This window comes from Lycium ferocissimum, chromosome 5 (assembly GCF_029784015.1).
Source record: "Lycium ferocissimum isolate CSIRO_LF1 chromosome 5, AGI_CSIRO_Lferr_CH_V1, whole genome shotgun sequence".
In the NCBI taxonomy this organism is placed as follows: Eukaryota; Viridiplantae; Streptophyta; class Magnoliopsida; order Solanales; family Solanaceae; genus Lycium; species Lycium ferocissimum.
In genome coordinates this window covers 7,633,006-7,702,580 of record NC_081346.1, presented here as the reverse complement: position 1 = coordinate 7,702,580, position 69,575 = coordinate 7,633,006, and the positions used below count along the sequence as shown (strand labels likewise).

General features: G+C 34.2%; 11 protein-coding genes and 1 non-coding gene across 21 annotated transcripts in view; 6 read left to right on the top strand and 6 right to left on the bottom strand.

Annotated features, from left to right (window-relative positions):
• Positions 1-2,266, top strand: part of LOC132055765 (protein LONGIFOLIA 2) — a 5,876-nt gene extending 3,610 nt beyond the window's left edge. For all 3 annotated transcript variants that reach the window (XM_059447744.1, XM_059447745.1, XM_059447743.1), the window contains 3 exons: positions 1-351; positions 434-563; positions 1,319-2,266. The exon at positions 1-351 is cut by the window's left edge and continues 1,608 nt beyond it. In XM_059447744.1, coding sequence (XP_059303727.1) covers positions 1-351; positions 434-563; positions 1,319-2,124 — 1,287 coding nt within the window. In that variant the 3' untranslated portion in view covers positions 2,125-2,266. The remainder of the gene's footprint in view (positions 352-433; positions 564-1,318) is intronic.
• An 899-nt stretch (positions 2,267-3,165) lies between these two features.
• On the top strand, positions 3,166-3,237 carry TRNAT-CGU (transfer RNA threonine (anticodon CGU)). The gene has a single exon. It is a non-coding gene; the product is annotated as a tRNA-Thr (tRNA).
• A 31-nt stretch (positions 3,238-3,268) lies between these two features.
• LOC132058154 (psbQ-like protein 3, chloroplastic) lies at positions 3,269-3,986 on the top strand. Its single transcript, XM_059450708.1, has one exon. It carries the CDS (start codon positions 3,357-3,359, stop codon positions 3,903-3,905), a length of 549 nt encoding a protein of 182 aa, XP_059306691.1. The 5' UTR covers positions 3,269-3,356; the 3' UTR covers positions 3,906-3,986.
• A 6,674-nt stretch (positions 3,987-10,660) lies between these two features.
• LOC132055764 (transcription factor TCP5) lies at positions 10,661-13,767 on the bottom strand. 3 transcript variants are annotated; one of them, XM_059447742.1, is made up of 2 exons: positions 13,320-13,767; positions 10,661-12,892 (listed from the first exon to the last, which is right to left on the bottom strand). In XM_059447742.1, the coding sequence occupies exon 2, from the start codon at positions 12,882-12,884 to the stop codon at positions 11,868-11,870; it is 1,017 nt and encodes a 338-aa protein (XP_059303725.1). In that variant the 5' UTR covers positions 12,885-12,892; positions 13,320-13,767; the 3' UTR covers positions 10,661-11,867. The 3 variants fall into 3 exon arrangements, with proteins under 3 accessions (XP_059303725.1, XP_059303723.1, XP_059303724.1); XM_059447740.1 differs by having other exon boundaries at positions 10,661-12,913; positions 13,320-13,766; XM_059447741.1 differs by lacking the exon at positions 13,320-13,767 and adding an exon at positions 13,049-13,303 and having other exon boundaries at positions 10,661-12,913.
• A 9,268-nt stretch (positions 13,768-23,035) lies between these two features.
• LOC132055763 (uncharacterized) lies at positions 23,036-25,356 on the bottom strand. The gene is made up of 2 exons (XM_059447739.1): positions 25,092-25,356; positions 23,036-23,657 (listed from the first exon to the last, which is right to left on the bottom strand). The coding sequence occupies exons 1-2, from the start codon at positions 25,218-25,220 to the stop codon at positions 23,289-23,291; spliced, it is 498 nt and encodes a 165-aa protein (XP_059303722.1). The 5' UTR covers positions 25,221-25,356; the 3' UTR covers positions 23,036-23,288.
• Positions 25,357-26,839: 1,483 nt separating this feature from the next.
• LOC132055762 (mitochondrial import receptor subunit TOM5 homolog) lies at positions 26,840-31,166 on the top strand. The gene is made up of 2 exons (XM_059447738.1): positions 26,840-27,020; positions 30,860-31,166. The coding sequence occupies exons 1-2, from the start codon at positions 26,934-26,936 to the stop codon at positions 30,935-30,937; spliced, it is 165 nt and encodes a 54-aa protein (XP_059303721.1). The 5' UTR covers positions 26,840-26,933; the 3' UTR covers positions 30,938-31,166.
• A 1,345-nt stretch (positions 31,167-32,511) lies between these two features.
• LOC132055761 (probable aspartic proteinase GIP2) lies at positions 32,512-34,257 on the top strand. Its single transcript, XM_059447737.1, has one exon. It carries the CDS (start codon positions 32,823-32,825, stop codon positions 34,137-34,139), a length of 1,317 nt encoding a protein of 438 aa, XP_059303720.1. The 5' UTR covers positions 32,512-32,822; the 3' UTR covers positions 34,140-34,257.
• Positions 34,258-34,746: 489 nt separating this feature from the next.
• Positions 34,747-38,182, bottom strand: LOC132055760 (replication protein A 70 kDa DNA-binding subunit B). The gene is made up of 12 exons (XM_059447736.1): positions 37,969-38,182; positions 37,228-37,374; positions 36,953-37,141; positions 36,671-36,848; positions 36,323-36,593; positions 36,128-36,230; positions 35,918-36,042; positions 35,753-35,831; positions 35,526-35,670; positions 35,251-35,411; positions 35,044-35,164; positions 34,747-34,953 (listed from the first exon to the last, which is right to left on the bottom strand). The coding sequence occupies exons 1-12, from the start codon at positions 38,094-38,096 to the stop codon at positions 34,756-34,758; spliced, it is 1,845 nt and encodes a 614-aa protein (XP_059303719.1). The 5' UTR covers positions 38,097-38,182; the 3' UTR covers positions 34,747-34,755.
• Positions 38,183-39,812: 1,630 nt separating this feature from the next.
• LOC132055759 (uncharacterized) lies at positions 39,813-44,278 on the bottom strand. 6 transcript variants are annotated; one of them, XM_059447733.1, is made up of 4 exons: positions 43,917-44,274; positions 43,672-43,755; positions 41,258-42,092; positions 39,815-40,751 (listed from the first exon to the last, which is right to left on the bottom strand). In XM_059447733.1, exons 3-4 carry the CDS (start codon positions 42,064-42,066, stop codon positions 40,514-40,516), a joined length of 1,047 nt encoding a protein of 348 aa, XP_059303716.1. In that variant the 5' UTR covers positions 42,067-42,092; positions 43,672-43,755; positions 43,917-44,274; the 3' UTR covers positions 39,815-40,513. The 6 variants fall into 6 exon arrangements, with proteins under 6 accessions (XP_059303717.1, XP_059303716.1, XP_059303715.1 ...); XM_059447732.1 differs by having other exon boundaries at positions 41,258-42,089; XM_059447734.1 differs by lacking the exon at positions 43,672-43,755 and having other exon boundaries at positions 39,813-40,105; positions 41,258-42,089; positions 43,917-44,278.
• Positions 44,279-45,117: 839 nt separating this feature from the next.
• Positions 45,118-48,383, top strand: LOC132055758 (exocyst complex component EXO70E2-like). Its single transcript, XM_059447728.1, has one exon. The coding sequence runs from the start codon at positions 46,210-46,212 to the stop codon at positions 48,079-48,081; it is 1,872 nt and encodes a 623-aa protein (XP_059303711.1). The 5' UTR covers positions 45,118-46,209; the 3' UTR covers positions 48,082-48,383.
• A 1,992-nt stretch (positions 48,384-50,375) lies between these two features.
• LOC132055756 (presenilin-like protein At2g29900) lies at positions 50,376-51,835 on the bottom strand. The gene has a single exon (XM_059447725.1). It carries the CDS (start codon positions 51,729-51,731, stop codon positions 50,433-50,435), a length of 1,299 nt encoding a protein of 432 aa, XP_059303708.1. The 5' UTR covers positions 51,732-51,835; the 3' UTR covers positions 50,376-50,432.
• A 4,881-nt stretch (positions 51,836-56,716) lies between these two features.
• On the bottom strand, positions 56,717-61,540 carry LOC132055755 (uncharacterized). Its single transcript, XM_059447724.1, has 3 exons — positions 59,937-61,540; positions 59,025-59,449; positions 56,717-57,438 (listed from the first exon to the last, which is right to left on the bottom strand). The coding sequence occupies exons 1-3, from the start codon at positions 60,721-60,723 to the stop codon at positions 56,767-56,769; spliced, it is 1,884 nt and encodes a 627-aa protein (XP_059303707.1). The 5' UTR covers positions 60,724-61,540; the 3' UTR covers positions 56,717-56,766.
• Between the last annotated feature and the right edge of the window lie 8,035 nt (positions 61,541-69,575).

Genomic DNA, 69,575 nt, shown 5'->3' with positions numbered 1-69,575 from the left:
ATAAAGAGCTCAGGATCCATCAGCCCAAGATTGCAACAGAATAAACTGGAGCTAGAGAAAAGATCTCGGCCACCCACACCTCCATCTGATTCCAACAGATCGAGGAGGCAGTCAAACAAGCAACATACAGAGGCAAGTTCCCCAGGTGGAAGACGACGGCCAAGAATTTCAAACATCCAGCATCATGATAACCCCGTGAGTCAAATTTCTGGTCAATCCAATGGGAATGTGGTAGCAGAATCAAAAGTAGATTCTGAAGTCACTAGTTTCGAGTGCTCTCTTGAGGTGACAAGCATTCAAAGTTCATCTATTGATACATCCAATTACCTGAGATGTGACTTGGTAGAGAAGGTAAGAAACTTCCATTTATTTGTGCCTTATATAGAGTACTTGAAGCATAGTAACATGCTTAATGCTGTGACTTCCATTTCAGAAATCAACTCTGCTGCTCTCTGAGGATGAACCTGCCCCAGAGTATCCAAGTCCGGTGTCGGTTCTTGATAATGCTGTATATACAGATGAATCACCCTCTCCTGTGAAGCATACTCCAAAAGTCATGAAAGGTGCTGCTTTTCCCTAGTACTTTTGTGAAAAATATTAAAAGCACGTCCACATAAGGAAATACAAGTCGAAATTAAAAATGGAAAAATAAACGACTGATATAGATTCTTTACTAGGCAACCATGTGCTGGAATATTCACTTGATAGTGATCCATCCATTGCTCTACAAATAAGTGAATGCCAGAAGGATTTTAAATAATATAACAGGAAAATAATCACTTTGAGAGAACAAAGTGAAACATGAATAGTAACATGTTACACTTACGTCTATGTGTATATCTATATGTTTTTTATGTGCATTAAATTTGTCAGTTCTGGCTTTTATGCTTTCATGTTCTGGCCACTTATGTCAGCTAGAATAACAGGAAATGGTAGTAAACCTTCAATAATGCTTTTCCAGTTATTTCTCCAGTTGCACATCATAATTTTGGCACTTACCTATGTACTGAAAAGAGCTTGCTTGCTCAAGATCGTGGCATCCACATTGGATCTCCATATATTTTTTTTTTTCCAAAACTAAACAGATTAGAGCTCTAATTCTAGTAAGAAAATAAAGATCAACTGCAAATATTTTAAAGCTGCTCAAATGAATATTATAGTCAACATTCAGCAAGAAATATCAGATATGAGTCTCCATTATGCTGTCAGAGTCCCTTGTCCTTCTAGAGATTAAAACAGACCTGACTATTCAGGATATATACACTGCTTAAGAAGTTGGATACTATTTGTTTGTCTCATTTCTGTTATTTTGTGACAGATGAAAGCTGCAAAATTGCTGATAAATTTTCCAGTCCGCCACCGTGTGATGCCACCAATTCTGGTCTCTCATCAGAAATTAATAGAAAGAAGTTCCAAAACATTGAGAATTTAGTTGAGAAGCTGAGGAGATTGAACTCCAACCATGATGAGGCTCGCACGGATTATATTGCGTCTCTCTGTGAGAACACAAACCCTGACCATAGATACATTTCAGAGATCTTATTGGCTTCCGGACTCCTTCTCAGGGATCTCGGCTCAAGCCTAACAAGTTTTCAGTTCCATCCATCAGGTCATCCAATTAACCCTGAGCTGTTCCTAGTATTGGAACAAACCAAGGCAAGCACTTTACTTAAGGAGGAATTCTGCAATGATAAGATGAGGCAGTCGAAGCCGAAGGAAAAGATACGTAGGAAACTCATCTTTGATGTTGTTAACGAGAGTCTTGCTGGAAAATTGGTGTTAGTGGGACCTTCTTACGAGCCATGGTTGAGTTCGCAGAAGCTAGCTAAGAGCAACCTGAATGCTCAAAGGCTTTTGAGGGATTTGTGCTCAGAGATAGAACAACTTCAAGCTAAACCATTAAAATGCAGCTGGGAGGATGAGGAAGATGAGTGGAAAAACATACTACTGGATGACGTGATGCATCGTTCTGAGAGTTGGACGGTTTTCACAGGGGAGATATCGAGTGTAGTCCTGGACGTGGAGCGGATGGTCTTTAAAGATTTAGTTGATGAGATAGTGAGAGGTGATGGTTCTGGTTTGAGAGTAAAACCAACTAGGCGTAGACAGCTCTTTGCAAAATAGTTTTTATTCTTGACTTCTCTTTGTTTTCCTTTTCACCTAATTATATTGAGTAGTAAAATAATTCAGGAATACTCATTTGTGTCTTTGATCTGTTGTAAAGGAACAATTTCCACTTAATTGTATTACCAACATACCTAGTGAAGACTACTAGTCCAGAAAATGTACCATTATGTATTATTACACATCCCCTTGTGCAAACTTCAAAATTCTTTTACCAGAAAAATGAAAAATTTCCAGTTCTAATATGATAAATGTGCAGACACATTTTCTCCCTTCTAAAATCATACACGATAGTAAATGGTATTGGAGAATTTTCATTTCATTATTGGGATGGAAATTTGTCTCTTTATTTGGCATTAGGCAATCTTCACGTCATTAGCTAACTTTTTAGGTTGATTTAGATCCAAAGCTCATTTTCTTATCAATGAATAGAGAATGAACACGTTTTGAAACACATATCTTCCAAAAAATATACATACGAAACGACCAAATATTATTTTAGAAGCTATATCAATTGAAAGCGCTATTTTTGGTTTTTCTTATGAAATAATATAGATATATAAGAATTTCTCGTTTGCTGTGTTAGTTTGCCTTCTTATTATTTCGCTTTAGATATTTTAAATTAACTTCATCAGATAAACGTTCTTTTTGTATTTGATTTAAGAGTTTAAGCATTTAATTTTTTTTTTTTTTTCAAAAAAGAATACATATACAATTGATTTATATTACTCTCTCTGTTTCAATTTGTTTGAACCTATTTTCTTTTTAATCTATGCCAAAATGAATGACCTCTTTCCTAATTTGGAAACAAATTCACTTTATGAATGAATTACGATCTTTACACGAAATTTTCGCGCTTATTTTTGAACCACAAGTTTCAAATCTTTCCTCTTTTCTTAAATATATAATCAGTCAAATGGGTTGAACAATTGAAATAGAGGGAGTACAACTATCTAACTAAACTAAATCAGCCAATACGTGCAAAGGATTTGTCAACTACACCGTATATTATTTTTATTTGCAAGCACTTGACGTCAACGGGCCTCCGTAGCATAGTGGTAGTGCGTTCGCTTCGTAAGCGAAAGGTCGCGAGTTCGATCCTCGCCGGGGGCTTATAACTGTTTTTTCATCCCCTGTCATTTTTTTTTCTCTCTTATAATTGTTCTTTCAGAAATCTCCAATCCATATTTTGTCAATCGTGAATTAAACAAGCAAAAACCCCTTATCTTAAAATGGCACTACTACCTTTAGTTCAAAAACCAAACCAACCATTAATCCCATTCCCTTCTTCAAATCCTAACAACACCTTTACCTTAAACAAAGCCAAAAACAGAACTCAAATGTACCTCAATTCTCACCACTTCACTAGAAGAACAAGTCTAATTCTAGGCCCAACTTTATTCATTCTTCTAACTGAAAAAACTGCCAATGCCTTTGATTTCAGAATCACAGCTCCAGACCAGACTCTTGAAGAAGCACAGGATGGGATTCAAAGCCATGCATTAAGTTTATTACAAGTCAAAGAATTATTAGAGGAAGAGTCGTGGAAAGAAGCTCAAAAAGCTTTGAGAAGAAGCTCAGCTTTATTAAAACAAGATATCTATACTATAATCCAAGCTAAACCTGGTAGAGAGAGGACTGAATTGAGGAAGATGTATTCCATTTTGTTCAATACTGTTTCAAGAATGGATTTTGCAGCTAGGGATAAGGATGTGCCACGTGTATGGGAGTGTTATGATAATATTGTCCTAGAGCTTAACAATATTTTGTCAAGACTGTAGTAGTATATATAGTATTGCAACTATTTTTCAATTGTGAGGTCTTTTTGTTTATTTATCAAGTTTTGTTTACTAGATGTATGATATTGTAATTTCTAGTTATGGTCTTGAGGAGTCTAACTTATATATACCAATGTTGTAAGGAAATTTTAATATCTATAGGTAATTATCCTCCATAAGAAGTGGATTTGTAATTTGAAAATAAGATCAATTTTTTATTATAAGAGATAATTAAAGTGACTTGATAGTGTAAAAAGTCTTTCCTCATTAGTACATATAAGTTATCTTCAAGAGAAGATGTTCAATCAGACTCAATTCCCTCCATCCACTCTAAAATTGAAAGTAATTTTTTTGATTAATTGAAGAATGTTAGGTTTTGGTAGCAATAGCGTTCCTAACCATTTTCCAGCTATATCTTTAAAAAATAATCATTGTTATGGAATTTTAAATTCAACAAATGAAATTATGTTACCATGTCTTGGAGTTTTATATATGGAATTTGAAACTCTATAAAAATGACTATTTTTCACTTACATGAGATGAAAAAATTGAATATGTGTGAATTTTACCCGAGGTTTCCCGTATCATCCATTTAGACACAAAATTGATTCTTCTTCGTGTGGAATTCACCTCATCTAAGACCTCTTGATAATTAAGTTGTGGACCTTGTAGTTGCGTCTTGTGTCATTTTTTTGCGCGGAGTGCCCTTCGTTTGGGGTGGTCTTTAAATTTTGCCCCTCATATTTGAAATCTTTAAAATTTGCCCTTCGGCTAACACCACAGGTTCCGGTTCGAACCCACGCTGATCAAAAATTTTAAAAAAAAATTCGCAAGGCAAGTTTAAATTTCGCTATCTTGGGACCGGCATACTTTTGTTAAGGAATTACAAAGTTATCGGACCAAGATACTTATGCCTTAATAATAGTGACTTGGCGTAAGTATCTTGCGTCCGTATAACTTTGATAATTCGCTTCCTGGAGTTATCTTGGTCCGCGATAAAAGTTTGCCCATTAAAAGTATGCCCCACCTGCGCGATAACTTGTGAAGGAATTATCAAAGTTATGCGGACCCGCATCTTATGCCTTATGGGCGGATTTGGCATAAGTATGTTGGTCCCAGATAACTTTGATAATTCCTTCACAAAGTTATCCCGGTCCGATAAAAGTTTGCCCATTAAAAGTATGCCCCACCTAGGCATAACTTTGTGAAGGAATTATCAAAGTTATGTCGGACCCGCATACTTATGCCAAGTCTGCCCATAAGGCATGAGTATGTCCGGTCCCGCATAAAATGTGTAATTCCCAACAAAGTGTATCTTTGTCGCAGATAAATAAATTTAAACTTCTTGCGAATTTTTTAAAATTTTTATTTCGCGCGTGGGTTCGAACCCTAACCCATGGGTGTTAGCCGAAAATTTAAACATTTCAAATACGAAGCGAAAATTTAAAAAACACAGCTTCTGTACAAAAGCAATTCTGCGAATTGCCCGTCTTGTGTTTATGTTATTTGGGCCGAATTCACAATTGTTAAGGACTCGCTAGTGATCATAGCTTGAAAAAATTGTTCTGAAGAGTTACACAAATGTAACTAGGTTCTTCCATCTCTTTTGGCAAAATTGCTTTGGACATAATATCCAGAACAAATACTACCATATAGTTGTATTAGGCTCTTCAATTTTCCAGTAGAAAACTTAGGATTTCGGTGAGGGAAATGAAATTAGTGGCAACATACTTCAAGTGAGGGAAAAGTAGTTTGTTACATGATAGTTGTTCCCAGTCCCCATGTACCAAAGGCAACAGAAGCAGCTTTAATTTAGGCTTTACACGGAGGACAACAACAAACAATTCAACGTAGGAATAGTTCTTTCTGTCTTTGAAGTTTTTGGAAGCAAAGTTAGAATAGAGACTTTGACTGATATATGACAGATGCTTGGTGGGATTGTTGAACCAAAAAGTTTTGGAATTTGTGGTACCTCACCTTTTCTTGGTTCAGACTTGGGCTTTGAAACTCAAGATTTAATGAAACTAATTCATAAAATAATGGAGCTTGTACATATTTTAGTGCTATCTTTAAGTCAGTTTTAGGATTGGGGGATAAGGTACATATATAGATCAATTTAGATTTGCTTCCATGCCAAAGCACAATTTATGGAATTTCTGCCTAGAGTAATTTACTCCTTTTTTTTTAAAAAAAAAAAATTTCTTTTGAAATAAGGGTCAAAAACACACCCTAACTATCACTCTTTTTTGAGTTTAAATACCTAAACTATCGTAAGGTTGAAAACTACCTAAACTATTTATCTAGTTTTAAAAAACACGCAGAACTAAATGTGTGAATTCACTCTTCAAAAAGCAAAAGAAGCTGAAATTTTCTCCAAAAAATTATCCACATGGCATAAGTAATGCTATGATGGCACCTACATGGAAATTAAAAAATAATATTTTTTTTTTAAAAAAAACTGTATATTTTTTTTTTTTTTAAAACTGCATTATTTAAAAAAAAAATCAGAATTTAAAAAAAAAAATCAGAATTTAAAAAAAAAATCAGAAAAAAAAATAATTTTTGTAAAAAATTATCAAAAAATTTAGAAAATCAGAAGAAAAAAAATGATTTAAAAAATGGAAAAGTTGATTTTTTTTTAAATGTGAAAACTAAATAATCAGTTTTTTTTTTAAATAACTTTTCCATTTTTTAAACATTTTTTTTATTTTCTATAATTTTTGATATTTTTTTACAAAAATTATTATTTTTCAGTTTGTTTTTTTAAAACAAATAGTTTTTTTCTTAATTTGCATGTAGGTGCCATTGTGACATTATCTATCCACGTGTACAACACTTGACAATATTTTTATATAAAATGGAGAGTTTAGATCACATCTTGAATTCGAAATAATTTGAGGTGTGTTTTGCAAACTAGATAGTGATAGTTTAGGTAGTTTTCTCAACCTTCTGATAGTTTAGGTATGAAACTAAAAAAAAAGTGATAGTTGGGGTGTGTTTTTGACCCTTTTCTCCTTTTTTCTAGATGGACATATTTATAGGTAGACACCATTAGATAAGAGATTTAACCTAGTTGGAAAGCAACTTTGTAATTAGATTTGAGTATAATTTGATGTAATTATATAATTTTAATTAAGTAATTATTAAACTAACACAAAATTGGGCGTAATAAAGCAGGAGCAATTAGATGATAACTAATAACATAAGAAAAATTCTCAAGTCTGTGAGAATTGTTGGTGATTACACTGTAATTACAAGGTAACTTTTCAAAGTTTCTTTTCTTTTTATTTTTCAAATTTCTTTTTCTTTATACCAGTTTCTCTTATGTTACTAGTTATCAATTTACTAATATATTAAACATCTATATTTAAAAATATGTATTTTAATTACCTAGTGATAGATAATGTTTAATATTTCGTATATGCACATATATTTGTTTCACGTTAAGTTTATTCGCTCGTTCATTTTAATAGAAACTTATTTAATTTTTAGTGTTAATAATTTTTTTTTTTAAATATAAAATATCTAACCATATAATTACACTCATATGATCAAACATGACACTGCGGATTACGCTATGCCAAAACAAAGAAGTTTTTGTGACTTAATTAAGTTGTGTTATTACTAAATTGTAACAAACCTAAACTGTAATTATACTATGATTTCCGAGCACACCCCTCAATTTAGAGAATGAATCAGTATCGGACAACAGCCTCTTATAACATTTATATTATCTTAGCCTTCTGCCCTTCTCACGTGAAAATAGCATTTTCCTTCGTTGTTCAGAGGAAAAAGAGCCATTAAATATCCTAACTACTCTTACTAGATTTTCTATTTTTCTTCTTATTTTCTATTTTTCTTCTTTCACTTTATCCACCGGAAAGAAAATATCCAAAATGATCAAAAGTAATTTGAAACAAATACACCACCAGGGCATATGTTAGAATAGGATTTAACCTATATACGCGATGGATGAAAATTAATTGAACGATTAGTATAGAATTGTAGCAAGGAACTCGTCTTATTTCTTAAGTTATTCATTTCAATTTTATGGACATTACTTTATAATTATTATTTAGGTGGTCTAATAATATATAAAATCTTTCACACATTAGAATATTATAACAATGATTATATAATGGAAAGATATATACTTCATGTCAGGCGGGGGACGAAGATTTCATTATTCACGAGCTACTCCAAAATAAATTGTCTCCTTAATTATGACATACATGTCTTATAATAAAAGCAATAAATTTTATCTTCTAATGAGGACCACATGATCACCTTTTTTCCACTTTAGAGAAGGGACACCTTACCCCAAGTTGGAGTTTGCTGCTGCTATGGCCATTCTTTTAAAAAAGAATTCTTGGATCTAGTGTCAATGTTGATAATAGAGTGCTGATGCAATCCAATCTTTGTTCATTACTTATCTCCTTTCCTTTTCACCCAGTACTGTCATGCATAGAAGAATTATAGATTCCGAATGCCTTTCCTTTTCTTGCTTCCATGCTTGTACTCATTTCATTTACCCTTCCTGCTTTTCCTCTATTGGCTTCTTTATTTAGGGTTTCTTTTTAACTTGTCTCTAGTACAGTTATATACTTGAACAAGTTGGCCAACAATTTTTTTATTATAAACAGGAAAAATGATCAAATTTGCCCTTGTGTTACTCAAAAAATTGAACATTGACCTCAAATTTTTGGTATATATAATATTACTCCCACACGTTAGCAAAAAGTTTAATTTTGGCCCTCAATGATCCTAACGGGGCTCCAACCTGAAGGCAATTTTATACCATAGATAAAAGTTGAAGGGTAAATTTCGACCTTTTTCCTCGAAGGATTTGCTAACGACAGTAAATATGAAAGGACTAATTAAAAGTGTAACGAATTGAAAAATGAGCAATTTGGAAAAATACGGGGCAAAATTTGGACCTTTCCCTCTTATAAATAAGGGAATTTTACACTGTATGCCAATTATGGCAAAATATTTACTCGTTTTAGCCCATCTTTTTTTAATTAACCGCCATAGCCATTTTTTTCCTCTTCAGTTTTTTACTAGTCTTATACATTATTATACACTTTTATACAAGATTTATACATTGTCTACGGTAGATGTATAAAGTTATATATTGTTGTATAATATTGTATACTAGTCTTATACATTATTATACACTTTTATACAAGCTGTATATATTATCTACAGTAGGTGTATAAAGTTGCATTAATTGTATATTGTTATATAAAGGTGAATATTCAAGTTGGGGCCTGAAATGTTGGGTTGTAGGTTTGTAATTTAAAATATGGGCTATGAATGTGTAATTTTGACCCATAAATTGTTTATAAGTGAAATTTTCCCTATAAATAACCCATTTTATATAGTATTGTTCATTGTACCGCAGTGATACTAGCGCATGCAGATTGATTTTCCTGACTAAATTTCTTGTTTTGGAATATGAGAATACAGTAATTAAAACGATTGATCCAAAAGGAGGATAAAAACAAAATAAGAGATATAAGGCCAACTAAGTTTAGGTGAAGCAATTTTTTTTTTTAATAACCGTAGACTATAGTGTTCCGATCAATTTGCACGCACTTTGCTCAAGCATTTTTTGTTTAATTTTTTGACAACTACGATGTCGGACCTCAACTAATTTTGTGAGTGTACATGCCATGCACCTTCTCAAGCAGTTTTTGTTTTATTGACAACTGAGTTGGACTAGTTTACGTCTGAACTCGACTAATTTCATGAGATACATGCTACGTACCTTCCACCGGCACAAGTGCTCAAGCTGTGTTGCATCTCTAGTTTAATCACTAACTTATTTTGATTAGACATTAGTGAAGTAGTTGATGAGCGTAGGGGGTGGACTTTATCATGCAATGCATGCGTAGAAACGTATATACCTTCCTAAATGGCTACTGCTATTCTACTATACTAATACTATCAAAAGTTGGTTAATTAGTTGGGACTTGAGAGGTTAGGTCGGCAAATAGAGTGTATAGGAATAATATTAGTAACAAATTAAGAATAAGTTCTTTAATATGCAGGCACTTTCACAGATGGGCAGGTCATAAATTTAACTTCGTTAGTACATTCTGTTCATAATGAAATATATTTTCAAACTCCAGGAATCAACTTTTACATGCTTATTACTGGTCCTTACTTCGTTGTGGTCTCACAAACAATTAATTAAGTCCTCCGGCCATCTAATTAACTCAGACTCCTAGGTTCATAGTTCGATTAAATTACAGTAACTAGCAATTAGGATTAGTGAAATAAACTGATGGCAAATTTTAGAGAAATTAACAGCTATATGGATAACAATAAAATAGTAAGAAAAGCAAGTCATGATCAGTACTCTTATTTAGTTTTTGGGATAACTTGTTTACTTCTTAAAAAATCACTCTGACATATTTCATATTACTCTTCCAATTCTTGCTATGAGATGTGCCCTCAACATCTCTGCTGGATGAAAACATTCCTTACATCTATAGAATTTAGATGACAGGTAAATATTCTATGAATAGCTTGCATCAAACATAAAAGAAGGATATATGTGGCAATTGCCCGTTCTCCCGCAACTTAATTATAACATAATTTGATAAAGAGAACTCATAAACATTTAACTTCGTTAGGACATCATATTCAAAGGAAATACTCGTGTGTTTCTTCGATATATCTCACTTGTTTCCCTTAAATTGTGACGTAGCATCTTCAGAAGTAATAACCAATAAATTTCCAAAAATATGTAGTAAAACAACGGTTCAACTTCATTTTAGACCTTGTGGTATTAGTCTACCGTGTACAATTTGGAAAAGGGAAATAAATTCATATACAAGATGTAACAACTTTCGCGCAATCCAGGAACCATTAATAATAAAATTCATACTTACAAGAGCAAAACTTTGAGACATCTAAGAAGTATTTCTAATTGTTTGCTGAAAGAACAACATACTGGAAATTTACAATAAACTTCGTCTAAACCTAATTGGATATGAGAGAAATTGGATATGTGAGAAGCTTTTCGCTCCCTACTAGTTACAATAAAGAAGATGAAAAATAAGATCTATAATTAGTGCGCAGCTAAATACGCAGTGGCGGAGCAAGAAATTTATATAAAGTATTTAGAAAAATTATAGGATGTTAAAGCTGTGATTTGAAACCTATGAACTTATGAAGCAACTTTTGTAGCTCCTTTGCAACTACACTAGAATCTTTTTTCATGCCAAGGGGATTCAACAATTTGCCTATACCTTTACTCTATTGCCCTTCCACAATTTACATATAATCAAAAATAATTATCTTTACTCTATTTGCCCTTCCCTCTATTTAGCTACGCCACTGTAAATACGATATGTTCCGTATCTTTTGTATCAATTTTACTTAAACAAAATTGAGCTTGAATATTTTGATTATCTTTTAAAAAAAATTTATTGGCTAAACAAATGGCGTGGCACTTAGAAAGGGCTTGATCAGTATGACAACTGCTTATTTTAAGCAAAATGAAAACACTGATGCTAAAGACACGTTCAATTTGTATAAATGGTTAATCCAATTCTAATGATAAAAGAAGCTAACACCCAGAATGTAGAATTTATACCACTTAGAATCACAAGAAAAACTACAAATAGAAACTTACTGTCTTTGATTATTAATATTGTGTATTTCAGTAAAGAGGTAGAACTTTATAAACGTATATAGTACTAGAAATAGGATGAAATAGGATCTCTTACTGTATTAGTTGCACCTGTGAAGAATGTAGCATGATTGTGTTTGATCATGTCAATCCAGGACAAGGTTAATTCAAAATATCTGAAGTAAAGAAGAATCATTTCCTTCACTTGTCTTCAAGAGAATTCGAGTGATTTGGGAGTGCTCCTCCTCCCCGGATTTGCCAACATCTTTGACTTGGCCTCAACGCACCTCACTAGATACTACAATTTCTAATTATCGCCGCCTTCATGCATGTGTTTGATTATCATCATCATCATCTCTTGAAGTAGTCCACCGGGGAGCATCATTAAGACTGAACGGTTTCAAGTTAAGAGTTGGCATCACAAGTGGATTTGGAAGGACCTGTTGTGAATTTGAGCTGAAGAAATTGAAATGGTTCAGCTGCACCCTCGAATCACTCTCAACCGGATAATTAGTCATATAAGGAGAAACAATAGGTTGAAATGTTGAAGCTGTTGGATTGAAATATAACTGAGAACTTGAAGGAAAAGGCGAGGACGATGCCAACGATAGAGGAAAACCATTTTGAGATTCTTCTATTAGGGATGAAAACGAATTGTGTCCAAAATTAGCTAAAGACAAATTCGAGTTAGGCTCCCAATGACAGTACGGATTATAGGGCATGCCTGGTAAATTAGAAGATCGATTGCCTAATGGAAAGAAGCTTTGCCCTCCGATATTTGGTTCCTCATTTGAAGCAATTGACTTGTTTTTCCCAGATGTGCCTGATTCTGTATCAATTGCCATGGTTTTCTCTCTCAAACTAGCTTCACCAAAATGACGATCATCGCCTATTTTATCTTTCAAATAGTGTGAATTGGCGTTGAACAAGTGAGAACGAAGTTGTTGGAGATCATGAACCGATTCCTGAGGCGGTTGTTGGAACCGAGTGAAGTATTCTGGAGGTACTGGAAGTGGTGGAAGCTTATCAATGTCGTGTTTAGTTGCTTCGAGTAACCAATCTACAACTTTGCTAGGTTGGCTGAGCCCAAGCCTATCTTGGAGTTCATACAATTGAATTGCAGTTGGCACTGAAAGTCTAATTCTCCTGTCTCTAAGCCCCCTTATTGTGCACACCTTACTGTGCCTATCTTTCCCTCCCAAAGTACGCGACACACGTACTATTCTTGGGTTTTTAAAGCCTCCCCACTGCCTTGAACTTGATGGAGTAGTCCTTGAGCTCAATTTATTGGTTTCACCGGATTCTTGCTTCGTCTGAAAATTGTTTCCACTTGAATTCATGATATTATCTGTCATTTTTCATCATCGATCTGCAAGAAATCAACAACACAACGAAAAGTATCAAGCATGCATCTATTAGATCGAGAAAAATATTACTTCAGAAATGAAGTTAAATTGCAAATTATGCTGCAACAAAAGAGGAATGAATATAAGGAGATCAATACCCTGTCAAGAGAAGACTATGCGAAAATTTTCTTGTGTAGATCCTAGCTTCTGTGCAATTTGGATAAATTTGGAGTTGTGAAGAAAATTAGGGTTGATCTTTGGAACTCGTAAGTTCCATCAACAAATTGAACCTCCAAAATAATTTTACTAAAAAGCAAGATTTTGTAAGAATGACTAAGATCTAAAAATCTTCCTATGAATGGAAGATGGTTTAAGATTTTTTATAAACAATAAAAAAGTTATAAAAGGTCACAATTAAGTTGAACTCACATTAGGTTTTGCAGAAGATAAAGTACAACTTGTCTCTTTGATTTTAATTTGAGCAGCTAGCACAACCTCGACATGGAAGAACTCTTTGATAACTGATAACATTTATGTTCTCTTATAATTTCTCCGAGGCTTGCATCAAAATGAGTTGTTGGAGCAAATTTGACCAAGAAAACAGCTTGTCCAGAGAATACTTAACAGGATAAGTTATGGTTTGGGGAAAAAGAAGAAATGTTAAGATTCTCACTGTGTCATATTTCAAAAAGGAAGGTAGAAATGTGGCAAATCCTTCGCCATATGTCGCTTACACGTGCTGACATGTAAATTTGATCAATAGGGTTAATAAGAATAAGTTTAAGTTCTTACATTGATGACATATACTAAATCTTTACACTATCAATTAAATTGACCTACTACATCATGTAACTCAATATGCTAGTTAAATAATGTATATGATTCAAATGCATTAGAAGTTCAATTTCTCGCATTTAGACTACTCCATGTTGAATAAAATGTTTTGGCAATGAATTACTATCAATAAACTAGTCATTCTAGCAGTTTCACGTTTACATTTTCAGTTGTCATACTAATTAATGATGCTACAAAAGAAAGGTACGCTGTTAACCTCACAAAGGACCACCCTAGAGTTAGAAAAAGAAAGGGCTTACTGCTTTCCTGCTAACCACTACTAGTAGAGCAGTAGTACAATATAAATGGCGAATCATCTGAACCACTCATCTGTCCCAATTTATATTGCTCTTTCCTTTTTGTCCGTCTCTACTCGCAAGTAAATGGATTCATTTTCATATTTAAAATAATTTAAATTTAAGTTCTTCTAACCTTTAACGAAATATAATTTATAGTCGTACAAATATGTATGATATATTTTAAACCACAAATTCAAAAATAGTTCTTTCTTTGTTAAACTCCGTACAACATTACATAAAATGGGATGAAATAACTACTCCATGCTTGCCTCGAAATATAAGAAATCTTTGACAAAAGTAATTGGTAGTACGGTACCATGTATCTTATTTTCCTTTAGAAGAAAACTATATTTGTTTCTGAATCTTTTAAAAGATGCTGAAACAGCTAATTTACATGATCATAAAGAAGAAACATTAATGCCAGACACTAAATGAGAATGGTCAGTAATTATTTAAATCTATCAAATTGAAAAATTAATTAATAATTAGATAAACTTGCGGACAGTGGTATATATACATCCCAAAGTTGTGGTTCATGCTGTAGGAGTTTTTCATTAGCTGGAGAAATTTTATTGTATTGAAAGAAGAAGCTATGCTCATGTAGAGGAGGGACCAACCAATAATATAGAAGCTCTTAAAAGACTTGCCACTTAGTATACAGAAAAAGGACCACTTCTATTTTGCAGTGAGATTTTTGTATGCAGGAGCAACTAGGACTTTGCTAACTTAAACCAGCTACTTAACTAATTAATTATCACCCATTTGTTTTCTTCACGTCTTGTATGGTACTAAAAAGGAACTATACCAGTGTTTAACATTTGAATGCACTTTGTATAAGTCCTAAAGAGCACCGGTCTTCTGCAAAATCATGAATTCCTAATAATTACTGTAGAAAGACAAGGACAATTAAAAAAAAAAAAATCAAATTCCAATCAACTGTTCCATTGGGTAACTGTCGAATTAAAGAATAATCAAATTCCAATCAACTGTTCCATTGGGTAACTCTCGAAGGAAAGGTACCACTGCATCAGCAGAACTATGTATACATATGCAAGAAAAATTAAAATATAACTATACATAAAGTAAGATTACACTCATCCTGAATTCGCTGACTCTAACATAGGCGGAGCCAAGATTTGAAATTATGAGTTCTGAACTTGCATGCTATCATACTCATAGCCCTTTTTTTTTTTTTTTATAATATTGAAGAGATGAAGGAAAAACGGGGAGGTAATCACAGAGTGGGGAATCAAACCTTCACCAACTAGACTACTAAGATTCTCTTATAGCTTGTTTTAGTCCATAAGTTTGCAATTAAATACTTATTCATACTTAATATAAATACAGGATATAAGCAAAAGCTACTGGATTTGTTCCGTAAGGACTACCCGAAACTGTATAACACAGTTGATTGACACAGGAAAAAAGGTCGGGGAGAGGTACTGTGGTCCGGAGAGAACTAAATTGATGTGTGGAGTAAACCCTAATGAAAACAGTTAAAAGGATGTTTTTACAGGCTGCAGCTTATTATAAGGACTAGACTTGGCTACAATCATAGCAGGCCAAAAGCTAATATCATTACTGAATTTGTAGCCATAATTGAGCATGAAAAAGCACCTAATATTTAGAACCCTAGCTACAAATTAAGATTGCAAGTTGCTAGTAAATTTTCAACAAGTAAATCCCAACTAATTAACTCCTAGGTTAAGCTACCAAATTTTCTAATTTCTCCTTCTACCTTCTCCAGGAGAAACATATTCTTCTAATTTGTGCTTGAATTAAGTGAAATCAAATATAGGGCAAAGCAAGAAAAAGAGAATAGAAAGAAAAAAACAAAACAAATATAAGCAAGTAATCATAAATGGATGATTAACTAACTGCCCCACAGTGTAAGAAATAAGAAATAATAAAGGGAGGATCCCCATAGATAACTATCTGTTATTTTTTGCAGACTAACAGAATGAATAATGGACTGTGCTAGCTACGAACTGCTAAATTTCAAGCCCCGAAAGAGCTGATAAACTGTCAGTTCCATTTTTTTTTTTAAAACTTATAACAGATGATACAGTCTGCAGTTCCTCTCTCTCTGTTCAATTAAAACTCCTCCTCTTTAATTTTGTTGATATTGGTATTAGAGAAGAAAATCATGTAGTACAAATTATTGGTAGGTTTCAGTAATTTCTTAACTATTTATTCCTAACAGTTTGGTCCTTTAATTTATCAAAAGTGCATACTTTAATTTTGGTTTCCGTTAAATTTAATGGAACTGTGCAAAAAAAAATTGGTGTACACTCACATTTAGAGGTATAATTTTTTTTTTTTTTTTTTTTTGCAAATTCTGCTATTTTAGTCTATTTCTAGAGTTTGATAAAGCTTTTTAAGGTGAAATTTTTGCTAAGGCTGATCCGTTCGTCAAGTTTGAAGCAGTTCTACCGAGAAGGTTTCCAGTATGGATGTTCTTTTTTAAGGGGTTATGCACGGCCTCTTTATTGTTAGTAAAACTAATCCAGTAGACTAAGAAATGATTTCATTAATCTTAACTTCATTTTTCGTTTTATTCTCAAATAGATACTGTACATATGGGGTTCGATCTACTAGCCAGTTGTATATACGTAGTGTCACTTTCAGTTCAGACAGTTGCACCCCTCAACCCAATACAGTATCTCAAGTTCACACTGCCACACTTCATGCTTATTTTACAATTACACCTTTCTTGTTCCTTTCTATCGAAGGAAGAAAATGAAAAAGAAGAGAAGGGGCAGACGTGATGAATTCAATGATAAATGCATGCTTCCAATAATGCAATTACTTTGCAGAAAAAAAGCGAAACTGCTAGTCCCTCCTATATTTCTACTCATAACCAACACCCCACACCCCTAAGATCCTCAACGGTATATCCAAGTTCAGGGGTAATTAAGATTACTAATATAGGAGTTGTGCTTTAAGGAAATCTGAAACACGTCAAATTTGAGAGGGGGTCTTTAATTCTACCTAAATTTAAAAATAAAAAAAATAAAAAAAAACGAATTATTCACACTCGATATCTACATTAAATTACCATGATCATTAAGTGGAAGATTATTTTAGTGATAGTATATATTACTGCTAGTGTACTTGTCCGCACTTCGCGCGGTTAAAAAAAAATTAAAACAAAGTTGAAACTAATGTGATCACTTTTATAAAAGAAAACTATTTTTTTATTAGTCATAAATATTCTAAAAATTTCTAAAAAGAGAACCTATAAAAAAAATTAGATTAAATATGAAATTTCATTTAAGAAATTAGTATATCTGAACTTGAAAAAGTAAAATATTAAAATAAAGCTAATGAAAAAGAAAAAGATGGTAGCGTTATAATCTTGGGATGTAAACTTGAGATTTGACCTCCTTTATAGAAACCGATTCGAACGACTAAGTTGAAAAATTCTTTTACAAAATTTAATTTAATTTTCTATAAATTAATGATATGCATATAGATATATAATTTTCTTGTATATTTAATTTTGTTTAGTTAACCTAATATCTTCTTTTGGTGATTTTGCTTTATTTTTTATAAAAAGGAAAAAATGGTTAAAAAAAAAAGGACAAATAAAGTAAACTTTTATTTCAGCCAACTCTAAATATGGAACAAACTAAATTTGAATCGCTTTCTTCACAACTTCAATCTCAGCCAACTTTGTATATGGAACTTCCCTTCCCTTTCTTTTTCCTCTTTGTTTGTTTTATTTCCTTTTTTATACTGCTATTTTTTCCTCCAAATATTATGCAAATTCCCAAAAATCAGGAAAGTGGTTATGCAAAATCCCCCAAAATCAGTACTTTCCTGCTATGCTCTTATCTCTCCTATAAATTCGAACGGTTATTTTCTACTTTGATATATAAATTCAAAGTGCTTCAATGGAAAAATTTGAGAGATGACAGAAACAAAAAAAAGAAGGGAAAAACAACATTCAAACAAATCAGTATAGGAAAATATGCAAATTGGTCGTAGCATCATGGGGGAAAGAAAGTACGTTTACACAAGTCCATAAAGAAAGGTATATCAAATTGATTGGCTTATGGAAGAAATTTCTACAATGCTCTGGCCCTTGCTTCTTTTTTCTTCTTGCTTCACTTCATGATATTCACGAAATTTTAAACCCCTAGCGTTAGCTGACTCCCTTTGCCATGTTCACGTCATCGTTGTCAAAGGAGAGCTAATTGTATAGTAGTATATATTTAAATAGTATGATAATGGCTTGATTTTAGAAATTGGCCTTCGATTGCTAATGGCTTTCCCTTGACCACATTCATTTTAACGATAAACCTATCTATGCTAAGCCGTATTGCACGAGATTTAGATGGATTTGGTGTCTGTTTATATAGTGTTCAAAATATAATGGTGAAAATCCTTTTCAAATTCTATAATTAATTACTGATGCATATTGTATATAGCAATAACTGAAAGAATTTGGAGGAATCCATAATGATAAAAAGGGTAACCGAAAGAATAATCAATGATATAACTGTAGCTCTATGTAAATGCTAATTGCTCCATTATATTCACTATTTCAGTTACTTAGGTTATTCCCTTTGAAAACAAGACAATTAATATTTATTTAACATGAAAAATTAAAAAAAGGCCAAAAAAAGGAGATAAAAGATAAATAGTAATGCTGGTCATAGGGAGATGTCACATCACCTTATCTACATCTTTTTTATATTATATATAGATTAATTCACTATAATTACTTAGTGATATATAAAGGTGTATATTAAAGACACATATCATGTAGTATTATTTATATAATGTAAACATCGATGAGAGTTTTTTTTTGGCCACATGTCTGTTTCTTTCTTCTGTACTTGCAATAAAACGCATCAACAGGCTGTTCTAGATCTTGATCAAATGAAAATTACACAAGTCCTTCGATATGTCTTGGAAAGGGCATTGGGAAAGTAGCAAAGCTGAGGTATCAAAAAAAAAAAATTAAGGTTCTAACTCTAATTTTTCCAAAAAGGAAAAAAGAAAACTTTAATTTTACCATATAACTTGCAATTTGTGCTGAATCTAGAAGTTTTTTTTTTATCAGCGTTTATAATTCTCCTTAGAGGAATTACTTGTATATTCATTATGTATTAAAACAAAACAAAAAAAGAGGATAAAAATCGGGCTTCTAGAAGGTGTAATTAACTGATTTGCCTCTCCTGACTTTCTATCAAACAAGTCCTTTGACATTGGATCCAAATTATTCTTGTATACCCCAGAAATGAAATTTTACTTTTCGTAATTAATAAAAATGGCCTGACTCTATCCTCAAATTTATGTCATGTCGAGTACTTAAGCTGGATAGATTATGACTTTTAATAATCTAAAACCTATAATATATACTTTAATGATTTACGACTTTCACCTCATAATAAAGAACTAGATCACCCATAGCATAATTAAAATGTAGGCTAATATACAATCAAGACAATATCTCCTTAATCAAAAAGGCTAATTTCGTCGTACGTTTCTATTTATTTCTTTGGACACATAAAATTTCGGTCGAATCAAATGTATTAAGATTGTCTTAACTTGTTTGTGTTCTCAACATTACCAAATAATATGACAATCAAGACTTCTTTGAGCTAGCTAATTGTGATTTTCACTTCATTAATTACATGTAGTCTAGATAAAAAGCATGAATCGTGGAATCATAATTAAGACCGAAGAGGCATTTTGTTGAAATGAAATCGTTAAACACCAGTCCGGCACGCGATTGGATTTTTTCTGCCCTCCTTTAAACTGCATCTCCAAATCATTCATAATTGCCGTCCTTTTCTATTAATCGCTTGTATTAAATTTTTTTTTTTTCTTTTACTTGTCTACTTTAGCAATTTAAGCTCCAGTTTGGCCATAGATTTTGAATTGAAACTTGAGTTTTTAAAGTTGTGATTTTTGAAACATGAAGTTGCGTTTGGACAGGTATTTTACTTGGAAAAAAAAATTGAAGTTTTGTGAGTGGAAGTCCCAAAAACTGGTCCGGACTAGCTTTTGAAACTTGAAATTTTTTTGAAGAGAGATTTTCAAAATTTTATCCAAAATCTATGGCCAAATAGATATTTGAAGATAAATATTTTAAAATCTTATCTAAAATCTATGACCAAACGCTACCTAAGAGAGATTTTTTAAAATATTATTCTTATCACTAAGTAACTAATGACAGAATTATAGTCAAATTTAAAGTTTTATAGCATAGTTAGTATGGGTAATTTAATAAAACAAATACTTGTGTATAATTTTTTAAGGGAAGTACCAAGGCAAATACAGGACTAGTAAAAGAAAATTGAGAGATTATTATTATCTTAATTTGTTCCATTCAATACGATACTCTTCCTTCTTCGATATTTGGAAGATTTTACTAATAATTTCATTTTACTTTAATGTCATTGTATATTTAAGACTGCAGATAAGTAATAAAGAGTATTTTAGTAAACTTTTTTCATTTTTATTTTCTTTCTTTACAATCCCAAACGTCATATCAATTACTCCTAAATGAAACAGAGAGTATTAAAAATGTTTTCGAGAATAGTGTAATTGGGGAAGACAGCAACTGAATTCTCCGAACATCACTAAAATTCTAAAGTCGGCAGAAAAAGAAAACAGCCTTAATTTGACAACGTTAAAGTAATAGGCCTGTCAAATTAGGAATTTGTGTTCGACCTATTTGGCAATCAAATTATCAAGGCCATAATTGATAATTTTTTTTAACTTCATCTTGGTCTAACTTTATGTAACAACCTCCAAATAAAAACACTCACAATAATAGAAGAAGATTGATTGTTGAATTAATAACCAAAATACTAAAGAGAAATTACATAATCATAGAAGAGCAATAACTGAAGAAAGGATGAGAAGCAGAACTTAGAGAAAGGGGTTGAGAGATACAGAGTTTGCCTAAGCATAATCATAATTGCATAAACCGTTCTTCTAAGCTATGGTCCTTTTAACCAGTTGTTAATTGGGCCTGAGTCCCAAATCAACCTTTGTGAAGGCCTTCCAGTTCTATTGCTACTTCTCGGCCCCGTAATGGGTTGTGTGACATTGGGCTGGTGTTGGTTCATAATACTTTATACTGGAACTTCTATAACAGCTATTAGATTAATATTTTTTTGTTCTTTATCATCTTTTAAATTATATATTTGAGCTTTTTCTGTTTTTTAAAATTATCGGCATTTGGGGTGTGCCGCCATGACTTTATGGTTTCCAAATCTTTGGATTTAAATGCTAACGCCCCCAATAGTGGGTGAGTTTATATTTGAGCTTCTTTCTTTGTCGTGCGCCTTTTTCCTAATCAACAAAACTAATTAGTTGGAACACAATTAGAAGACTTGTATAAGTAGAGAAGTAGGACATTAAATATTTTACCTTTAGAAAATGTAAAGTTATTTCCTAATTCCCAGAGAAAAGTAACTTATGTACATTACAGAGAAGATTAGCATGGTCTGATACAAGATTGACACTCACAAATCGAGAAATAGTAGTACAATTTTTTGACAGAAAAAGAAGAAGTAATGTTCTGTAAAGTGAGAGCACCACAATACATGGTTTTGGGTTTTAAAACTCAGGCCATCAAATGGGCTTGGGTATTTACTGGTTCGTTCAATGGGCTTTGGACAGGGGAATTTGAAAGAAACTCAATCGATAGTATGCATTAATTAATTACCAATTTTGAAAATGTTTTGAACATTCTACTGTAGTTTTTCACTTTTCAGTCTTAATAAAACCGTTGCTAACTCGGCAAACTCCTAGTATTTCTTTTCCTTGTTTAACACTGAACTATTATGTGTAATTGGACAACTAATCTAGGCACGTGTAGTAGCAAGTGAAAGATTTTATTCTCTTCTGTTTCTTAATAATGGAGCAGCTTCATGCAATTTTCTTATACTACTATCAAAGAAAATGTGACCATTCTAAGCTACTGTAGCCCGTATCACCTTTGTTCTTTCTCGTCAAGCTTTTCTCCTCATCCTACTACCTTCATGTTATGAAATGCATCAATGACATTCATTATAGTATAGATGATGGTACAAAGAGAAAGCCCTGGTTAGAAGCTTGCTAAGCTTCTAACCGTTTGTTGAGTTCCCACATCGGCTCATGAGCTAGCTTTTCGGGTTGAGTTAGGCTCAAAATCCATTTCTTACCATAGTATCAGAATCACCCTTATCCCAATCTTAGTTTACCCGATTATGGGTCCCCATATCATATCATTCACGCTTCATTTGACAAGCCTTGATGTGGCGGTATTGAGTTCCCACATCGGCTTTTTAGGAACTGGGTGGTAAGGTAATGCCTTCACAGAACAGTATAGTTATATTGTACATCAGTCTCTGCAGTTGGTTTGCAAATATTATCAAGATTAATTCAAGTGCGTTAGGCCGGCTAGAGCCAAATGGCAGAATGTTTTCTAAAAGTTAATATGGATGTGTATCAGCAATTCCTTTCTATATATATGTACTTCTGAGTTATAAGTTGTATTGGGTGTTAAGCCTAGGTATTCAGCTCCACACACTTTGAGTTGATTGATGGAAGATGTTGTTAATTTGGTCTTCAGAAAGCCAGAGAAAACTACACATTTGACATACCTAGGATTGTCATATCTATTGGCTTATGTTTGACTCTATGGAAGAACAACAAAACTGATGTTCTGATGTCATGCAATCTGCAGTCTCAATAGTGTCTGATATTGCAGTAACATCCAGATCAGTTGATACAACTTGAATTATAGGTTAGATCCAATGATCAAATTAAGACGTAACTCTATTGACGCTAATGATACGGCCGAAGTGAACCATGCTGCTAGTGCTAAAATTGATCAGAAGAACGGACCGACAAGATAGTCTTCTTCAAGGTTCTCTAACAAGAAACGAGAGATCCATGAGACGTTCTTCCTCAAGACCAATATGAAATGCTTAATAATACGCCGTCAGATAAAGAAGTTCAATCCTTAAATTGCAAGAACTACAATACTGAAATGATAACTGCAGATGGTCAAGGATTCCTTAGCCAATTTTATAGTGAATAAAATGCATAGCCGGAAAGAACAATATATATTAGATTACAAGATGCATTAATCTAAATTTCAAGGTTATAGTAGTTCATGGCTTTTGTCAAGCACAAAACACAACCTTATCCAGGTTATCCCAAGGGATCAACAAAAAATCAGGACTGAATAAAAAAACATTTATTCTATCAGAAAACTTTTCTAACAAAGATGGTATTTTGCAGCTTACATTTCGATTTAATTTCTCTGCAAAGTGGAAACAATATTTGAGGCTCCAAAAGCTGCAGAGCCACCAACAACAGAAACTAGAGAAACCAACACCTGCAAAACAATTTGCCAAGGGTAATCTTCAGGCACCAGATACACACAAGCAGGGCCTACAGCCAGCAATCCCAAGCTCAAGCTGAAGAGTGCAGATGGGGTTGCAGGGTCAGTAGCTGCAGAAAGAATCCCCAATTCTTCGGCTTTCGAAAGAAGACCAAGTCTCTCAATTGTTGACAGAGTTAGTCCAGATTTCTCAGCAGCTGATAGTAAACCAGCTTTCTCAGCTTTAGTTAACAGCCGCAATTGCTCCACTCTTGTCAATAACTTCACCGGCGATGGAGCCTATATTTATGAAGTGTTTTCGACATAAATAATAGAAATATATAAGTGAAATCCAGTAAAAGATTTAACTTTTGAACCTGTCGTTTCAAAAGTATAATGTATTCAATGCTAAAAACTTTAAAGACTAAGCCCATCAAAATATAAATCATGGATCCACCTTTGGATTTGACGTACAGTGTACTAAGGCAGATGGAACATATAAAATATGAGTTCATGAATTGAACCCAACATTTTCAACACAGTATTAAGGCTTTTTTCATTTTTGGCGCGCCGCCAAAATTAATTACAGGTGCTAGCCAAAATATACAAAACCTACACACTGATCATGTATATTTTATGTATCGTTATACATATTATATGTATATCTTGTGTATACGTATATTATAATGTCTATGTTGTGTATATAATACGTATATTATATGTATATTTAAACTTAAATATACAAAACCTATTTGCTGGCTATTATTCTTTTGAGCGGTCCAAAAATCTAATTATCCCAAGTATATGTATATATATATATATATATATTCATATAATTCTGTATATAAACGAGTTAGTAAAATCTCAACAAATTATAAATTTTGAACCATTATTTGTAATGAATTTAGTGGTAGAAATTGAGTAATAGATTAAAAGAAGTGTAATGAGCAGTGGATCAAGCATTTGAAGTTTATGAGTTCAGAATATGCTGTTGAGCCCTTAGCCCATCTTAATTATTGAGTTCGCAATAATGTACTTATATATATGTAATGTATTTCGTGTAAAGATAGTTTGCTATATCAAATTGGGAATATAAGTACTCTCCCACATTGGTGGTGGAAGAGTTATTTGTGGGCATTAAAAGTTCTTGTCACTTTATGTACTTTGATAAGTAAGTACACACTTCGAAAGTGTGTGAGTAATTATATTATATATTTAATATTAACGACTTGGACGCGGGCGGGTCGGATCTTAAATTAAATATATTATTTTTATTTCTGTGACATGTGTCCGTTCACGAAATGAAGTGTCTTTTCTGAAAGGATCTGATTTGATAAGGTGCCTTTTCTGAAAGGGTCTGATGGTTGCCTCTATAAACAAGCATTCCCAACAATGTAGTATAGAAAAATCTGCAAGTATATTTTTGGCTTTTTTGTATGCTGAAGAGAATTGTTTGTGTTTCCCCAAAATCTGAATACGAGCGGACAGTCGAATCTTCACGTCTCAAAGCAGTTCTTTGTTTTATTTTCTGTTAATTTTTTCTTTCATTTCCTAATACAAATAAAGAATCTTAGACAAAAGCTATTGAGTTTATGTGAAGCCATAAGTGATACGCTGCCTCTGCCCCCTGTGCTGAGATATAATGTTAAACGACAACAGCAACAACAAGAACATACTCAATGTAGTCCCACAGGAAATAATGTACCAAGTAATAAAAAAAATAAAAAACCGAACCTTTTTAGAAGTGACGGTTTTGGTAGCGGATGGAGTTGGTTTTTGTGTAGCCATGGATCGGATAAGAAGTGGGTTGTTTGAAGCAGAGAAACGTGCTACTGCCATGGACTCCATCATCATCATCATCATCTTATTCGTTTCACTGGTTAGACTATTTGGCTAAAACAGTTCAAAGTTAAAGCATGTTTCAATCTTTGTGAGGTCAGAACCCTGTGAAGATAGCATGAAATGTTGATTAAATTCTAGGCGGTCGGTTGTCCACGTGGCAGCATATGCTTGGACACACTAGTTCTGTGTCTGCTTGCCTCCTCCACTCAGTTTCGTCGAAGGGAAATTCATTTACATATATTTTTGGTTTAACAAAAACAGAAGGCTAACTAATAGCTAGTATACTCCATCGTCTCATATTACTTATCCACTTTTTACTTTTAAAAGTTAAATTATATAAGTTTGACTAACATTTTGAAATATATTCGTTCATCGTATTAATGCTAAAGAATTACAACTTGTTGTACTTTTCATGTTGCTTTTGAATAACTAAATTATAATTGTAAAATATTGAATGGATCTAATTCAATTTAACTTCAAAGATTAGTCAACTTGATTTAAAAAACGAAACAAGACAACTAATATGGAAACAGAGTGAGTATTCCGTAAATTGAATTTGTTTTGTTTCAAATAATACTTGTTTCCGTAAATTGAATTTGTCTCAAATGTTTGACATGTTGGAAAATAAAAATAGTATTTATTACAGCATTTTTAAAATTTACGCTTCCAATATTATTTAAGGGTGTGTTAATTAAGTAAAACATTTAAAGGAGAGATAAAAGAAAAATAGCCAAATGCTCTTAGAATTAAGTTTATTTAATATTTTTCAAAGAATGTACGTACATGATGAATTCTTTTTCTGTGTTTTTGCAGTAACTAAGTGGGCGTTTGGCCATAAGAATTATTCACTTTATTCCGGATTTTTTTTTCACTTTTCAGCGTTTGGTCATAAGATTAGAATACAACAAGTTGTATTACTGAATTCCAAAAACAAAAAAAAACTTGTTTTTCAAAAAATTTCACTTTTTTACAATTACATTTCAACAAAAACTACAATTTCAAAAACTATGGCCAAACACAACTCCAACTCCAAAATTCCAAAAAAAAGTGAATTTTTTTTTTGTATCTATGGACAAACGGGCCCTAAATCTCCCTACGCCTAGAATACTGTCAATAAATGTGCGAGTAGAGTTATTCAGCACTTGTACTGTTGGAAATTGCAAATGTATGATAGAATAGTCTAAATATGTACAAACTGATCGGGTATCATCGTTGTGAAGAAAAGATTGTCCAAACATATAAGTATAGGGGACTGAAATGACGCTGAGTTTTTTTTTGTCAAATTCTATCATTTTGTTTTACTACCTTTACCAGTATGAGATTTGGTAAAATGTAAATTCTACATCAATTTCAACTAAGCAAAAATATTTTCTACGAAGCTAGAAATCTCATATTTTGATTACTACATATCAATGATCATGCATTTGTCAAAGTTTGGATTATCTTAAATGATTCAAAGTTCGTAATCTTACAATATGAGTACCTTGTTACGGCAAAATAAAATATGGTAAAAGGAAAAACAATAGAAAGAGAAGGAGAGCACATTATGAAGGAAAATTCAAAATTCAAAAAGAAAATGTAAAATTACATACAATACCCTTGCTGAGAGAACCCGATTGTTTTTGTCCGCCCCATTTGTCAAAAATTCTCTATAACCCGAAAAGCCCTAGACTTAAAACCCTAACCCTTTACCTTAAGTGATCTTTGCTGCTCTCATTCTGTCTACAAGCTTCAATGGCGGTCTCAGTGATATCAATGGATAAGATTAAAGCTTTCTGGCACTCTCAGGTTCATGACGAAGATAAATGGGCTCTCAACATGGTAATCTCCTTTTCCTGTTTTCTCTTTCTTTTTTAAGATACAAGTTATTCATATATACATATCAACATACACAAGTGGGGTCTGGGACTGTAGGATGTACACACACCTTATCCCTACCATTGTGCAGCGGCGGAATCAGGATTTTTGTTAAGGGGTTCAAAAATATAAAGAAGTAAGCACATGAAGACGCCCAACATCTATTATATACACATAAAAATAATTTAATGTAATTTTTTGCCGAAAGGGGTTTGGATCCCCTCTGCCCAACCTAGCTCCGCCCCTGCCTTTGTGGTTGTTTCTGATAGACCATCAGCTCAAAAGAAAAGAAAAGGATTTAATACACATATCAGTAACCTAAGAGGAATATGCCTTGTTGTTTGTTTTGACTTCTTCCATTCTTGTGGATTTTATGGATGATTCGGTTTATCGAATTGATGAATAAGGAAAGTGTTTTTTTATCGTGTTTACTTGTCTATACAAGTTAAATCTGTTATTTTTGGAACGTAAGAGATTTGAGATAAGATTGGAAATAACTTTAGTGAAAGCTATGATCTATAATTTGGCTGGTTTGCTGTTTGAACCAAATATTCAAGAGGATGGTCTTATATGGTATTTGAAACATGTTACTATTAGAATTAATAAGCTAATTCAGTAAACATTCAGTTCCATTAGGATAAGATAAACAGAGATTTTTTAAAGTGATGTGTTAATTCTTGTAACATGTTTCACCAAACACAACAGAGATTTTTTAAAGTGATGTGTTAATTCTTGTAACATGTTTCACCAAACACATAAGATCATCCTCTTGAATATTCGGTTCGAGAATCAAATCAACTGAATTTTGAATTATATCCTTCACTTTTATTCTTTGTTGCTTTGTTAATATACGTTTTCATTTATTGTTCAAATCATGATTTTTCTATAATGCTTATAGAGAAACTATTAGGTCTCACTGAACATACGTATACATACACACAGAGAGAGATGAATTATTACCAGACGGTAGGCGCATTTTCAGCAATAAAATCATTTCTTTAGCATGTAGAATCATTAAAAAAAACCTGTATTTCATCAATCAGACGGCTCAGATCGTTTACGTCATATCCTTCTGCAGTTAAAACAGTACTAATGGAGGAAAAGAGTATTTTGTTGTATAGAAATAAAAATTGGTGAGTCCGAATAGAAATGACAATCTAATCATCCATGTGAATATACTATTACATAGTCCAGAAAACAGAGATTTCTGTTATGATTTTCCGTGAGAATCACCAAATTGTAGAAGCTTTAATGGCTGAGTCCAATGGAGAAAAGCAGCAATTAACAAATCAAGAGCTTTGGTATGGGGTTGAATCCGAGAGTGAATAAAGTAAAAATGGAGAGGAGGAAGATAGAGGTAAGGAGAATTGGGTAAACAATTTTTGTGGAAAGGCAAAAAAGGTCCCTCACAATAACATCTCTTAATCTGTTGTTAGGGACATTTAAGGAAACTAGAATGTGGCCACAATGCTTGCCTATTACAGTCATATGGTAGGTCAGTATTGTACCTGTTTTTTGTTTTCCATTAAAAGTTTCTACCAACACAATATTCGAGGGCTCTTTTGTCTTCCCATCAAAAACTTAAATGCAATTTTCCTTCCATTGTCTCTTCTATCTGCTCTTCTGTCCCTCTTTTTATTCTTTCTGCCCTCTCCATAAGTTCAACCAAAATTCTCAAATTATTACCTTCTCCGTATGTCATTTCTACATTCTGGAAATTTGATGTTACCTCCATTAAAGCTTTCATGACCACATCCCACGAGAACTCATTGCTTCTGGGGAAAAAGTATTACCACAATTTTTGTCGTTTCTACCCTTTAACTTAGGTTTCACAGTTGAAGAGGAGAAAACACTACAAATGCTTTTTTAGCTTGCATATTGCAAATACTGAAAGAGAAAATATGTGCAATGTTAACATACTCCCACCATGTAATAGGATAGCGAAACACACACACACACACACACACTCTCTCTCTCTCTACTATATTAGAAGCTTGAGTAAGAGTCCAGGATCGATATGTCTGTTTATTGGCATTAAAGTCAATAAGCAGACATGTCGATCCAGTCAATAAGTAGACATGTCGATCCTGGCCTCTTACTCATGCTTCTAATGTAGTATATGTATATGTAAAAGCTTTTGCTAACCTGCTATATGAATCTGTTGGTGATGGACAATATTGCAAGTTCATAAACTCATAGAAAAATTCATTGTGTGTTCATCATAAAAAAATGTTATCTTTATCCTTTTTCTAGTTGTTTCAAGCTTGTAAACGACGATATCCAACTCCTAATGGATCTAGGTTCAGCTGAGGAAATTATAGAAAATGTCATGCAACACTACTTGCACCCTTATGTTATCTTCCCTTTTAAAGAAAGATCCAACTCCCTCATTGGTTTCCTAGAATTCTGCACAAGTATAAAATAGAAAAGCAAATCTTCAATTGGAAGTATGTCGTTTTAAAATAGAGTTGCAAAATTCAAAGTGAGAGCATGTCCGATGAAGATGTCTCGCCTTGCTTGGGTGCAAGTGCATTGTACACCAATGTAGAGGCGAGTCCAGGATTTCACAAGGATGGGTTCACGGTTCACCATTACTTTTAGATAAGATATAAAATTTTATAGTGACATCAACTTGGCAAGCAAAACGTGAAAGGCTGCTTAGATTTTTTTTTTTTTTTTTTAAAAAAGCAGCAAAAGTGCATTTAATAGGGTTTGATCCCGCGACCTTAATGGATTAAAGCCAGTGCTCCACTCGGTCTTGTTTGACCATGTGTTCCTTCAATTAATATTAGATATATTTTAAGGATTATATACATAATATACCGAGTTTAGCCGGGTGACCATGGGTTCAGGTGACCCATTTATTGTACATAAATTCGCCCCTGCACCAATGTGTAAGCTGATTGAAGGTTGGATGAAACATAGAAGATCTGCCCGCCACTTTGGGAAAATAGAACTTATTTAAAAAGTTAAATTGTGTTGTTCAGTGGAATGAGACTTAAAATATGAAATCACGCAAATATGGTGTTGGATTGATTATTTAGTTTGATGTTTATAAGCCCAAAATTTAACCCTATTGAGCCGTATAGTTTCTTCAAAAATAGTACATTCTATTTGATACTATGCGCTGATGTAATTGCAATTTGGCCATACTGGTGGCTACGCAGTCTGAAATACCTGATATCAGGCCTGTTAATTGCCTCCATGATTTGCTAATGACTTTTATTTCTTTTTGCTACCCTGTACTTGTGCTTTCTGGTAAATGATGGGTGTTCCAGTGCTAGCCTAAAGTTCATTGTGATGGATTGTTGTTTTTGTTTTTAATACGCCATAAGCTCCATGTTGTAATGCTGATATGATATGTAATAATAATTTTTTAAGGATCAACCAAGCATATGAAGCCGAACTAAGTTCTCTGTAACTGCTAAAGTTGCTGCCATGTGACCAGGAGGTCACGGGTTCGAGCCGTGGAAACAGCTTCTTGCATAAATGCAGGGTAAGGGTGATAGACCCTTGTGGTCCGGCCATCCGGACCCGGACCCCGCGCATAGTGTGAGCTGAGTGCACTGGGCTGCCCTTTTTATATCTGCTTGTTTTACCTTTACTTCCACCCCTTTTGTGTGTGGACCGAAAATTTAGTTATGCACAACAAAATGCTTTGCAGGTTTGTGGTTTTCTATGATTCGAACAGTGTTTCTCACTTTCTGGTTTTTATATAGTTTGCTAAAATTTTATGCATGGATAATAGTAGGATCTGTCTGACTTCCTACCTGTCTTTAATTTTTTGCATTTTTCTCTTGCAGAAATTACTTCGTGCTACAGCTCTCTTTGGTGGTTCCATCATTTTGATGCGCCAGTATGGTGATCTCATGGCTATCTGAAGGACGATTGATATTCATTCTAAGCTTCAGATTTCAGTCGGATTAGGACCTAATCTCTGCCCTCCCCTCTTTTCCCCCTTTCTGGATGAAGTACGAATTTTTATGAACTAAAAGTAGTCGATATCGGCTGATATGGATTTCTTAAATTACCTAGGACAGTTTATTACCTAATTTGTTTTTGTTGCCCATTTGTACTTGAAATTTTTAGATACTCCATATATGTTTGTGACCATGGAAGGTAAAGAGCACAGGGAAGAAAAAAAAAGGAACAATAAATTGAGCCTATTGTTCGTGTTTCCCTGTTAATTGTTTGCTAGGTGGACAATGAACAGAACCTCGTTAGTTGGTCATGTACCAAAATTTCATACCTGTGAAGAATGTCATTTCATACCCTTGGCTCAGGTTGTAACGATAATGCCTGTTACTAAGAGCCCTTAAAACCTTCTTTCACACCTACTTTGGCAGTGAGTCTGTTGGGGACTATGTTCATGCTCGAACCTGAATCAAATTGTTTTGATGCCAGAATTAGTATTCAGCTAGTTCATTTCCAGCCCAATCTTTAGCAATAGGTTTTCCAAGATAATTTCTATTAATTTGCTTAAGTTAATCGAATGGTGTCATACCCTTTGGAGTGAGTCATATAGAAATTTCTCCTCCTACGGGCTCAATGAACATATCTCAACTTCCTTTTCACAAGCTCTTTCTGATTGAGCCTTCTTGAGATTACTTTGTTAGACCTTCCCAATTAGCATTATTTATTCGTGGTATAACTTCCATAATGACCCTCCGGTTCAGTGATGTGTGCCGTTCTCCATTTTGTTTGCAGTAGGTGTATTGTAATTTGGTAGTTTTATCAGTGAATTTTATCAAATAAAAGAATGCTTTTCTACTAAGAGTCCTTATTCAATCTTGAAATTTTGATAAATAAAATATGTTACCTGATAAAAGTAAAGATGACCTGAAAACCTGACAGTGTAAAAGTTTTGTTAACGTGAATATATTACTCAACTCTTTTTTATAAGAGTTGATTTACGCACACTTAGACGTGAAGTGCCTCTGCCGACAGAATAAGTTGGAAAAATCAGTCTATCTATCCCAAAATATTTATTTAGTTTTGTTTCACAAGAGTCAAATGTTAAATCTTGAATCTCCAAATTAGTATATGAGGAGTATTAGTTAAAACGAAAAGATTTGCTATTTATACTTTCTATGCAGTTTTTGTTGGGCTAAAATGAAGAAAGATCTTTCTAACATATGTGATATTATCACTTTGCCATGTACTTTGTTTTAAAAGATCTCACATTATTAAGAGTATCCAACTCTTTAACGTGTCAATGTCGCCAAACCATTGGCTTTCTGTTATTCTTTTAGTTGTTGGCTAAAACTAAAAGATATTCTTAACACGATGTGATATTATCCGCTTTAGTTTGACATACGCTTTTCTAAAAGCGCCACATCACTAAGAGATCCAACTCCTTATAAATAAATTCTTTTTTCTTTTCAATACTAATGCTAAGATTGTTAAGACACCAATAGTTTTTTAACGTCTCATTTTTATTTCAGAAAATAATTAAACGAAGGAAGCTCAATTTAAGAACTATAATTGATTAAACCAATAGTCAAAGAGCAAATCAGAATAAAATTTTGAAATGGGTGGTGTATTTAAAAGTCAAATGTCAAATTACGCAGCTGTATTCCAATGTGCTGAATCGAGAACTTGCTTTCTTCCTCATCAACACTACATATATCTGTCAATATATCCATTCTAAATCATTGACTTTATTGAATAAGCTGGAGAGTTGACTTGAAAACAAAGCTTCTATAAATAATAACATGAATAATCTTCATAATTTCAGGCTTCCACATCACATCTTAATCTGGTATCATGGTTTTTACTAGCCATTGTTTGATCTTCATTTCTTCACTTATCCTCTCCATTTCTTATTGCATAGGCCAAGGTTCTCCCCAGGCCAAAGCTCTCATCCTTTCTGTGACCAAAGACTCATCTACTCTCCAATACATCACCCAAATTGGCCAAAGAACTCCTCTTGTGCCCATCAAGTTGACAATTCATCTTGGTGGACAAACTTTATGGGTAGACTGTGAAAATGGTTATGTGAGTTCCACTTATAGACCAGCTCTTTGTGGCTCAACTCAATGTACCATTGCCAAAGTGAACACATGTGGAAACTGCAGCTCCACTCCCAGCCCCAGGATTGGCTGTAACAATAATGCATGTTATAACACCCCAGAAAATCCATTCATCAAGACTTTCTATTCAGGTGGTGAAATTAATGAAGACGTTTTATCGATACAATCCACTGATGTATCAAATCCTGGTAACTTTGTTAAGATCCCAAACTTCATTTTCACTTGTGTTCCTACATTCTTGACTGAAGGTCTGGCAAGTGGGGTGAAAGGTACTGTTGGATTGGGAAAGAATCATATCGCTCTTCCTTCTCAATTAGCTGAAATCTTGAACTCTCCAAGAAAATTTGCTGTTTGTTTGAGTTCATCTACACAATCTTCTGGTGTCATATTTTTTGGTGATGGACCTTATATGATGCTTCCAAATATTGATATCTCTAAAAATCTAATCTTTACGCCGTTAATCACAAACCGTTTTGGTACTGGATCAGTTCCTTTCCTAAATGAATCTTCCTCTGAGTACTTCATTGGAGTGAAATCTATTCGATTGAATGGCAAACCAGTGTCAATCAACAAAAAATTGCTCGCGATTGATAAGAGAGGAAACGGTGGAACCAAGATCAGCACAGGGAGTCCTTATTCAATCTTGGAAACCTCCATTTATAATGCTGTGACAAAAGCTTTTATAGATGAGTTATCTAATGCGACCAGAGTGACTGCTGTGGCACCTTTTGAGTTTTGTTTCAGCTCAAAAAATATCGGTAGCACAAGGGTTGGACCAGCTGTTCCTGCCATTGATCTTGTGTTGCAGACTACACGAGTTTATTGGAGGATTTTTGGTGCAAATTCAATGGTGGAAGTTAACAAAAATGTGATCTGCTTGGGCTTTGTGAATGGAGGGCTTAATCCTACTACTTCAATTGTTATAGGAGGATATCAAATTGAAGACAATCTTCTACAGTTTGATCTTGCTAGATCAACACTTGGTTTTAGCTCATCCCTTTTGTTCAGCCAAACTACATGTGCAAATTTCAACTTCACATCTAAGGCTTAAAAAGCTGCCTTAGCACTATCTTTTCTCCATCAAAAACTATTGTATGAAAGAGAAGAAACAAAAAATGATGAAACTTCATGAAAAATTCTTAGAACTAGTTTCTACAGAATTATGCAAACTTCTTTCAGATTATTCTTGATTTCTAGCAGTAGCAGATATATAGTGTTGCCATACATATAAGTTAATGCAAAAATGCAGAATAATTTTGGTAAGCACCAATTATTGTAGCTTATGGTGGAATCTTAAGCTCTGAATTGCATAGAGACCTTGCATAATCAATACTTGATAAGCCAATTAAACCCTCAAACCCAATGAATACCAGGCCTGCAAAAGCTTCTTCAGTAAATAAAATAAGTAAATAAACTGCTCATGGATATCAAAATCTAAATTTTCCACTAGAGGGGATCCCTCAATGAAATATTGCACCATCATTAAATAGTGAATACACAACAAAGTACGATAAACAACTAAAGGTGCATTCATCCAAGTGCAAAATGCTGAATTGCTATTAAGCAACAACGATATTTACAACTGTTTTACTAACCAATCCTACTGAGCATTCATCAGCCTTAAAATATAACAAAATAATCTAAAATTCTCAATTTGGCTAGCTGCATTACATAGAAATATTCATCTTAGACATCTCTTCCAGCAAGTATTTGGATTCTGCTGCATAATCAACTGGAGCAATAGCTCTGACTGTTATCCTTTGCCTTTTCTCATTGTTGTACTCTTGTGGAGCAACACTAACCCGGAAAAGATGAGGAACCCATGTAGCTTCCTTCAATTTCATTTGATATGCAGTTTCTCCCTCCTGAGAAATAAGAGTATTCATATAAGTTAGCCACAAACTGTTGAGACATAAAGCAAGCACAAAAAAGTAAGGTTCTGTGAACTATTTTACCTCAGATTTAAGCTTGTCAAGTTCATCAGCAGAACATCCAAGTATTATCTCTGCTTGATCGTTGAACGTAGAGAGCCATGCTTCACCGCTTGCATCAGAAACTTTCAATACCATTATATATCTGGGATCAACACATAAAGGTAAGGGGGTAAGAAGGCATTACAGGTTAATTAGAGATTTAAGATGACTTATATAAGCCATGTTCACCTCAAACTAGACTCAGCATCATTCTTCTGGCATCCTTCACACCAATAGCCAGACCCAAAAGCATCAGTAACTTTCTTGTTACATGTCTTACAAGCCCGATACCACATGGTTTGATCTGGCTTAATGAAACTTATATATGCCTTCACGCTGAAAAACACAGGCTGCCAAACAGAAAAAACAGTTCAGTACAACAATGTCACATTATGTTCCATGTATTAACAAGTCCTATCTTGAAATGAAGTTAATCTTCTTCAACAAGGGTTAAGAATATATACCTTTTCCTCACCAAGGGACGGGTTACTGATTATATGAAGCAAGGTGACCCTATCAGAGTACATAGATCGTGCTCCACTCTTGGTAGAGGGGCTCATACCAGAACCAATAGATGCCAATGAAGCCTCTTTACCTTCAGAATCATACCTGAACAAAATGAAAATGTGGCACATTTAATCAACGGACACTTTTAAGAGAAAATCAATACTTCAATAAAATAAAGTCATACCAAGATCTCAATTTCTTGGCTTCAGGTAAATCTGGATTCACAACAATATTACTTTTGCTTAACGCCGATAAAGACACTCCTGAAACACAATTTAAGTAACTATGAGATTGGACCAATGAAGAGATCATGCATATAGGAATAAATTTGTATGAAAAGAGCAATCACCCTGGAAGTCTCCAACTTTAAGGGATTTGATTGCAACCACTGGAGATTTATCAGCCATGTCAAGCAGTTCTTGTCCTACATTGGTGGCAAGATCATTCCAAAGAGACACAACAACAGTCTTCTTCCTGATACAGCAAGTAACACACGTTAAACTCAACTTACTAAAGAAATCCAAAAACTACAAGAGAATTGAACAACATTAAAACATACGTCTCATCCGCAATAGTTACATCACGCTTTGGGACCGTCTCATTGTTACTCTTCCTCCGTATGCTCATCGTAGGAGAAACACTTTGGACAACTCCAATAACATCTACAAATTCATTGCTTGAAAACATTACTACATGATAAAGGGGATGAATAGGCAGTATAAAGTATTTAAGAATTGGGTTTGCAATTTCTTACCAACAAGCTCCCTGCCATTGACATATGGACCCAATTCATCAATCGGAACAAAGCAAAATTTTGTATCTGGAATAAAAGCTGCTTCATTAATAGCCTCTTCAACTTGGGAATTTTCATTCAAAGTCATCTCATAATCATTTTGTACAGTTTTGAACTGCTTATTAGCAACTTTAAGAGTTCCCTTTGAAATGTAATACACTTTCCCCAATTCAAACTTGTCAAAAAACTTCCTTGCTGCTTCATTAAACATTGTAGCTTGTATTTGAGTACCCTAAAAGGTAAAATTTTGTTAGTTATTCAATCAAATTATTACTCACAAAATTATTAGATAAATGAAATTGTGCTTACATCCTCATCAGTTAATTCAACATTGAAAACACAGCCTTCTCCTCTAGCATTCTTGTAAGTTCTCATATTCCCTTTGCTAGTTACACGAACCTTAATGGTCCAAATTCCTTGGTAAGGATTCAAAGAAACAAGTGGCTGAATTCTTCTCGTCATTGCCATTCGAGCAGATGGTGCCATACTGAGATTAAACCACACATAATCAAACTTTCAGTACATACATATCACAATGAAAGTTTAGGTAACAAACAAGAAATATAAAAAGGAACAAAAAAAAAAACTCACTTTCCACTTTGTTCATGCACAATTTGAGCAGCAGATTTAGTTTGAATTTCCTGTTTTGGTTTCAAAACAACACCAATTTCTTCATGCTTCCTCTTCAAGCCAATGTCAATCTCTTCATTTTTCACTTCAACCTTGTACTCAGCTTTAAGCGCAGGTGACACAGCCTCACACTTAGTTACAATCAAGTACCTAAAGCAAATTAGTTAACTCGTTAGGTCAAAGATAAACCTTCAAAATGAATTAAACAAAACATTAGACATTATAAAAATCCTTACTTTTCATTCTTGGTTGGGATGTCATTGAGAGTGTAATCAATAACCCGAATAAGACCCAAGTTTTGTATGGACCCAGATATAACTTCAGATGACAAACTGGATTGCAAAATCCCCTTAATCTTCAGTTTTCCATCATTGGCTGAAAACCTGCAAATGAAATATTTAATGATTAAAAACAATAAGACATAAGAGAAAACATAACCAAGTCATAGCTAGATATGAGAAACCATTAAAAACTGTAATAAAAATCTTTATTTACTTGCACCCTTCTTAGAAGTTGGCTGTGAGATTAGGTGCTCCTTAGATGTATTTTGTTGCTTTCTTTTATTACTATGGTATTTTTTCACGTTGGTTACCAATAAAGATATGGTATTTTTTCACGTTGGTTACCAAAAAAATAATCTTTATTTACAAAAAAAAAAAAAACATAAATCGATATAATTAACAATCCAACAAAGACAGAACAACATTATATGTGAAAAATAACAAGTGCCCCTCCCCAAAAAAAGAGAAGTGCGAAGCAACAAACTCATTCAATCAATTTATAATAAAAGGCTAACCAGATTCAGAGGAAAAAACACTATGGTTTCTAAATAAATAAATAGAGTTGAGTAACAGTATTTTTTTGTATAAACAAATAGATCTGAATCAAATGCAAGTTTCTGAACAATAAAGCAGACAGAAAATGAGAACAAATTAAAAAAAAAAAAAAAAAAAAAAAAAAAAAAAAAAAAGACTCACATGTATCTGTTACCGGTGGGTTTGAGATCCACAACTTGAACGATAATTTCCGGAAGATTTGAAGAAGAATCAGGCGATGGGTTGGCTAGAATAGTCGAAATGGCATCTGGGCTCACCATTTTCGTCATTGTTTCTCTCCCTATTAAACTAACAGTGAAATGCAGGGAAAAGAATGAGAGAAAATAGAGTTGAGAAATGAAGTGGAAGAGGGAAGGAGAAAGGGGGGGGTTATGTAGTTGCAGGTTTTTGGCGGGGGATTGTGTTTGCATTTTGGGGAAATATTTCTACTTTGACTTTACTGGCGGGAAATGTTTTTAACTTCTAATTTCCGAGGGAAAAACCTGAGTTATCACTTCAATTTGGCGCCATGTTTTTTGTTTTCCTTTCTGAAATGAAAATCAAAGTGCAAGCGGGGGAAATTGCAAACAAAGTGAGAATTTATTTTCTTTTTAATTTACATAAATGTTTGTTTTCAAGAAATATTGGACGCAAAAAAAATTGAACCTTTTTTTTAAAAAATTCGTTCTAATTGTGTTTGGTTGAAACAAATCTAAAATTTAATTCTAGTTTTTATTTTAAAAAAAAAAAAAAGAGAGAGAGAGAAGAAGAAGAGGAGATTTTTAGTTGTATTTTTGAGAGAGATATCACCTAACAATTTACAAAGGATCACATTAATCTAACATTTCCTTTCTAACTCGTAGCCTAAGTATTTACTTCTAATCAAATCATAGAATAATCTGGGTAATTAATTATCTCTCTCATTTCTCCTTCTTCTTTTTTTTTTTTTTTTTTAATATTATAGTGCAACAAGTAAATATATGAAGCTTCGTCTTATCTACTAGTAAATCAAAAAGATGTCATAGTCGTATATAGTTCGTGACTTGGTAGTATTTATTATTTTACATCATAGTGAAAAAAAAAAAAATAGATGGATAAACTTAAATATTTTCTTTGAAGTGTTTTTAACACATAGAATCATCTATTTTACGTTGGAGTTCCATTAATGATAAGGACAAGTGCACGACATTTTGTTAAAGCAAGGGTATGAAATTATGTATAGATCCAAGTATAATAGAAAATAAAATTGAATACTTTTTAGATAGACATTTTTGAATCTTTTCCCCTTTTTCTTAATTTAGCATAAGACCTAAGTATACGCATGTACATCTTTATGTGATTTGGATTTTCAGTTTTTTCTTGAAACCCCTACATTTTGCTGTGGCCCCTTACTAGGACCTTCGCTTGAATGCATTAATCACCACAATCCTCATAAACCTATGCTCGATTTTCTTTTTCCCACCCAAACAAGTCTATTATTAATTCATTAAGGACATGATATGGCTAATCGTACAACATCATTTACAACTCAATTTGGAACACCAACATATGCATGATTGATATATGCAATCTTTCCCCTACATTCTGCTGTGCCCGTTATTTCTTACCGGATGTCTCATCAAATTGCAACTCTTCATAGTTCACGGAAAGACCAAATTAATAAAATTTATCTTCATCAATAAACAGTTTAGTTTACAACAACAGGACAAAAAAGATTGTTCAGAGAAGAATAACATAACTGGCGGCCACTGGGTTCAGTAAATGAAGCTTTTGATTGGGGCTTGAATCGGATTTTCGTTTGTTTAACATGAAACCTAGTACAGCTTAAGTAGCGGCAAATATACTACACTTCTCTCATCTTATTCTCTTTGCATTCCTATTTCCCATTATAAACAACCACAGTTAAAACAAAATGCCTGGTGCACATTTCACCAGCAATAGGTAGAATTCCTCCTGTTTGGTAAACATTTGTAAAGAAAGTACCAACAGAATAGCAAAGAGAAAAAAGCTGCAATCTAATCACCAGAAGGGAAAAGGGAGAGAGAAGTGGGAGACAGAGCAAAATATGCAACTTTGAAGGACAAGATTGTATATGAACATATAAAACTATCGGAAGTAGGAAGAAAATTACAGTGAAAATTTTGATTTACAACTAACCGATCATGTCAAAAATGCATGGGGAAACTTATAAACATGTACAAAACCTGGAAAAAAAAGCTCCTGCTCATTTACCTTTGACACAACCAAGTCAAACATTAGAATCCCACTAGTCCTTTCTTTCTTTTGCTTCATCTGACTTCTGCATGGACACAAGCATCATAAATGGAAGCAGAGTTTTTAATGAAGGCCTTCATAATCTTCTAATTAGAACTTTTGGATCAAACACACAGCTCAACAAAGGACAGATCCAGATCAGTAAACTGGATGATCAAGTCATCATACTTTACCAAATGCCTCGAAGTAGCGCTGTCAAACAAAATTTATATTCAAGAGTTAATTGGTCATTGCTTCGTTCATTGTTATTCCAATTTCGAAACTTTCCTTTTTATGAATGTTGTTGCTCCTTTACTAACAAACTCGCCAGCCATGCACGCATCGGGACTAATTGTATTAATCCTTGAACCATGCAACCACCATTCTGTACAACTTATCACTTAAAACCATAAAGATTCATTGCCAGAAACAAAGGACTATTAGGAAAGCAATCCTAGGAACCGAAAGAGCAGCATGAGAAGCAGGGAAACCATTTCGTTTTCTCTACATTTTCAGTTGCTGTCGGGGTCTTTGGCTCTGATTGAGGCAGCGGTTCGGTATGCAGCTCTGGTGATTCTACCTGAGGTCGCTTCAGCTCTGGTGATTCTACCTGAGGTTGCTTCTGCTCTGGGCTAGATTTAATTGGAGCAGCCATGCGCACTGAATAATTTTTATCCAGATTCCCTTCCAGCCTTCATTTTATTCAGATGGGTAGGTCAATATCTCATTAAAATTATATGAAAAACGCCTCGAATACTGGCATACATATGAAAATTTCGAAGAAGCATAATGTTCACATTGATATCCTTTTGAAAGTCATATCTATGCAGAGACGATTCATTCAATCTTTCGGTTTCTTTCCTAACATTCTATTCAAGTGCCAAACCTGACCCTACCACACAAATGAGGATCAGAAAAAGAAATCTATCAAAAGATAAATGTCTATGTACCTAGTGGAAGATCAGAGTCCAGATATAAAGTCGATTGTTTACATGATGAAACCACAATATATGTCCATAGTAAGTAGCAAACAGGTCATGCACAAGTAATATAGATGTCCCACTATACTTGTATGCACAGAAAGAGAGATAGAATGAAGTAATTTTCCCACTAGAAATGATTGTCGACATTTAAATGAACAGTAAGGACAGAATTTTGCCAATGTATCATATGAGAGATTTGAGTGTAGACTGCCTACTCTGGAAATGCAAAAGACGTTGTACTGGTTCCACTTTCCATTGACTTATGACAAATACGTCCCTCAGCAAGAGGTCTTTCATGATTTAGATCTTCATTTCCCCTTGAAACCTCCACTTCAGCTATTTCCATCTCAGGACTTGACTGGTAAGGAGAGAAGTCACACATAGGGGATTTGGAGAAGTTTTGAGGAGTTCCTAGCTCACCCGACTGCCAAAAACTAGCATCTTTTGTAAAACTCATAGTTCCCATGTGAATGCTAAATAATGATTCATGAGAAGCTGTACTCCAATCTGCCGGGTTTGCAGACTCATCTATTGCAAACACTGAAGAAGGGATCCTATAAGATTTGTTAGCAGAGTTCTCCATTACTTGCACGGGAGGTGAGTCTGTGGTTGATGAATCGCCAGAGCTCAACCTGGAAGAATACTGAGTCACTTCTGACTGTGACATGGAGGGTGACACTTCATGATTTAAGCGTTCGCTACTTATGGTAGAGCTCCCAGAAACAGGCCTTTGGTTTTCTGAAAACCGTGATTTGTTATCCTTATCAAGTTTGGGTAAGTTATTAGTATTAGCAGTATAATCATCAGATTCATAATCAGCCTTGCCAAAGGGGTCATTCAGTGTCGAGTCAGGTGATGTATTGCAGGAAGAGTCTGAAGAACTTAAAGTTTTACCGCGAGGGGAGACTTTAACTCCTGTAACAGCAAGGCTATGAGGTGTCCCTGATTTTCCATCGGTTGCAGTAACATGTTTAGGCTCCATAGCTGAAGACATCTGAATGATGTCATCATGCAAAGTTGCCATACCAAGCCAAAGAGTTCAAACCTCTGCTGCCATAGGAAATACTGAAATCAGAATCAATTCAATGTTCAAGTCAATCAATAATTTAAATTTCAAATCAACGTTTCAGGTATGAACTATCTAAAATGAGCTATCTGCTTGGCCCTATGCTTGGAACAACAATTTCCATATGAAAACTTATTTTTTTTGTGTTACTGATTTAGGAGAAGGTTGTATCATTTTTGAGGTTACAGTCCATCAAGGCAATCCTGCATTTTACAGCCCGTGCTAAACAAGAGATTTGGAAAGCCAAACAGCGTAAACCAGAAGAAAAAGCATGTACTACTGAGTTCTTGTATGTACGCTTGTGCCATAGAAAACCATTTTTCTGTCTGATTTGTTGCCTGTAGCATTGAAAAGTTCAACCCCTCTACTCTTGCTGAAAATATTAATCTGAGGGAACTGTTAAACTTTGGGGGGAAGTATTGCAACCAGGCCTAAAAGTTGCTTTAAAACCCACATTCTTCCAATATAATGACAGCAATGTTTAACGTAAGAGGATACAATCAACAAAGATGTCTTAACAATTCGACGGCAGCCAAAAATGGGCTTAAAGGGGATATAGTTTGTGTGATACAAAAGCAGTATTTTTTTGACATTTTCACCTCAATTGTAGACCAACACAAATCCATTACATCAAAGATAAAAATAAAAGCTAAAATGAGTCACCATGATCTTCATTAGCAAAAACAAAAATGAGTCACCATTTCTTGAAAATATGTAACTATAAAAAAATTCCTGAGCCCAAGTGCTGCTTGTGTGTATGCAAAGGGACAAGCACTGAATAGAAGGATAGGAACAAGCAAGATATATGAGTTTCAAGTTCTAACAATTACAGATTTACTCTTTCCAATCATGAATCATCCCTCAGAAAAAAGTATTAAGTTATAGATCAAGAGAAATTACAAGGTGACACTAAAGGTAAGGGCCATATGAGACAAGGTTTCCAGACGGCTGAGCTTGAAAAGCACTCTCGCGTACTCACTGAAGTGTGATAGTCGAGACTAGTGTCTTAAATCTTTTCTTCTTTGACTAAACCAAAGTCCCAATGCTTAACAGTGTTATTCATCTAAAAGGTGATAAGCTTTCCTGATATGTGATGGAGTGTATCTTCATGCTTCACGTTGGCTCAGAAGTTCCTAGTCAAGAATTTGCAATAAATGCCAATCCATTGGTTTCTAAGGGAAAAGCTTATATCAATTAGTTATGAACTTTAGTTAACCAAATAGTAGTGTTTCCGAAAAAAAAGAATAGCCTCCTCGGTATTGTCAGACAAGTGCACCAAATGGTACCTTTATGGTTCTGAAATATGTTTATCATAGCATCACTACAAGAAACGAAACTATTTGCTTCTTTCTTTCAAAGCCTACCACACTGCACCATCAAGTTACTAGCTCATAAGAAGAACAAATAAAAAGTGTGAAAAAATATGTCTCATAATCAACGTACCTGTTTGATCTCTTAGAGCAAATAAAAAAAATAAAAATAAAAGGCCGGTGCACTAAACTCCCGCTATGCGCGTGTCCAGGGAAGGGCCGGACCATAAGGGCCTATTATACACAGCCTTACCTTGCATTTCGAAGGGAAATACTAGTGCAAATGCTCTCTTATTTAATATTGTCAGTCCAATTACCCAGCAATTAGGCCTCTAACCTTTAAGAAAAACAAGACATAGAGATACTCACTGTCAAAAGTTTATCTAAATAAAGAAGGTGCAAGAACATATACAAGCAAAAACCAATCAGAAATATGGTGCAATTAAGAATTATTGTAACATTTAAGATAAAAAATGAATAAATCTATAAAGTACGAACCATCAAACTATGGATCCAAAGAAATTGGTTAAAGAGCTGCAAAATGAATCAGTCGTCGTCCAACCGGTTTCCGGCCGGCGACGACTGGCCTGGTAGCTGATCTGCAAACCTCTTTTGCCCTTGTAATTCATGTAGTCTCTTATTCTGTGTCAATGAAGGCAGTGTCGAATGAAAATTTTCAAACAAAAAAACTGAACGGCAATCCTCAGACAGCAGCGATATTGTCGCTGGATTCCATGGTACACAAACTTCCTTATTCTCGTAACGGGTTACGGTTGGGAGATTAACGAGAAAATGACAGAAATTATCCCTTATGTTTGGAGTGGATTCAAAGTAGTCCATAAAGTATGCTTTAAACAGTTTTAGTCCTTGAAGCATGTCATAAGTGAGCACTTTTGATCTCTATAAATTGTTTAATAAATTCTATCTGTTAAATTTGATGGGAAAAAAGATTCAATTATAAACACCAAATAATCTCATTAAATCCTAAAAAGGGCAACACAAATAATTATACCATACATGAAAAAATACCATAATAACTTGATATGAAAAATTACTTCCAAGAAAAACTTGATGGTTATAATGAAATGTTATAATACAAGATAGATGTTATAAAGAACTTTAACTATACTACTCCACCACTGCCGTCCTACTTTACGTGAAAGTGTTTGACTGAGCACAAAATATACAACAAAAGACTTGTGATTATACAAACAATAGATATTTGTACGGCTATAAATTATTTAAAAATAAAATATTTAATAAATATAAGCATATTTACTCCCATCATCTTAATATATGTGGCATCTTTCGATTTTTGAAATTCAAACAAGTCTATCTTTCACCATGATTTACTCATATATCTTTTAAATATTTTGAATTGTCAATGATTTATAGTCATTTTTGCATAGTTATCAAATATGTAAACTCTATTTCAAAATATTTAAGAATTCTATGCTCAGATTCACGATTAAAATTAAATTATTTAACTCTTAAAATCTAAATTATACCATATTGAGACGAGAGTAATATTTTTGAAATTGACTAAAAAGAAAAGAAATTCACGAGTACTACTCTTCTTTTAACATACGTGGCAAGGAAAAAGCTGACATAAGCGACAGCAAAATGTACACCTGGGCACCTACGTTAGTCTGACTGTCTATATCATTAACACGTCAACGTTAATTGGTCAAGGTCTAATGTGTGGATCATCCAACCGGACCGGTTTAGTCAGCAACATCTCTCTCAATGTACTCCACCAGGGTCAATAGTCAAAGGCACCATGAGTGAGACAGATAACTATTTACGTGGAAGAATTATAAATCTTAATTAGAAATTCTGAGTAAAGGTGAAAGAAACAGCTTGAAATTTTCTTCCTAGTCTAGGTTAGCTGAATTTCTTTTTGCTTCGTTTACAATCAAAAATAGTAAACCCCAGGAAGTTTTTTTCATTTTTGACCACTAAAGTATTCCTGTATTTTAGTGGAAAGTACTAGTTGGAAAATCAGCTACAAATCTAAATCCTCAATATTCTTCACTATGTGCCCTTTTGTACTTATTTTGTTTGGACCATTCTCTTCCAAAAAAACGCGTAAAGTGTAATTTTTCTATTCAGAAAGAAAAAAATTATAGTTTTATTATCTTCTCATCTCATCCTCCTAACTTTACTATTTTCAGATATTTTTAATTCTAAAGAGCTCCAAGGAAACAAGCACAATCTTGGCTTGAAGTTTAATATACCCTCTTGCTTCAACTATTCAGTCCTTTAACCCTTTTTAGCACTCTGGTTTTCTCATGTCATGGTTTTAACATTCTTTTTAACTGTATTTGGCTGTTAAGAACTATCCTGCACCATGTACTCTTATTCACGTGCTTTGTAGATGTTTGCCTTAGTTTCTCTGGAATTTGATAAGTTTTCATGTCCATCCCTTGATACCTGCTAATCTTGTAATGTTAGTGACTGTAAAAGGGTTTTCAGAGAAGTACATCACAATTTTTGTGTAAACGTTAAAATTGGTGTCCTTTTATCCTTTTTTGAAACTTATCATATTTCATTGGAGATTCTTCGCCTGATGAGGACTTGAGGTTTATCTATGGGGTATTTTCTGGTCATCTGAGTTTCTGAATTTTAGTAAACATAAAGGAAGGGGGTGGAGAGCAGCCTTTATGTCTTCTTGATTACTTATTTCATCAGAAAAATAGAGCTTGAGGTTGGTTTCAAGATTCAGGAGGAAGGATCATCCAAAGTTTAGGCCTTTTACTTTAAATCAATCTGCTCTACCTTTTGCCTGAAAATGGATGATGATAAATCGGCGGAACAACATGTCATTGCTGCAGCTCATCACCTTGTGAAGGCGTTACAAGCCAGGACAAGCTTGAGCAATGAAGTAAGAAGAACTCTAGCCGATCTTGACATTCATTTGGCTGCTATGACTGAACCAAAAGAGGATGAGACCACAAGTCTCAGAGAGATTGAAGGTAGGTTCAAGTCAGCTCAGGCAAAAATCATGAGCTTGCAGTCGAATTATTTGAAGATATGGGATGCTGGTCCTTCTGAACTTCTTGAGTATCTGCAAAACGTAGAAGAAATTCGGATAATAATAGTGAGCTTGGAAAATATGGTGCCAAACAAGAACAGGAAACAAAATAGACTTGCTAACCAAGCTCATAGTATGTTGCAAATTGCAATGGTAAGGTTGCAGGAAGAAGTTACCAACATTCTTTCGCAGAGTAAGCAGTGTTTTGGTCATGAATATGTGTCGTTCCACTCTTGTGAAGAGATCGACTTGATTGAAGATGACTCAATAGAGGGAACATCTTTCATGGAGAGTACTAGTAGAGCTGAGTCAGAAGAATGTATAATGGATTTGGTCCATCCAGGTGTTGTTCCTCATATAAAGTCTATTGCATATCTGATGTTCACTTCACATTATGTTCAGGAATTTTGCCAGGTTTTTATAAGATTCTGGAAAGATGCATTGCGTGAATACTTAAACCTTTTCTGTATGCAAAGAATCAGTATTGAAGATGTGCTGAGCATGGAGTGGACTTGCTTGAATTGCAGAATTAAGAAGTGGTGCAAGGCAACGAAGAATGTCATTGCATTCTATCTCCCTAGTGAGAAAAACCTCTTTGATCAGATTCTTGGTGAGTTTGGATATTTTAGTTCAACCTGTTTCATTGAGGCTTCAAAGGATGCCATATTGTGTCTTTTGAATTTTGGCCACGCTGTAGCTATTGGCCCCCTTCGACCAGAACGCCTTTTTTGTTTACTCGATATGTATGACCTTCTAAGAGATCTTTGTCAAGAAGTGGATGCTATGTTCTGTGAAAACCAAGGTAATTTCATTAAAATGGAGTACCAGGAACTCCTGAAAAATCTTGGAGATTCTGCAAAAGCAATCTTTCTAGGGTTGGGGAATTGCATTGCTTCAAACACTTCAACAACTCCCTTCCAAGGAGGAAGAGTTCACCCGCTAACCAAGTACGTTATCAATTATTTCATGCTTCTATCAGAATATTGTGATACCTTGAGGTACCTCGTGGTAGAGAACTCGGGTGGAGTTATTGATGCACTGGTCAGGCTTGACGTTTCTTCTGAATTCTCATGTCCATTGGCTATTCACTTGCAGTCAGTAGCATCCATGCTTGAATCCAACCTTGAAAAAAAGTCCAATTTATATAAAGATGATTCTTTGAAGCACATCTTTTTGATGAACAACATCCATTACATGGTCCAGAAAATCAAGAACTCCAAAATGAGAACTTGTTTTGGTGATGATTGGATAAAGAAACATATTGTAAAATACTTGCAGCACGAAAAAAGCTACGAGAGAATAACATGGAGTCCTATTCTGTCCTTAATAACCGGTTATGAGAACTCAGGGGAGGCAGTTCTGAAGGAGAGGTGCAGAAATTTCAGTATTGCTTTTGAGGATGTGTACAAGAACCAGACAGGATGGACTATTCCAGACATTGAGCTTCGAGATGATTTGAGAATTTCAACCGCGTTAAAGGTCATTCATGCCTATCGGACATTTGTTGGACAGGTGAAGAAATCTATCAGTGAAAAGCACATCAAGTACACTGAAGATGACTTGGAGAAGTATCTCCTTGATTTTTTTCAAGGTTCAGCGAAGTCACTTAATCATCATTGGAGGAGGTGAAAGATGAAAAACAGTAGTAGTGTATGCTCTTTTATTTCTTGCATTGAGCCTTCCATTGCCTTAACTTTTGTAATTTCTCAATAGTATCGTCTTTGTATCCACCCTCCAACACGCGCGCACACACAAAATGTATAGCTGACCATAGTTCTCGAGTTCAATTTAGTATTGTGACTCTATGGTATATGCGCTCCGTGTAATTTGATGGTTTCAACTGAGGATGGCCTTCAACTCTTCAACTGTGGAACATTGTTTCAAGTGAATGTGTAAATCACAGTGAGTGCATTTTGCATTATGCTTTTCTATCCAGGCTGCACGATTCTGTTAGAAGCTATGATGATGATTGCTCATCATAGTTCTATAGTTTGATGGTTACTTATGTTGTCCTCAAGAAATCTAGTTATTGATGCGTTTCCAATTAACTTTGGCTGAAGTTACGGTTCCTTTCGTCTTTGTCCAATTCATAAGCTCTCCCCTTAGTGCTGGTACATTGGGTTCTAGTAGATCATAGATTACTGATAAAGAACTAGTGAAGTTAGAAATTCAACCTGCTGAGTATGAAAAAAAAGGTAAGAACTAAGCAACAATTCAAGAGCACTATTGCATTTAACACTGCAGACTAGTGCTTGGAAGCCAAGTAGGAAACATATAATTGTAGGAAGTACTAAAAGCATACATAGTTACTACCTTTTGCCAGTATGGACAAACGTCAGAAGGAACGAAGTACTAAAAGCATACATAGTTACTACCTTTTGCCAGTATGGACAAACGTCAGAAGGAACGACAAGATTTGTCTTGTTGTCACCACTGTTGGAAGTACTTCAGTAACTAAAACAAAGCCTCATAATCTTTTGAGTAATCAGATCACGTAATCAATGATCTGGTAGACCCGTGTTTAATCTCTCCAGTACACTCGATGCATCATGATTCTTTTCCAAACAAGAAGAAATTGCAGGCCAAAGGAAACTTGGTCATTTACAGGTAACTGCAGTTTCTTGGATGAGTATACAAGATATGCACTTCTCTCAGTAACCGTACAATCCAAATACTCCTCTGTCCAAGCAATCACAGCTCACAAGTATAAGGAACAAACAGTGAAATGAAATAGACAAATTGACACAATCAATTTGACAAAGAATATGAATGGAGGCAGAGCTAACGTAAGATGTTTACTCCAGCTTAAGAGACTTAAGATTATCCTTGGCTTTTTTAAAAAAAAAAATTCTTCCCCCTTTTTTTACTGTTCTATAGATAATACAACTCCTACTAACTTCATGGGAAATTTTCGCAGTATAAGGGTGTGTCTGGTATAGAGGAACATTTTCTAATTTTACAATGTTTGGTTGGTCAAAATATTTTGAAAAACATTTTCTCTACAAAACCTTAAAAATGAGAAAAATGACTTCTCTAGGAGGAACAAGGAAAACAAGCTTCATAAGTAGCCTTCCAAGCTCATTGTCTCCTCCCCACCCCCTAACGGCCCCCAATCCCGCCCCTTGACCTTCCCACCTCCACCACCCCAAACTCCCCCTCCTCACCACATCCCACCCCATAGTGTTTTCCTAGATTACATACAAATGCTCTTGGGACAATATTTTTTGCTTACGTCCCAAACAATAGAAAATAAGTGAAAACTCGCTTATTTCCCAAGAAACATTTTCTAGGAAAACATTTTCTTTCATACCAAACACACCCTAAGTGTAAATTAATTGTTGAGTTTCCACATTACCTTTCTTTGAATAAGGAAAATAAGGACAAAGACGTGTTAAGCGCTTAATGTTCAAGTCATTGTTTCGAGCCAAAGTTACAGTTCCAATGACTACAGCTTTCGAAGAGCCAAAGTTACAGTTCCATACTTCACGTCCTAGCCCTCCCTCTCTATTTAGCTTGACTCACAATAACTTGAGCATTGGCCCAAGTCACCTTGTGCTTACCTAAAATCTTTTTCTTTCATGCTTTAGGTCACTCTAAGCATGTGGGAAGACTGGCAATGCAAGAACACTGATAGTTTATGCCATGTGCCAATTATAATTGGCCTTTCTATGATATGCATGCACCACTATAAAAGGCATAAGCTACATAACAACCTGTTGGCTTATAGTGGTTTGCTAGGGCAGCTAGCTCGTATGTTTCATATCCATGGAGAAGAACTTCTTCATTTCAGACATCTTGAATCACTACCCGCTTTCCTTTTATTTCACAAACAATTTTGCCCTGCTACAACTAATCTAACCACACTTGCAATTCGGCCAACTTGGAACATGGTCAAAAAAATAAAAAAGATGCTGTAACAGATACAAGTGAAGAATTATCATTAATTGAAAGTAATCATTGTCAACCAGGAAATCATGTTCCTAAAACATCAACAGGTTCATCGAACATTGTACAACAAAGGTCTCGAGCAATAGCCGAGTTAACAAATAAAACAAGACACCTAGCAAAACTGACACAGGAAGAGCAGGCAAAGCTTTCTGATAAAATGCAAGAAGCATCAGAGTGATACCAAGACCAGCTATAATAGCAAGATAGCATGCATAAACTGTCATGAAATCATACATGGCAGCTCTGGCAACTAATACACTGTAGAATATGAAGTCTCCTAGCCCCAGCTTAATAGCACCTGATGATCCCAAACCAATTCCTTCAAGTGCAAAATCATCATTCGTCCCCCCTTCCTGTAAATTCATTCGGACATTTATCCTATGCTGAATTAACGGTGCAGCCAGCTCAGAATCTGCTCTTGAAACTTGACCATCCTCCACATCAACCCCATTCCTCTCATTCTCATCACCGAGCCTTTCAAGACCAGAATTTGATTCCAAACCAGAATTGACAGTTGAATTCAAGTTAGACCTAGAGTCCAGATATTCATCGGATCCCAAATCATCGTCCTGTCTTTCTCTCCACACTCTCCTTTGCACAACAGCACCCCTTGGAACCGAATCAGGATTGATAACAGGCCGGGCCTCATAAACCAAAGCCGGGATATCTTCATCCCTAGATATTGCAAGCTCAACAAGTAGCCTTAAAGGCCCACCAGGCAACAAAACAGCTGCAAGATCATACAATGCCATAGCAACTAAAAGCACCCAAGTAGTCCATTCAGGCAAAAGTGTAAACCAATAAGCAACCAACACTCCAATAACAACCAAATACCCTTGAGTAATTATAATTGCCGTTTTCGACATAAACACAGCTAAAACCCCAACAACAGTGAAATTAAACAAACTCAAACCAACAGTAACACAATCAATAGGGACCCTGAATTTCCCAATCAAGAACAGAGATATTTCACCACCCATAAATCCCAAAACAAGAAAAGAAGAGAAACCCATGTAGTATTTCAAGAATTTGGTACACCTGAAGTAGAAAAGTAACACCAAAAGGAATGTAACAGCAGTAACAACAACAACAAAGACTAAAGCATTCAAAAGGGCACCTTTTAATTTGTCCCAATTTGAGTCAGAGGTGTTTTCAGTATAGGCATATGTGGCTATAGAGGGAAATGAAGAGCCTGAGGAATCTGAATCATTGTTTAGGACTGAAACAAGAATGACTACAAAGAGCATGCAAATTGAGACTGGTGTAATGATTCTCACTATTTCTTCACCCACAGAATCAAGAACGCTTTTGGGCTTTGGATTTGAGTCCATTGGAACCCCAAAGAATTTCGGGAAGAATTTTGGATTTTCAGTGGTCAGTTGATAGTCTCAGAAAATTTTGGCTACTTCCAATTTTGACTTTGGATCTTGGTAGAATAACAAAAAGTAACCCGACCCGAATTCGATCCGAATTGTGAATCATTTTTTTGCACGTCAAAGGGGCTGGTCTTTAATATTTGACCCTTAAATTGCTGGTATTTAATTTTTGGCTTTTAATTAAAAAAGTGGCAGAAAAATTCTCGGATTAAGGTTCAACACTTGTTCGATCAAAAAAATAATTTCTAAGGCAAGACTTCATGAAAAGTATGTCTTAAAAGGCAGAATCGAAATTTTGTAAGGCAGATTTTTTTTTTTTACTCTGTTGGAATTATACAAAAGTTAAAGCCTAACTTTTGCCCGAATAGGCCTAATTTTGCTACGAAACTCTGCCTTGCGATTTTTATTTTTTAATTTTTGACTGAGCCAAAATTCAAATTCAGAACCTTAGGGTATTTTTGGTGAAGGACAAAGATTAAAGACCAGCAATTTGAGAGACAAAAATTAAAGACCACCCTGAATAAGCACAGTGGGCAAAATTCCCCATTGTGAATTTGTGAAGGTGGCGTAATAGGGGCAATTCGCAGGAATGCCCTTATTTGGGGGTGGTCTTTAATTTTTGTCCCTCAAATTGGTGGTCTTTAATTTTCGGCCTTCGCCTAATACCATGACGTTTGGGGCTTGAACCATGGCTCAATAAAAAATAAAAAATAAAAATATCGCAACGTAGATTTTTATAGCAAACTTAGGCCTATTCGGGTCAAAATTAGGCCTGCTGGCAGAATTTGGCCTGCTTCAGGCAGAGTTTCAAAGGTAGAGTTTTGGGCAAAACTCTACGTTAAGGCAGAATTCTGCCTATTCTAGCTTAAGGCAAAGTTTTGAAGACAAAATTCTGCCTAAGGTAGAGTTTCATAGGTTAAACTCTGCCTTGCGAATCCAAGTTCTATCTGACAATTTTTTTAAAAAAATTTAACTGAGCGAGGGTTCGAACCCGGAACATAGGAGTTTTAAGCGAAGGACAAAAATTAAAGACCAACAATTTGAGAGACAAAAATTAAAGACCAGTGCATTTGAAGGGCACTCCGCACAAAAAAAAAATGATACATGAGTCTGGCTCTGGCCCAAACTTAGTGATGACGTTTTTCTATTTTTTGTTTTGGGCAATTCGCAGTAATGCCCTTATTTTGGGGTGGTCTTTAATTTTTTCCCATGAAAATGAAAGTACTTAACTTTTGCCCTACGCTTAAAACTTCAGGGTTCCAAGTTCGAACCCTTGCTCAGGCGAAAATTTTAAAAAAAAAAAAAATCGCTAGGCAGAGGTTGCCTACAAATTCTGCCCCATCGGGCATAGTTTGCAGGTAAATTATGCCTGATGGGGCAGAGTTTGCTACGCAAACTATGCCTTAAGTTTAGAGTTTTGCAGGCAAACTATGCCTTAGCAAACTCTACCTTAAGGAAGGCAAAATTTTACCTTACAGAATTTTTTTTTTTTTTTATTGAGCTGGGGTTCGAACCCAGAACCTCGAGGTATTCGTTCAAAAAAATGTCTTGGTATGACAGGCTAGAACTGGACCTACATATTAGATGTATGATTTTTCTTATTGTCAGAGGAATTTAAGTTGTATACACCAATAATGTAATGAATTTGAGCATGATTGGTGTATTTAAGATTATATTTTAGGTTACTTACCATTTATTCTAACTCAATTACCAATGAATACTCGGTGTAATTTTATAAGTGGAGTCTGGGAGAGCAGGATGTACGCAGACCTCATTACTGCTTTTGTGGGGTGTAGAGAGCATATTTCTGAAAGACCCTCGGCTTAAAAGTAAAAAAGAAAAGAAAGGAAAGGAATAAAAAAAAATATGACAACAAAGTAGCAAGATACAAAGTAAATGCGCAATAGATATAAATACACATCGAAGAATAATAAATCACGCGTTCACTAAATAATACTACTAATAAGCCCGACCTCTCCCACTTAAAATGCGACACCACTTGGCTACCACCTACCCTTCTACTCTAATCTTCGACCTCCACATCTTCCTATCTAGGGTTATGTATTTAGTTCATCTGTTTAATCACCTCCCTCCATTCTTCCTCGGTCTATCCTCAATACTTATCAACCAATTGCCTGCAATAGCTTTGTAAATGCATAGAACTTAAAATTTCATGCCCAGACTATTGGAATTGGAGGATTTAACAATCAAGATAATATTACATTACTCATAGAAGATTTAAGGTCTGCCAAAGCACATTAGATAAGGGACTATTGAAATGTTAGCCAATTGATCCAAGATCACATACATTAATGCGTATATAAGAATGTGCTTCGGATGCACAACAATACTCATCAACATAAACTACAATTTGAACTCTAAATATTGAGCAAACAAAATACTACTCCCTCCGTTTCAATTTATATGAACTCATTTGACTGGGCACGACATTTAAGAAAGAGGGAAGACTTTTGAAACTTGTGGTTCAAAATAAGCGCTTAAAAATTTGTGTGGCTATAAATCATTCATAAAGTGAATTTGTTTGAAAATTAGGAAAGAAGAATTATTCATTTGTACAATTTGACTAAAAAGGAAATAGGTTCAAACAAATTGAAACAGAGGGAGTACTAATTTGTACAAAAAAAAAAAAAAAGTGATGAAAAAAACTAGTATGCTATTAATTAATCAGGAACTTTATGTCAAAAGTCGTGGCTGCAATATTCCAACGACAACAAACAAAACTCTCAATTACTCTTTTTCAACATGTATCAGCGCGAGCAAACAATATATCTAAGCGCAAAAAATAGAAGTTATAAAAGAAAACCTAGTGTTTAAGGGCTTGATTTCTCCATGTCCTTAGTGTTCTCCCACATAATTAAACCGGTAACAGTGATAACGAATGCAGCGCACAAGTTAAGCATTCTGGAGAGAAGGAGGCCACAGTCCTTGCCTATAACGAGGAGCACATCGAAATAGTTGACATAAATCAGCACGATACCAAGCACAATGAGGAATACTGTTAATCGTTGGTCCTTCACTCTCCTTTCATCAATTTGATTTTCCAGCAAGCGTTGGTCATTCACTATCTTTTCATCAATTTGATTTTCCTGAAGAAAGATCCATTGGTCTTCTTCAACTTTTGACGAATTTGTCATGTCTTGTTGCTTATTGCCCCGCTTGACAAGTCTAGAAATCATATCGAGAGCCATCTTCTTCTTTTCCATTATGCAGTTATTTGGAACAAAAGTAATCCCCTCCTTACCTAGTCATGAGAGAACTAGTACATTAATTAACCAATACGACAAGCAGAGGCGAATCCAAAACTTCTATTTGATGGACTCACCTTTAGATTTTTAACTAGCGGATCCATTATGTAACTTTTACATATATATCTATATTTTGCGTTGAAAATGTTGGTTTAGTTGAAACGACAAGAACATCGAATAAAAGTTTCAAAGAAAAAATTAACATCCGAGAAAGAAGTATAGTAATTTAATTCAAACTCCATGTCCACCCCCAAAAAATATTACTGTATTGTTCTTTTGAACTCCATAACGTGAGAGACATGCTACATGAAAACGAAGAAAAAAAGGAAAACAGAAAGCAAAAAACTTATAAAGGGAATCAGCTTCTGAACAAAACTTATTTCTAGTAGTGAGGCCTGAGGGGAGAGACGTCTAACCTGTGAAGTCTAAAAGCTTTGCCACTTCTCTGTAGGCTAAACCTAATGATTAATCATGCAGCAATATATAGGAATAGGGGACCCCAAAAGAAAAAGGAAAACTTCAAGTGTTTGAATCATAGGAGATTTAGGACTCACAAATAACCCTCATGTTTTAATAGTTGCCACGTCGGACTTCATATTTAACTATCTATTTATGTACATAAAATTGTAAATCACAATGTCCATGACAAATTCAAAGGCTTTTTGGAGAAGAATTATAAGATAAAAAATGTAATTTGTGAAATAAAGTAAGAGAAGAAAGGTTTCCGGGAAAGAAACTAAAAAGGAAAAGAAGGTAGGATATATGTTACTATTACTTATTAGTGTAGCCTTAACTTAAGGTGCAAGATAAAGTTAAAATCAGTAAATTATATTTCCTCTGTTTTGATTAAAGTATTTTACTTTTCTTTTAATCTATTTTAAAAGGATTTTTTTTTTTTTTTTGATGAAATAACTGTTATCATTAGAAGCATCAGGCATCAAGAAGATGCAAATTACAGGTAAAGTTAGAGCTACCTAGTAGCATCAAAAAGCAAAAATCACCTTGTTAGCTTTCTACAGTCAAAACAAACTATCTTAAATACAGTAAGCTAACAAAGTCCAAAAAGTTTTCAGGTGAATCTACGGGGGAGATATTTGCCCAACTAAATAAATACAAAAGGCAGTTTGCTTTCAAGGTTAAAAAGAATGTTTCTTTCTATATTTGATAACTTTTTAATTTAAACATTCTACGAGGCATGTTTAAGACCACAAATTCAAATAACATTTTGATACATTACACACATTTTAATTTAAAATCACAAAATAAAAAAAACTCCGTTAGGTTTTTTATGTTTCATATCTAGTTAAACTAAAACACTAAAATTGAAATGGAGGGAGTAACTTTTTCAATCCTCATCTTTAATAAAGTTGTTAGTGCCTGTCCTTTTTCCGTAAACAACTTTGGGAGGTGGATATAGGTTGCAACTCCAATCCCATCTTGTTTTTTAACATTAAATACTGTCTACACTTTTTCTTCCTTTTCTGTTTTGGGTATGGTAGGGGCAGGACAGGCAATTTTTTGTAGTTCAAGCTGATTACTTTATAAAAAAGTTCTAAAAGAAAAGAGGTACTTTCAATTGCTAGCAGTGAAAGACGATATGGGGGTCTGAAGAAGGCTTCATCTGTGAGAACACAGGCTAATTGGCCCATAAGTTGAGTGCATGAAAGCAGTCTATGAACTGCAAAATCTTTTTTCCTCTTTTATATGAGTTGTGAATGTATCAATCAATGTTCATTATCATCAAGTGAGAACAATGCTCTCTGCACATTTAAAACTGCCGGAGAGCCTTTCCTGGCTTTCTCCACAATACTCCTAATTAACAACTTTTCCATCTCATCATCACTTTCATCATTCATCCTACCATTTTCAATCCAGTCAAAGCTACGTTCATGTGAACACGAGTTTTCTTGGTGGTTGTTGTCCTTAACTCCTGATGCAACAACAACATCCTCCTCCTCTGAATTTAACCTTGTGAACATGTCATAAGCCTCGTTATATGCATCTAAAGCCTCACCATTTAAATTGATTACCGCTGGCTGGTCTGCTGTGCGCTGTTCAACTTTCATTACAGGACTACCGTGTGTGGAAGAAGAGCCCCCTTCACTGTTTGAGGAATCCCTCCAAGAACTTACGAGTTCTGCTTCCATATACCGAACTTTCCTTTCACTGTTCTGAAGTGCCATCTCAAGCTCCTTGAGGCGTTCTTCTAATTGTGATTGGAGGACTTCGTGCAGCCGCAAGCTCAGCTCTCTTGGCGAGACAGCATAATTAACAGGATGAGGGGTCGAGGTTCCGCTACCATCCTGATCTGCATAAGGTTGATCTCCGGGTTGTCTATTGAAGAGTTCAGTTCTTAACTCCCCCTTGGCTAGATCTGGCACAAAGTCCGGATCAAGCTGCAAAAGATTGAATACTTATTAAAGCTTCTTTAAAATAGCAGATGACTTGTACATGTGTGTAGCTTAACATGGCAGGTATAGGTTGTCTTCCGTTTTATCTTTACAGAAGCAACCCATTGGCACCTGGCTCTAGTTGTTAAGTCGTATAGCAATGTGATTCATTTTCATTCTTCAAACTATAGCCTTGATTCCTTATAGAAACCAAATATGGATGATACCGAACCGAACCTACAAATCATAAACCTAATGGTCTTCCTAGTAAAGAGATGAAAACTTCTTCACTAGAGGATAAAGGGAAACAGCAACTTGATGAAGATTCAGATTGATGATACTTGCAAAAGCTAGAGATCATAGAGACTGATTAAAGACTGACAAGAAGTTCAACAAAAATCTGGAAAGAAAGTATAAGAATCTCCAACACAAAGAAACAAAGCAAACACAATATACGCCTAATTGCACACTAGATCACAAAGCTAACCGCCATAGAAAGCAAATTGAAGCACAAAAACTTATTCGCCAGAAACGTCATGATGTAAAATTTTCTCAGCCTTCTAAAGAAGAGCCCTCCGACATGGTATAAGCTGGAAAAAGAGTTGCCTATCTAAACTATCCAGATCAAGAAGGCTGCAAGAGAGGGAAAAAATGGGTGAACCTGAAGAAAGCGGAAGGATATAATGTCTAACAGAACACCAAATAGTTTTCATAAAGTTCAATAAAAATATTAGATCTCATCATATGACTAATAAATATAAGGTACACATCCTACTAACAGAAGTATTAGAGACTAAAGAGATCAGCAACAATATGCAACATACCCACCATGTATCAATAAGCAACAGAGAGATCCCCTGAATAATTATTTCTAATAGCAAGAACTGATGGAAGTATTATCTTGCATAGCATAAAAGTTTAAATGAGTTTAAAGTTTGTTAAGCGTCTAAATGGAGCGAAATGGATAGTGAGTGTTCATATAGACGACCCCAACTTAGGATTGAGGCGTACTTTTGATTGTAGTGTTTGTTAAGTGCTCCAAAAATATTCCACTAGATACCTTTTACCTCCCACCAGCACAAATACCAAGTAACTAGCCCGCTAAGGTAAAGGCACATGGGAGGAAATCACCTAGAGTTAATGGCTTCCACTGGGATCTGAACTTGAGACCATGGTTCTCCTTGAACTTCATTGACCACTAGGCCACACCCTAGGGTGCTTGAATTTTGCCCTATGAACTTAAACTCTAGCATAGGATTCTTCATCCACTTTCCTTTAGTTCCGACTTCCAATGCCCACTATAATAGAAAACTCAAGCACTATATATCCATGAAACCAAAATCAAGCTTATCTGTTACCAACCTTAAGCTCTAGGGCTTTCCTTGAAAAAACATAAATTCGTAAGCTGTCAAAGTTAACCAACTGGTAGATCTTGTCATCTTGGACCAAAATGTGCCTCAGTTAACTTCTCTAATAAGATAATTGTATTTTCAGAATGGAGTATCCAAGCAAGCAATTTGTATTGCATATTAGAGTTACTTCGTGAAAAGAAAAAAAGGCATAGAGATGAATTAATCAGAAAGCATTCTTACCTCATCTAGTTCTGCGAGTTTCCCCTTCAACTTAGACGAGTTCATACTTGATTCTAACCTCTCCAATTCAGCTTCAAGCTCTGCTTCAATTTTACTCATGGATTCTTCCTCTGTCTTCTGGCTTCGACACTCCTCATCGTCATTTGTTGACGACTTATCCAACTTCCCTTTAGGGGAAGGTGCATGTAAAGCTTCATTGTTTGATGGATCATTATGTGTATCTTGTGACTCACAATCTTCAGTGGGAAGCTCTTTCACGGTTAATGAATCTTTCATCTCAAGTTCCTCATGTAGATCTTGAACCAAATTCTCTGACTGTCTCAGCAACTCAGTTAATATATCCATTTCCTTTCTATTTTTCCAGAAAGATGATATTATGCCCACAGATATTCCAAGACAGAAAAGAAGCACACCATGAGATGATCCTGATTCAAGACAACCATAAAAGGAGGGGTAATAGGAGATGTTAGTACTACTTGTCCAAGAAAAATAGAAGTTAGTATTCACATATTGTGCCATTAGCAGGAAAGTCATGGGCAGTAGATAGCTTCGAAAGTCTTAGTATCTCAAGTAGAAATCTAAAGAAAGAAACAGATATGATAGCAATTAAGGTACCAAATGGCTATCACTCTAACAAATTATTTTGTGTTCCATCAACTTTTGCAGGTTTTGGATCAATCATTCATGATTTTCATTATGTGAAAGTTAACTAATAATTGCAAAGCTGTGCATTAGCATGATATCTTGATGGAACTATCTGGAGCTACATCCCCTTGGCTCTACTGGTTTTAAAATCTTCCAAAGAATGTTGCTATTCCTGTGTTTATAATTTTGGAAAATAATGTGCATCTATTTCATTAAACTTTACCAAGGAAACCATGAAAAAACCAGAGTCCAAACAGAAAAAAGTACCTTGTAAACTGCTGCGTTTCTCATTTTTCATTCTAATGGAACCACTAAATCTTCCAGAATGATCTTTCACCTTGTCTTTCCTCAGGAGCTCCATGGATCCAACACTAGGTAGTTGAGGGACTCCAAATACAGTATTCATCGCTGAAAAATCATCCTGCTGCTTATGATGTCCAGCACCTCTCGGGGCACTTAAAGAATTAGAATTACCTCTGCTTATAATTTTGCTCCCGTCAGTAACTACAAAAGGCCTCGCAGTTGTTGTCCATGGCGATGACTTTGAACTGAAAATATAGTCTTCAACTTCACCATGTTCCTTGTATAACTGAGCCATGAGACAACTTTCTAGAGAATTTAGAGGCTTTATAAGATGCCCCATTTTTCGTCTACTCCTAAGGTTGCTCTTTTTCCTTGAAGTACCATAAGAAAAAGCCAATTCAGCCGTAGAAGGGACAAGTAACGACTCATTTCCCGGTTCATTGATGTTATCACATATGCTTCCACCCTGATCTCCTTGAAGTTCTTTATCACTCGGCAACCCAGAGGTTAAATTGGAAATATCAAAATCACATGAATTGGTACATTCACCTAATTTCGTTCTCGGTGTTTCTACAGGGGAAGAACAATTCTTATCCAGGACTTGTTGTATACGCGATAACGACTCACTTCTTACAAAACTAGGACTCCCTGGAGATGATTCTAACAAATCATGCCTACTTCTTAAGAGGTTTTTCCAATGCTGGGCGATATATCCAGCACCAGCAGCTGCAGCCACAACCCAAATATCCATGTTCACTGCAGATACACTAAACTAGTTCTACAACCAGAATCTCCCTGTTAGAATCACTATACAGCAGAGAAATCAAATTGAACAGGAAAGTTACCACTAAGAAGTATCTCTAAACTTTGATTAAAAGGGTATAGGAAAAACTTATCTAGGTTCTCCAAAAAGGGGGGGAAAAGGTCTGTTCTTGAGAAGGTATAGTCAAGAACCCTAATTCTAACGAAAAAAAGAGCGAAAAATCACCAAATGAGGAAAGATTACTCTTTAATCAAACAATGAATGACCAAAACTATTCTATTTTCTCAATTTTCTGAAGAATGACAAAGAGGGGCAATATCAAGAAACACCAAATATGACTTTGTCAAACCTGTAAAACCTTAAGAACAATCACAAGCCATGTCAAGAAAAACACGACCAACAACCTCAATCCCTGTAAACCATGTGCAAAAACATCCTTTCTGCACAGCACGATGCATCAATAAAAAGAATTAATTTGTCCCAAAAAAAAAAAATTTAAAAAAAGGCCGCCCTTATAAGAAAAAATCCAATTAAAAATTGCAAGAATCTAAAGACTGCCCATTTCAAAGGCTGAAAACCCCCAACAATAAAAACCTACCAATTTCACCAAAAAAAAAAAAATCACCCAACTCAGCAACCGGTATAAAGTACACTAAAAAGGGAGTGTAAGTTGATGAATATAAATAAGGAAAAAAATAATCTTGAAAAGGATTGGGCTCGCTCTTTTTCATAGGTTGGTGAGAAAAAAGGGTCATGTGATTTAAACAAAGATTGGAGCATTTGTTGGAGATTTGGGTCCTCCTCTCATTTTGTTTTGCCGCATTATCTACACACAAAGGTGCAGGTTTTTACAATAAATAAAAAATTTCCATATGATTTTATTAGTCTTTTGATTTTTTGCTTATAACCATCCTGCTATTAAAATAGAAAATGGTGTTACTTATATAGTCAAATGGAGATGAATGATAATTAATTTTTTATTAAAAAATAGATAATTTGCAAGATTATATAATGTAATAATAATAGATACTCCCTCCGTACTAATTTGTTTGACACTTTTCATTTTTCGAGAGTCAAACGAGTTGTTCTTTGATCTTAAATTTTTTATAGGTTTTTTAAATATTTTATATATTATTAATCATGGTGACTCATAGTACTTTTTAATAGTTTCCAAATATGTAAACTTTATTATAAAAAAATTAAAGATTCTATGTTCAAACACACAGTCAAAATTAAGAAGTTTGACTCTCGAAAAGCGAAACGTGTCAGACAAATTAGATAGAGGGATTAATATTATCGTTGACGTTATAATCATGTACGGTGTATGAACTTTATTACGAGCTTATCTAGAGTTTGATGTTTTTGTTCAGACTATTATTGTTTGAAATTTAGTTACACCATCAATTATTTGACATATATTGTATAATATTAGTTTCTCGGCGCTTGCGTTGCACGTGTATGCCGAGTTATGTGGTATACGATTTTGGTGAATGATATTTACATTATCGAAATAAAGTATTGAGTAAATAATGATATTTGAAAAGATAAATTTGTACAAATTTTTGCGAAAGATCAAAGTAAACTGTCGTATGCTGACTTGTTTATCGAGGTCGGGATGATTAGATATTGTTTGAACCTACAAAGATGGACCATCAAATTTTAATTAGATTAATTGGATTTCTTTCACTTATTTTGATGTTATGATCTACATACATATAATAAAGCATATCTCACCTAGGGCCTCTTTGGAAAACCTCCCATGTAATTGGAATTAGGTGTAATTACACAGTTTGGCCTGTTTGTTTGATCAAGCAATTACTTGGTTAGGTGGGAATTAGGTGTAATTGAGAGGGTGTAATTACACTCTCCAATTGTTGAGAATTGGAGAGTGTAATTACATGATTACTTTTTTAGTTTCTTTCTTTTTGTTTTATTTTAATTTCCTTTCTTTTTTAATATATTTTTATTTCTATTATTATAACTTCTTTTTCATTTTTACTTTTTAATTATTTTTATTTAAATATATTTTCCTTTTTATATTATTTATCTTTCATATCCTTTTTTATCATTCCCAACATTTACTTGTTGTGATTCCATAGAATTACTCGTATTTGTTTTTTATTATTCATCTAGCATAGTTGTGTTATTATTCTAATTTTTGACACCACACCTCTTTGTATTAGAAAGAATGGTCATGAACAAACTTGGCATATAATGAATGATGTTATTAAAGTAGAATTTCGATGTTAATGAGGTTATAGACTTATATCTTTTCTTTCTTTTAAATTATATTTACTTAAGTTACGTTGGAACTTACCTATGTAATGTTGGAATTTGACATGAGAATATTATGTTAAACTTTTTTTTTTTTGGATTTTCAATTCAGGTTATATTTTCGATTTTAATTTATTTATTTTAGGACTATTGACTCGTTATTTCACATTGCATATTGTTTATTTTTCACTTACAGTTGATAGATTTTTTTTTTGTGTGTCGAACATTTGAATATGTTATGGCATTATATTCATAAATATTAATTTTTCTTTGTCAAACATTCAATCCATGATATTCTCATAAAAAAGTCTGCTTTTAATTTTTATATTAATTAAATTAAAATATTATTAATTTGCAAAATATATAGCAATTATTGTTTACAATATTAGTTACAAATATATGATTATTAATTAATATATTTTCTAGGAATTTGTTGAATGCATAATTTAATATCATTAATAAAGGCACATGTTTTTTAAATTAATTTTTATTGTTTGATAATTAAATTTTATTTTTAAATTGAACGAACTGTGTAATTGTGTAACCAAATAGTACGCTTATAATTACACTCTAATTACGTGATTGCAAACAAACAGATCATTGTAATTATAATACTGTGTAATTACTACCTCAATTATAATACTGTGTAATTACTATCCTAGTAATTACACCAATTCCAATTACCATGTGGCTTTCCAAACACAACCTTAATACTTTCTTATATACTATATTCCTGGTTTATCTTTTATTTGTTGAAGTTGTTCTGTCATGACCAGGACAATTTATTATCAACATTGAGATCCCTCTTTAAAGTCTCCGCATAAAGTTGATGAGGTAGATCCAAGCCAACATTGGTGATTGTTTAACTTTGTGTTGTATCTTCATTGCAAAACATAAGCGTGGATGAAATTATTTACAAACGAATTTAAAAGAATATTTTTGATTTTTAGCTGAAGAAAAATTCGGATAAATACATACTTGATAGCAGATGAACCCATTATGATTTCTGCATGTATGACATTATTGTCAGCTCCTCTACCAATCATCTTTGTACCATTGCATATATAAGCCATTTGAAGGGTCCATATCTGCCTGAACCACTTCTTCCTCATTGTCTCTCCAGTTCTCAATAAAACTTGCATTTTTTCGGTGCTAAAATGGACGACGGTTTTTTTCTCCTACAATTTCAGTAAGTATGTCATATACATATTTCTTATTTATTGATTGAGTGACATTCTTCATTTGTCCTGGGCCTTAAAAAAAAAAAAAAAAAAAAAAAAAAACAAACAGAGGATGAAAACGGGGACAAAGCTAACAAATAGAAAAACTTATACTTTATTAATGCTTGATTTCATGAAATCGACATTCTTCAAACCATTAGACTTTTAGCGGAGGAAAGTCTGGTCGCCACTAGAACTCTTCTCAGAAATAAAATAATTATATCAAATATATTTTTGATTTATTAGGCTGAATCATTCATTAGTCACTAACCATAACACATAAGATTAGTCATTCATTAGTGCCAAACCAACTAATTTCACCGCAAAACTTCACCCCAATTCAACCACCGGTATACTTATCACACTAAAAAGCGAGTGTGAGGTAATAAAAATAAATAAATAAATAAATAAATAAGAAAGAAATAATCTTGGAAGGGATTTGGGCCTGTTCAAGATAGAGAAAAGCTCACTCTTTTTCATAGGTTGGTGAGAAAAGAATCATGTGATTCAAACAAGATTAGAGCAACAACTGGGGATTTGTTGGAGATTTGGGTCCTCCTGTCATTTGGCACATTATCTACAAAGAAAGGCCCAGATTTTTACTGAATTGCAGTAAAGAAATTCTCCAATTGTAGATAAAACATGATCTTATTATTCTTTTGCATTTTTGCTTAAAACTAGTCGGCTATTAAAATAGAAAATGGTGTTACCGTTATAGCCAAATGGAGATGGGTGATAATTAATTTTCTATTAAAAGATAGGTAACTTGGAAGATTATATAATAATAATAATAATAATGGATAATAAATTATTGAAAGTAATAATTCTTGAGATTTATTGTATTTGCTTAGATGTAGAATATTGTTGTGATTTTGATTCCACAATGTATGAATTAGTTACGAGTTTATCTAGAGTTTGATATTATTGTTCAAACTATTATAGTTTGAAATTTAATTACAATCTCAATTAGTTGACATATGTTGTAGAATACTAGCTCCTCGGCACATTCGTTGCACGTGTATGCAGAGTTATGTAGTAAACAATTTTTGTAAATAACATTTCCAAAAATAAAGTATTGAGCATAATTATAAAGATCAAAGTAAACTATCGTATGATGACTTGTTGTCAAGGTCAAGATGATCGAATATTTTTTGAACCTACAAAGATGAATAATCAAAGTTTAATTAAATATATGTGATTCTTTTTACTTATTTTGATGTTCTGATGTACAAACATGTAATGAAGCATATCTCATCTAATACTTTCTTATATACTATATTCCTGGTTTATCTTTTATCCGTTTCAGTTGTTCTGTCATAAGCAGGACAGCGAATTGTCAACATTGATATGACATTTTAAAGTTAAATATAAAGTTGATGTGGTAGATCATACCCAACATTAGTGATTGTTTGACTTTGTGTTTTATCCTCATTGCTAAACATAAGCGTGTATGAAATTATTTTTGAATGAATTTAAAGAATATTCTTTATTTTCAGCTGAAGAAAAATTAAGATAAACACATGCTTGATCGCAGATTAACCCGTTATAATTTATGCATGTATGACATTATTGTCAATTCCTCTAATCATCCTTGTACCATTGCGTGTATAAGCCACATGAATGGTACAAATTTCTAAATAGCATGGAATAGTCGAGTTGTGGACATGTTGTACTGGTGGGCGATACAATCTATCCTATAGAATAATCGAGTTGTGGACACGTTGTATTGGTGGGTGATACAATCTATTCTATAGAATAGTCGAGTTGTGGATAGGTACTTTTTCTCAAATGTAACATGTCCTAGAAAACACAATATCTAACTGTTGTTGGTGCTTGTAAACACACAAGTATATACTGGCTTTATTTGGTTCAAAGAAGTCTTTCCACTTTTAGAATTTATTGCCTTTTCAATAAAACTTTTGGCTTTGTTAGTTTGATGTAAACGGACAAAAGAAAGAAAAAAAATGAAAAATAGGATGCTTGGATTAGTAGAAAAGGTATTTTAGTAATTTAACTTTTGATTTGAGAGATTTTCATTTTTAGTATAGTATAGTAATAGTTTTCAGGCATGTCTTGCACGTGTATGTCGAATCATGCAGTTTATAATTTTGTAAAATAATATCAATATTATCAAAATGAAGTTTTGAGAAACAATTATGCATGAAAGAAAAAATTATAAATTTTGTGAATGATCTGGATCGTCGTATGGTGATGATAAAAGCAAGGACCTGAAATTGAAGCTTTAGAATAATCCTCGAAGTATTTTAGTCTTTTCCTTTATTTGTATCTTATATTTTTCATTTTGCAAGCTAAAGATCGGTGACATTGTTATGATAAGTGTGGGAAATCGATAGTGTACTAGATGATTGAAGGACTTATCGACTTCCATTAACTTTCCGTGGCTAGTAGGGGGAACTTTAATGTAATTGCTCACCCCATCCACAACCCCCTTTTTATTATTTTATTTGTGTCTCTTCAATGCTGGTTTTCATAAAGTTTAAAACTTATAAAAATGTTGTCTTTGTTATTCTTTATCAACAACGTTCAAGTGAAAGAATGTTGAATTAGAACTTCACGTTGATTGGTCATAGCTTGAAACAATAGTCACATGACCCAAGCTTTAGTAAAGTAAGGCCTAAATCTGAGTCATAATTGCGTGCGGACAAATGAGGTTATAAACTATTGACTTGTGTTGAATTAAATTGATCGTCATTATAAATAAATGCCAACCTTCCTTTCTGGGTACTAGTTTTCCTGCACCTTCGTTGCACATGTATACTTGGTCCGTAAAGCCAAGTGGTGGCTAAGGTGTTCACCCGAACCCCCTTTGGAGAAAAATAACTCTATCTATAAAAAGTTAAAGTTATGTTTTATTGTATAAATAGTAGATGCTGAACCCGATTCTTCGTTTGCTTGCTCTTTTATATGTTTGAGCTCCCTTAGTGAAAATGCTGGCTCCGCCACTGTCCATTATATAGAACCAAAATGAACATATATGATATACCTCTTAGTAAGTCCGGAAGAGTGGAGCTTGTTCCATATTGCACGGATACGATTTGGGTTCTCGGGATGTTCTTTATGCTTTTTTGCTTTTTGTTTTTTGTTCCAATGGATCAAAATGCATACACATTCTTTCATCGTATATCAGCCAACTCTTCGTTTTCTTGAAGACCTAAAACTATTGCTCTTAACGTTAGACTTGGAAGACATTGAAGAGTAGAGACTCTTGTGCTAGTTCCTCTTTGAATAGAAGTACTCTATCCCTTCCCTTTTGCTGAAAAACTTCCTCGCTAGTCATGTGAGTTTTTTTTTTTTTTGGTTATCTTATACTTTTGTGTCCGTATTCTGTGAGTCCACTGACTTCTCACACAACTATTGTTATCTGTTAGTTTGAGTGAGATACAAAATAAAGTCGTTCTCTTTTGCTACTTTTCTATGATTTCACACTCTTTTTTAAAGAAATTTTTCTTACTTCTCTATGAATTGATAGTCCTTTTTATGAAGAAAATCTTGTGGTACTTCTCTGCGTCTTGACCCGTCTTTTAAGATATGTATTCATTGAGCTGTTTGTTTAATTAAAAGTGTTCAGATTAATCAAAAAAAGGCCGCACGATACATTAAGTTCCCGCTACACGTGGATTTGGGAAAAAAAATAAAGAAGAAGAAGAAGAATATTTTTAATACAAGGGACTAATAAGTAATAAAAGGGCCCTCCTTCAAGTAAAACCCACTTTTAAAGTAAAGTTCAATCTTGAGTCCTGCTTATCAAGCATCGCCCGGAAATCAAGTTTTTGCACGGATTGTCCTTCAAGCATACTGGTCTTTAATTTTTGTCCGTCATATCTGTGGTGTTAATTTTTGTCTTTGTTACATATTTAATGAAAATATATAGACTTGCTTCGCTAGACATAATTTCTGTAATATTTTTATCTTCATAAACTGAACTTTTGTCTCGCTCGGCATAAATTATGACATTTTTGTCGATTCCTCTACTACTCATCCGTGTACCATTGCGTGTATAAGCCACTAGAGTGGTACAAATTTCTAAATAGGATGGAATAGTTGAGTTGTGGACACGTTGTACCGGTGGGCGATACAATCTATCTTGTAGAATAGTCGAGTTGTGGACACGTTGTATTGGTGGGTGATACAATCTATTCTGTAGAATAGTGGAGTTGTGGATAGGTACTTTTTCTCAAATGTAACATGTCCTAGAAAACATAATATCTAATTGTTGTTGGTGCTTGTAAACACACAAGTATATACTGGCTTTATTCGGTTCAAAAAAGTCTTTCCACTTTTAGAATTTATTGCCTTTTTAATAAAATTTTTGGCTTTGTTGGTTTGAGGTAAACGGAAAAAGGAAAAAAAATGGAAAATAGGATGCTTGGATTAGTAGAAAAGGTATTTTAGTAATTTAACTTTTGATTTGAGGGATTTTCATTTTTAGTATAGTAATAGTTTTCAGACACGTGTATTGCACGTGTATGTCGAGTCATGTAGTTTATAATTTTGTAAAATAATATCAATATTATCAAAATAAAGGTTTGAGAAACAATTATGCATGAAAGAATACATAATACATTTTTGTGAATGATCTGGATTGTTGTATGGTGATGATAAAACGTGGGACCTGAAATTGAAGCTTTAGAATAGTCCTAGAAGTATTATTAGTCTTTTCCTTTATTTGTATCTTATACTGTTTATTTTGCAAGCTAAAGATCGGTGATGTAGTTATGATAAGTGTGGGAAATCGATAGTGTACTCGATGATTGAAGGACTTAGCGACTTGCATTAACTTCCCATGGCTAGTACGGGAAACTTTAATGTAATTGTTCACCCCACCCCCAACCCCCTATTTATTATTTTATTTTTGTCTCTTCAATTCTGGTTTTCATAAAGCTTAAAAAAATGTTGTCTTTGTTATTCTTTATCAACGACGTTCAAGTGAAAGAATGTTGAATTAGAACTTCCGTTGATTGGTCATAGCTTGAAACAATAGTCACATGACCCAAGTTTTCGTAAAGTCAGGGCTAAATCTGAATCATAATTGCATGCAGACAAGTGAGGGTATGAATTATTGACTTGTGTTGAGTTAAATAGATCGTCATTATAAATAAATGCCAACCTTTCTTTCTGGTTACTAGTTTTCCTGCACCTGCGTTGCACATGTATACTGGGTCCAGGGGTGGAGCCAAGTGGTGGCTAAGGTGTTCACCCGAACCCCCCTTGGAGAAAAATGACTCTATATATAAAAAGTTAAAGTTATGTTTTATTGTATAAATAGTAGATGCTGAATCCGATTCTTCGTTTTTTTTTTTTATATGTTTAGCCCCCCAAGAAAAA

Excerpts from the sequence above, each read along its gene's own strand:
- LOC132055758 (XM_059447728.1), top strand. The coding sequence starts at position 46,210 with ATGGATGATGATAAATCGGCGGAACAACATGTCATTGCTGCAGCTCAT.
- LOC132058154 (XM_059450708.1), top strand. The coding sequence starts at position 3,357 with ATGGCACTACTACCTTTAGTTCAAAAACCAAACCAACCATTAATCCCA.
- LOC132055755 (XM_059447724.1), bottom strand. The coding sequence starts at position 60,723 with ATGGATATTTGGGTTGTGGCTGCAGCTGCTGGTGCTGGATATATCGCC. Across the intron at positions 59,450-59,936 it reads GAAACGCAGCAGTTTACAAG|GATCATCTCATGGTGTGCTT; the intron begins GTACTTTTTTCT and ends GTCTTGAATCAG. Across the intron at positions 57,439-59,024 it reads AACTCGCAGAACTAGATGAG|CTTGATCCGGACTTTGTGCC; the intron begins GTAAGAATGCTT and ends AATCTTTTGCAG.
- LOC132055760 (XM_059447736.1), bottom strand. The coding sequence starts at position 38,096 with ATGACGAAAATGGTGAGCCCAGATGCCATTTCGACTATTCTAGCCAAC. Across the intron at positions 37,375-37,968 it reads CCCACCGGTAACAGATACAT|GTTTTCAGCCAATGATGGAA; the intron begins GTGAGTCTTTTT and ends TTTCATTTGCAG. Across the intron at positions 37,142-37,227 it reads ATCCCAACCAAGAATGAAAA|GTACTTGATTGTAACTAAGT; the intron begins GTAAGGATTTTT and ends AATTTGCTTTAG.
- LOC132055761 (XM_059447737.1), top strand. The coding sequence starts at position 32,823 with ATGGTTTTTACTAGCCATTGTTTGATCTTCATTTCTTCACTTATCCTC.
- LOC132055764 (XM_059447740.1), bottom strand. The coding sequence starts at position 12,899 with ATGACAGATAATATCATGAATTCAAGTGGAAACAATTTTCAGACGAAG.
- LOC132055759 (XM_059447733.1), bottom strand. The coding sequence starts at position 42,066 with ATGGCAACTTTGCATGATGACATCATTCAGATGTCTTCAGCTATGGAG. Across the intron at positions 40,752-41,257 it reads ACGTCTTTTGCATTTCCAGA|GCTGGAAGGGAATCTGGATA; the intron begins GTAGGCAGTCTA and ends AATAAAATGAAG.
- LOC132055756 (XM_059447725.1), bottom strand. The coding sequence starts at position 51,731 with ATGGACTCAAATCCAAAGCCCAAAAGCGTTCTTGATTCTGTGGGTGAA.
- LOC132055763 (XM_059447739.1), bottom strand. The coding sequence starts at position 25,220 with ATGATGATGATGATGATGGAGTCCATGGCAGTAGCACGTTTCTCTGCT. Across the intron at positions 23,658-25,091 it reads AAACCGTCACTTCTAAAAAG|GCTCCATCGCCGGTGAAGTT; the intron begins GTTCGGTTTTTT and ends TCATAAATATAG.
- LOC132055762 (XM_059447738.1), top strand. The coding sequence starts at position 26,934 with ATGGCGGTCTCAGTGATATCAATGGATAAGATTAAAGCTTTCTGGCAC. Across the intron at positions 27,021-30,859 it reads ATAAATGGGCTCTCAACATG|AAATTACTTCGTGCTACAGC; the intron begins GTAATCTCCTTT and ends TTTCTCTTGCAG.